This window comes from Lathyrus oleraceus, chromosome 1, assembly GCF_024323335.1.
Source record: "Lathyrus oleraceus cultivar Zhongwan6 chromosome 1, CAAS_Psat_ZW6_1.0, whole genome shotgun sequence".
NCBI classification, from domain to species: domain Eukaryota; kingdom Viridiplantae; phylum Streptophyta; class Magnoliopsida; order Fabales; family Fabaceae; genus Lathyrus; species Lathyrus oleraceus.
This window is the reverse complement of record NC_066579.1, coordinates 459,560,927-459,633,015: the sequence shown is the minus strand read 5'-3', so window position 1 is coordinate 459,633,015 and position 72,089 is coordinate 459,560,927. Positions and strand designations below refer to the sequence as shown.

Sequence of the window (72,089 nt, the reverse complement as noted above, 5' to 3'; positions counted from 1 at the left end):
TCCCATTAGCTAAGTTGTGGCTGTCAAGCTTGATAGAATTCTCCTTTGACAACATCTATCACAAAATATTTGGTTGAGTTCTCGGTGTTAAGGAATCATGACCTGTATAAAAAGCCTTTACAAACTCCCAGTCCACTCAAGTGTCAGCATTTTCATACCATGATCATTCAGATATCATGCATAAAAATAAATTCAAATCACGCATAACCGAAATGTACTTCACGCTCATTTTGCATTGACCCAAGTCTTGTTGTTGATCCTATATCCTTTGACCTCTAATTCCAGTTTGTCTTTGGTGCCCTTACACCATCATCCGGTTTTCGCAGTCATTTTCAAGTCCAACTCAGTTGGCAATTTTGTCCATGAGGTTCATTTCCTTTTTGGATTATCCGATGAATTTCCAGATTACTCCTTTGTTTATTGATGTATTTCCATAACTTGTCTGATGTATTTCCAGATGTTTCCCCGCCTATCTGATGTATTCTTGAATATGTCTGTTTTGTATTCTGATGTATTTTTAGAATTTCCTCGATGTATTACCGGATGTGTCTGTATTCTATTGTATCTCCAGAATATCACTTGTAATTCTGATGCATTTCCAGAATTCGTTTCTTTTTCTCCCTAATGAATTCCCGGACATTTCATTTTTGCTCTGATGCACTTCCAGAACCCATTTGTCATTCCGTAGCATTATATCTAGGCTCATTGGTGTCTCATAGAATTCGATTGTCGTCGGCATTATTCCAAGCTCAGTGGTCACTAGAACTCATTTTAAACCCAATTTTCGTTGGCATCACTGTCACTCCATTTGTAAATACAATCGTAATTGGTATCTGAAGTTTGGTTGACACCAACGTCATTTCAAAGTCCAGTTGTTGTTGGAAAACTCTGTTATAGTCGATATTTGTTTTACTAATGCCTTCGAACAAGTCCAATTGTTGTTGGCAAAATCCGTTAAAAGATGGTTGTAATTCATTGCTTATGATCAAAGTCCAATTGTTGTTGGCAAAACCCGTTAAAAGCTGGTTGTAATCCATTGCTTACGGTCAAGTCCAATTGTTGTTGGCTCCTATTCGTTAAAAGTTGGTTGTAATCCATTGCTTACGGTCAAAGCCCAATTGTTGTTGGCACCTATCCGTTAAAAGTTGGTTGTAATCCATTGCTTACAGTCAAAGTACAATTGTTGTTGGCACATACAGAGAGTTTGATTACCCTGTCTTTCCTGATGGTTCCGTGAAAGTCATGTATGACTCATCATCTTGAGGAATTCCCAGAAGCTTGGAGGTTTTCGTGTTAGAAAACCCCAATGATGTCGGTTTTGTTTGATTTCTTTGTAAAGAATCATCATAGCCTTTTGCATGGATGATCTTCTAATGAGAAGACTCCAATTTATTCTTGTCTTGGATAATTTCCCTATTAGGAATCTACAAAATCTTTGATCATATGAATTTCTTGTGAGAAATCTCCAGAACTGTCAGATGTAAATTGTTAGGTCATGTATGAACCTGTTGATGAAACTTGCATTGTATATTTTCCAATATTGGCAGGTCATGTACAAACCTGTTGTTGAAGTTTTCTTTGGGTTTTCTAGTGTTTTCAAGTCACCTATGAACCTGTTGTTAGAATCTCTGTAAAACCTACAGAATTGTCAGGTCATGCATGAACCTATGGATATACTTTCTTTGAATTTTCCAGTGTCGTCAGGTCATGCATGAACCTGTTGATAAAACTCCCTTTGATTTTTCCAAGTATTGTCAGGTCATGTATGAACTTATGGGTGAAACTTTCTTTGAATATCCAAATGTTGAGGTCACATATGAACCTATTGATTAAAACTTCCTTGGTTTTCTGATATTCTCAGGTCATGTCTGAACCTATTGTTGAAACGCTTTGAATTTTCCAATGCTGTTAGGTTATGTATGAGCCTGTTGATGGAACTTTCTTTGTATGTTTTCCAGTATTGTCAGGTCATGTTTGAACCTGTTTATGGAACCTTTTGATATCCCCCAACATTGTCAAGTCATGTTTGAACCTGTTAATTAAACACTCTTTGAATATTCAAGTGTTGTTAGATCACGTTTGAACCTGTTGTTGAAAATTCTTTGAATTTTCCGGTGTTATCAGGTTATGTACGAACCTGTTGTTAAAATCTCTTTGCATATTCCCCAATTGTCTTTCCTCCAGCAGGATTGTTATCCCCAACAAGTTTTCACCTTCACTTTTGTTTCCTGTAGGCCACCATTACAACATGTCTTTGTCATTCCCCACATATCTTTGTTTCATTCTGTATCCATCATAAAACATCATGTTAGGGTTTATCTTATGTCTGATTATATCCCTAAAAAATCAAATAAAAAAGAGACATTCATTCATGCATTCATATCATCTCATATCATATCATTTGCATTTCAGGATCAAAATTCGGGTCTTCTTAGTATTTAATTATCTCCCACTATGATCATATGAAGAGTGTCCTGCTTCATATCTCTAGTTGGAGATACTTAAATAGGGGCAACTGTCACACCCCGATTTTGACCCTAAATCCCGATTCAATATATTCATCATAGTTGTTGCATCTCTATATAGCATACCATGCATTCCATACCGCATAGTGCCTAGAATATCAGTCAAAATAATTTTTTTGGATCTACAGACAAACCGGTTGAACTAATCGACGGATGTGCGTCAAATCAGTGGACGAATTTTTTTAAAATCAAGCTTCCAAACAACAGCTTTATTAATCTAAGTTTTACGCAATTTAATCTGGTATGCTCGATTTATTTTTCAGCTGATTTTTCGGCCACTTTTTGATCAGCTCAAGCCTGTTTAACCGGTCAAAATATATTTCAAAATTAAAAGAAACGCTGTATTTTTCCAATAAGTTTATTTCGCACTGATCATTTTGGTGCATTCAATTTAATTTTCTGAGCATTTTTGTGCCCAATTTTTATTCATTTTAAATCTTTTTATTTTTAAGATAAAATAATTCTTAGATTTAATTAGAAATTACTTTGTTTTTTTAAGGTGATTTTATATTGTGTTGTTTATTTTTAATTTAATTACCTAAAACTCTTCTCATAATTAAAAAAAACATAATTATAAGAAATGAAAAAAATTAAAACAAAGGAAACCATGCATTGGATCCTTTTTACATTTTCCATTGACAGCTCATCCCTCACTGTTTTCTCAAACTCACGTGACAATCCCTCCGATCAGAGTAACTTTCGCCATTCACTTTCACCAATGTGTGGATAGGCCAAATTGAAAAGAATGAAAGGGGAAAGAAAATACTAGTGGCAGTAAAAAATAAATACCAACGCATGACCAACGGGAATGAGGAGATTGGTTGTTATTTGAATTTCAAAAAAAAAAAGAATCTTCTTCATAATTTCCCGGGGACCACTTCTTTTCCTCTACATCACTCATCAACTTTTTTCAACCCCGGAGGATTTAAAAAAAAAACAAGCCACAGGCGACGCTAATTTCTCAGGGGTCTCACTCCCATTCCACAAAATTGAAAGAAGAAGAAAAAACTTGAGAAAATGAATGGAAGAGAGACATGAGAGCTGAACGTTTCCCCATGTTAAGAGTGTCAATATCATCACCTTTTCATTCTCATTGTTAAAGGGGGTACTCCATGCTCATGCATACAACCAAAACTTCATACTAAATAAACTCCATCTTCTCAAGCTTCCATGCTGAACCATTCATGAAGGACACCACAAAAAATTATTGCACTATTGTGACCGTGCGTTTCACGCCTTGTTACACGCAGCAACAAACTCAACACCAACACCTTCTTCAAACAGAACACCCTCCATGAAAACTCCACCGTGTGAAACTATTTCTCTGCCACATGAACTAAACCTAAGTCTCTCATCTTCTCCCTCTTGTTAAGCCACACACCAACACTTTCTGATATCTGAATCGCGCTTCTCGTCATCGTTTACACACACTCACCCCACATCAAAACATAACTAACCGACATCAAGCTCACTTGCCTTCTCCATGAGTCTATCGTTGCATCGCCTTTCATCCACGGTTGTCTATATCGCTGCCATTTCCGTTCGTTTCTTTGCATCAAACAATCAATACAGTGTGGCTGTAAGTCACTGAGTTTGCTTTCTTTCTTTTCTTATTTAGTGAATTGTTTGTTCTACTGATGTCTGATTCAGAGTTTTTATTGTGATTTTTTTTTAAGTTTGAGTTGGTGGTTGTGATTCTTGATCGAGAGAGGGTAATCGATGGAAAAAAAGTCATTTTGAGTGTGAATTTTTATTAGCATTAAGAGAAAATGTTTTGTTTTCATAAATAAGTTGTTGTTGCTTGTTATGGGAAAGGGTGAGAGGTAGTCAAGAGGGAAGCTTTAGTTTGCTACTGCATGTGTGATAGAAATGGAAAGAGTTAAAACTTGCAATCTCTTTTTTCCATTTTCTATAACTACACGAGAGTGAAAGAGAATAAATGGTTAGATTTTATTTTACTTTAACTCGTTGCCACGTGTTAAAATCCTATTAGAGGCTTTTGAATTTGAAAAAATAATGAATCCCTCTCTTTAAAGAGGTAGCACCAGACCCCATTACATTTTATTACTTCTTTCTAATTTTTATTTATTGTGTATTATTTTTGTTAAGGTTTGTAATAGGCTTATGCCCATTTTTATTTATGCATTATCATACCCCTACCCAATCTTATGCACCCCTCTCTTCGATTTTACTATTTTATTTTATTTTTCTTATTCTTTTTATCTTTTGTTGATTAATTTAAATTAGTAATTAATTATTTGTTTTTTGTTTAACTGGTTAATTGAATATAATTTAATTAACTATTTGTGATTTGATAAGTGGATGTATTTGATTAATTTTCTAACAGGCTTTAATGAGTTTAGTCGATTGATTAGATAGTCCATGTTCATACTATGTAAATAATCTCATTCAAATTCACTAATTTTCCGATTCAAATTTCACTAACTTTCCATAGTTTCGACATTCAATTTCATTTTTTTAATCAACTTCAAATACAATTTCAAACCCTTTTCCATTTATCAAATTCAATCTCTTCAAAGCATTTTCTTAAATAAAATTTGAAGAAAAAGATTACCTGGGTGAAAGGTCCAGTTGTAATCCCGAATGCTAGGCTCAAGTGGTAAGAGCTTGTAAGCCATGAGTGTTCGTCTTCCCTCCAAAACATTTGTAAATATTCAAACGTCTTTTCTCAATAAAATTGAAAGAAAAAGATTACCTGGGTGAAAGGGTCAGACGTAGTCCCGAGTATTAGACACAAGTTGTAAGAGCTTGCAAGTCATAAATACTCGTCTTTCAAGCCCAACAATACATCCAACCAATCAAACTCTTTTCTTCGCCGCCGTGCGATTGATCAGAAAAACCCTTTTCATAAACGAAAGACATCTTGTCTTGAGATGATGCAAAGCAATACTTCGGCCATAATTGTTGAGTTGAGATAAGTGACGTTTTTCCGAATGTTGATTTGTAAATCCATTTGATGTGTGGTATACGTCCGCTCCTCATCTGTTTTGGGTAAAACAATGTTTTCGTCGATTAATACAATATAGCTTTCGCTAAAATCGACCAACAAACAAACATTTTCTACCCAGAACTACGTAAGCCTTGAGTTCTCTATTGAGATACGTAGGAGCGGGATTGCAAAATCTTGTCAGGCCCACTAATAAAAAACTTAGGTTTAGTCCTTCGTCAAAAATCCAAAAACATTCTTCTCTCTTCTATTCTTTATTTCCCACCTAATAACTCGAGAAGCCCAACATTTCAAGCTAATACTAACGCGCACAATTAACCTAATGGTTCCCGTTGAGTACAACGTACGTGAGGGGTGCTAATACCTTCCCCTTGCGTAATCGACTCCCGAACCCTGATATTGGTTGCGACGACCATAATCATTGTAGTTATTTCCTGGGTTTTATCGATATTTCCCCTTTCCTTTTTAGGAATAAATAAAGTTCGGTGGCGACTCTGTTCAGTCCATCATGCGAGTGTGCGATTGCGCTTCGCTAAGTCGTGTTCTCATTTTTTGAGGTGCGACATCTTTCTTTTGGGAGTGTGGATAACGGTGTGGCCTTACATTGACTAGGTCAGATCCCGTTGTAAGAGGAATGTGATGATCCACGTGACCTGGTGGAGGAAGTGCCTTAGGAACCAAAGAAGAATAACTGGTGGTGGTTGTGGGGATATGATAGTGGGTCAGGTAAAGCTAAATGAAAAATTGTTCTAGTCTTCAATGGACGGAGAGAACTCATGTTCAACGTTAAGGAGATGAAACAAGCACTTACAACGGTAACCGGTTTGGTAACGTTCGTCGCAATTGTAGCAAAGGCCTTTAACGCATCATGCTTGGAGTTCAGCCAAAGACAAGCGCTAGATGGTGGGTTGTGGTTTTGGTGGTGATGTGGTGAGGTCTGGTTTGAAGGATGAGGATGCATGTGGGTTTAGGGATGGCAATGGGCAGGGTACTATAATACCCATCTCCATACCCACAATTTGAAAAAATCCCCGTGCCCGAGCTCATACCCGCTTGGGTGCCAAAGTTAGCACCCGTACCCGTGCCCTATGGGTATGTAAGTACCCATACCCGTACCCGCGACCCGCATTCCTATTAAAAATAAATAGATCAGTTATAAAATATCATATAATTTTAAGTTTTTAAAAACATTAAAAAAATTTCAAACAATTTATTGTTGAAATAAAAAAACACTTATATTAAATATGTAATGGCTTAACATTGATATAGGTTTTATAATTGATAGACATACATTTTTATATAATAATATAAACTAAAATAAATAAATAAAAATAAAATTACATATAATATATAGTGTGCGAGTATGGGGCGGGCTGGGTACCAAGGTGTCCATACCCGCACTCATACCCCCTTTTTTTATGGGTAATTACCCAAGCCCATACCCGTACCCGTTTTTGTGGGTTTTTACCCTACCCGTTGTGGGTAAATTTGCGGGTGCCCATTGGGGATGGGTCAAATTGCCATCCCTATGTGGGTTGGAATGAAAATTGGGTTTAAGAATTTATCGGTAAGGTTTACGGCGGCCAAAGAGCTTGTCCTCCTGCAATTTAGCAAGGCTAATTGCTTTAGTGAGGGTAAGAGTGGTTGTAGGGCTTGAACTTCCCAACCAATATCCAGTTTCAGACCCGAAATAAAGAAACTCTAGTAGAAAGGTGGTGGTAACCCAAAAATTTGATTGTCAATGGACTCAAACTGGGTTTGGTATTCCTTGAAGTGAGGGTTTGACAAAGCTTAAACAACGCACCTTTTGGGTCTTCATACATGGATGAAGTAAAATGAGACTCAAGAGCATGTAAAAAATCGGGCCATAAAACAGTTTGACTCTTGGAAAACATCAATTGAAATCAGGTCATAGCTTCTCCCTTCATATAAAAAGCGGTGATACCTAAACGTTGATGTGAATTCTCTCTATCTGTGATTGACAGTAATTTTGGTAAAATTAACTTAGCAGTAACATGTTGAACAAGATGTCCTAACATGTGGATCCGACATCTTATCTGTTATAGGTTTGCTCTTGGTAACAGTTTGATTAACAAATTACTGAATATTCTGGGAATATTATGTAATCCTATATGGCGATCAAGATTGAGGAATCGGAGATTCTATTTGAATTTAAAGTTATTTTGTTTTTCTAAATGTTGAGACATTTTAGAAAACTCTTATTGAAGACCTAATTTTATGCAGAATATTCTGCAGACTTTTAGCAGCTGCCTTGCTGCGTTTTTGAAGCCCAAATCTAGTCCACACTATGGTTATAAATAGAATGCCACAAACCTAATTGGAGGACGAACCAAATATTGTTTTTACTGAGTTATTAGGGTTTGTGTGTTTGTGTTAATTATGAGTCTCTCTAATATCATCTTGATATAAGTGTAGGATTATCTCTATTGAGTTATAAGTTCTGTCAATCACTCTTAAGCTTTTAAGCATTGAGTGATTGTGTGTCTTTTAAGTGTAACTTCTGAAACTTTCAAAATTGTATTGTTTCATCACTGTTGTGATTGAAAGGGAAGTGATAGGGGTCTCATACCTAGGTGAGTCTTAGGTAGAAGTTAAGCACATGTAGTGATTAGGGAGTAGATTGTAAACTTGAGATAGTTTGCTGAAGGTCTACAAACTGATACTATTTAGTGAATTTCCTCCCCGACTTGGTAGCCCCCAGATGTAGGTGTTGTTGTACACCAAAATGGGTTAACAACTCTATGTGTTATGTTACTTTCAGTACTCTTAACTGTATGTTATATTGTCATTGTGTTTTGATCAGATATCAGTGTCTTGACATCTCTTAGAACATATGATATCCGCATACCAAAATTTCAATTGGTATCAGAGTAGACATCCTACTCTATGTCTGGGTGAGATTCAGGGAAGATATTTTCTGGTACAATGGACAAGGAGTGAGGATTTTTGAACATACCACCCATTCTTGATGGAACCAATTATGACTATTGGAAAGCTCGTATGATGGCCTATATTAAATCCATGGATAGCCAGGCTTGGAAATATGTGGTCAAGGGATAGGATCCACCAATGGCTAAAGATAAAGATGGTAAGATTACTGATGTGCTGAAGGCTGAGGAAGACTGGGATGATAAAGATGATAAATTAGCTTAGGGAAACTCCAAAGCATTGAATGCCCTGTTCAATGGAGTGGACAAGAACATCTTCAGACTGATAAATAATTGTATTGTTGCTAAAGATGCTTGGGAGATCTTGAAGACTGATCATGAAGGAACCTCTAAGGTGAAGATGTCAAGACTTCAACTTCTTACCACCAAGTTTGAGAACTTAAGAATGAAGGAGGATGAGAGCATTCATGACTTTCACATGAATATTATTGAGATAGCCAATGCCTCAAGTGCCCTAGGGGAGAAGATGTCAGAAGCTAAGTTGGTCAGAAAAATTCTCAGATCTCTTCCAAAGAGATTTTACATGAAGGTAACTGCCATTGAAGAAGCCCAAGATATAAACAACATGAAAGTTGATGAACTTATGGGATCTCTTCAGACCTTTGAATTAGGGATCAGTGAAAAATCTGAAAAGAAGAAAAACATTGCTTTTGTTTCTCATGTTGAAGACTTAGAAGATGAATGTGACCTGGATACAGATGAAGGGATATATAATGCTATTGTGTTACTTGGAAGACAATTTAACAAAGTGATGAAGAAGATGGACTATAAGACAAGATCAAATGTCAATATTAAGTCATTCGACATCAACAAAAATCAGGATTTTGTGAGAAGGCCCAAAACTGGAGAAAAGACTAACCAAGGAAAAGGAATCCAATGTCATAGATGTGAAGGGTTTGGACACATAAGAGCTGAGTGTCCTACTTATCAAAAGAAGCAGAAGAAGGGTATGTTTGTGTCATGGTCAGAAGATGATTTTGAAAGTGATCCTGAAGTGGAATCTGCCTAATAGGTTATTGCCTTGACTGGAATTTGTGATTCTGATGAAGAATCAGATTGTGAATAACTCACTTTTGAGGAACTTGCTGAGTCATACAAGGAGTTGTGCCTCAGAAGTGAAGAAGTGTGTCAAGTGGGAGAAGATTAAAAGAAATTCATTGCCTAACTACAGTCTGAAAAAGTGGAGCATATGTATATCATATCTGATATGAAGGATGAAGTTATATTGCTCAATTCAAAACTTGACAATATGACTAAGTCAGTAAGAATGCTTAACAGTAGTTCTGATATGCTGGATGAGATTCTTCAAACTGGTAAGAATGTTAGAAATGTTAAAGGTCTTGGTTATGATAATTAAGTTGTGATGAACAAAGGAAAATGGTCTACAATGAATTTTGTTCATCCTAAAAGAAAACAGAAATAAACAATGCCAAATTAAAATATGCCAACATCAGCAAAGACATCAGGATGATTACTCAGGAAGAAAGACCCAACGATGGAGATGTCATCATTGTGGAAGGTTTGGTCACATGAAACCCTATTGTTACGAACTATATGGCTATCCCAAACTTGTTTCATAACCCAGAAAAAAACAGACTATTGTTAAAGCAAAGAAAAAGTGAATTCTTAGAAATGGCACTTCTGGACTCATAGCTCACACCTCCCTCAGAGTCTCTGCTAGAGAGGATTGGTATTTTGATGGTGGTTGTTCTAGACACATGAATGGTGTCAAGAAATTCTTGGTGGATATTAAATCATATTCCACTAGCTATGACACTTTTAGAGATGGATCAAAAGGTGAAATAAAGGGTGTTAGAAAGCTGGATTATCCTAGACTGCCTAGTCTTGATGACGTACTGTTTGTTAAAGGGATGCCTGCTAATTTGATAAGTATTAGTCAACTATGTGATCAAGTCTCAAAGTTAACTTTACTAAATCTGAATGCTTGGTAACAAATGAGAAGAATGAAGTTATCATGAAGGGAGCCAGATCAAAAGATAATTGTTATTTGTGGACTCCTCAAGAAACAAATTGTTTCTCCACATGCTTGATGTCAAAAGAAGATGAAGCTAAGTTATGGCCTCAAAAGCTTGGTCACTTACATTTGAAAGGTATGAAGAAAGTTTTGTCAAAGGAAGTGGTCTGAGGTATTCCTAAGCTGAAAATTGATGAAGGAAGAATTTGTGGTGAATGTCAAATTGGGAAGCCAACAAAGATGTCACATAAGAAGCTCCAACATCTGACCACTTCAAAAGTTCTGGAGCTACTTCATATGGACTTGATGGGACCTATGAAGGTTGAAAGTCTTAGAGGAAATAGGTATGCCTATGTTGTTGTTGATGACTTATCAAGGTTCACCTGAAAAGTGTTTGAAGTATTTAAAGAACTCTGTCAAAAGATTTAAAGAGAGAAGGATTATGGTATTATCAGAATTAGAAGTGACCAAGGGAAACAATTTTAAAATATCAAGTTTGATGAATTCTTCACTTCTAAAGGGATTAGTCATGAGTTCTCTTCACCTATCACCCCTTAACATAATGGTGTGGTTGAGCGCAAGAATAGGACTATTCAAGAATGTGCTAGGGTCATGCTAAGAAACTACCATATCATTTTTTGAAAGAAGCCATGAACATTGTCTGATATATCCTTAATAGAGTGACTATTAGATCTCGTACATCTTCTAAGCTTTATGAATTGTGGAAAGGAAGAAAGCCAAATGTGAAGTATTTCCATGTATTTGGAAGTAAATGTTATATTTTGGCAGATCGTGAGCAGAGGAGAAAAATGGATCCTAAAAGTGATGAGGGAATTTTTCTAGGATACACTACAAAGAGTAGAGTATATAAAGTATTTAACTCCATAACTAAGGTGATGATGGAATCCATAAATATTGTTGTTGATGACTTAACTAAAGAAGCTGATGTCACATATGATATGGAAACATCTATGAATATTGTTCCTAAAGATGTTGTAGACACAGGTGCTAATACCGAACCTGCAAAGGCTGAGTCAAATGACAAAGGACCTTCCATCAGAATTCGGAAAGATCATCCTAAGGAGCTTATAATAGGAAATCTAAATGAAGGAATAATTACCAGATCAAGGGAAGTTGTGTCAAATGCTTGTTTTGTTTCTAAATTTGAACCCAAGAATATCAAGGAGGCCTTGACTAATGAGTTATGGATTAATGTTATGCAAGATAAACTTGGCCAATTCAAAAGAAATGAGGTTTGGGATTTGGTACCAAGACCTGAAGGGACAAATGTTATTGGTACTAAATGGTTGTATAAGAACAACTCAGATGATTAAAGTGTTGTTACCAGAAACAAAGCCAGACTTATTGCTCTAGGATACACCTAAATGGAAGGAGTGGACTTTGATGAAACATTTGCTCATGTGGCTCGCTTAGAATCCATCAGATTGTTACTTGAAATGGCATGTCTCTTAAAGTTCAAGTTGTTCCAAATGGATTTTAAAAGTGACTTTTTAAATGGCTACTTAAATGAAGAAGTGTATGTTGAACATCCAAAAGGATTTGTTGATCCTACTTTCCCAAATCATGTGTTCAAACTAAAGAAGGCATTATATGGTTTAAAACAAGCTCCAAAAGCTTGGTATGAAAGGTTGACTGAGTTTCTCGTCAACCATGGATATAAAAAGGGTGGAATTGATAAGACTCTCTTTGTCAAAGAGAATGATGGAAAACTTATAATAGCTTAGATCTATGTGGATGATATTGTATTTAGAGGGATTTCAGAGGAGATGGTCCAACATTTTGTTAAGCAGATGCAATCTGAGCTTGAAATGAGTTTGGTAGGTGAATTAACTTACTTTCGTGGACTTCAAGTCAAACAGATGGAAGACTCCATATTTCTTTGTCAAAGCAAATATGTAAAGAATATTGTGAAGAAATTTGGATTGGAGAATACTAGTCACAAAAGAACTACTACTCCTACACACTTGAAGTTATCTAAAGATGAAAAGGACATTAGTGTTGATCAAAGTTTATATAGAAGCATGATTGGTAGTCTTCTATATCTTACAACAAGCAGACCAGATATAACTTTTGCTATTGGAGTTTGTGTTAGATATCAACCAGAACTCAAAGTGAGTCACATCAATCAAGTAAAAAGGATTCTGAAGTATGTGAATGGTACGTGTGATTGTGGAATGTTGTATTCTCATTATTCAAATTCCATGTTATTGGGATATTGCGATGCTGATTAGGCTGGTAGTGTTGATGACAGGAAGAGTACTTGTGGAGGATGTTTCTTTTTGGGAAACAATTTGGTTTCATGGTTCAACAAGAAACAGAATTGTGTATCCCTATCTACTGCTGAAGCTGAGTACATAGCAGCAGGTAGTAGTTGCTCTCAACTAATATGGATGAAACAAATGTTGACTGAATATAATGTCACACAAGATGTCATGACATTATTCTATGACAACTTGAGTGCTATTAATATCTCCAAAAATCCTATTCAGCACAGTAGGACTAAACACATTGACACCATGCATCATTTTATTAGAGAACTTGTTGAAGACTAAGTCATAACACTTGAGCATGTTAACACTGAAAATCAACTTGCTGACATTTTTACCAAAGCCTTGGATGCAGTTCAGTTTGAAAAATTAAGAGGAAAACTTGGTATTTGTGTTTATGAGCATTTATAGCAATTATAGCTATTTATGTGTGTCATACAAGTTTTTAACACCCATCATTACACACGACACGCTTGTCTAAACACTTTACTCTACTATGTATCTTTTTGGACGAAAATACGCTCCCCATTTCATTCAAACGCTTTGTTCCTCTCCAGAAATCTATGCTCACCTTCTCTCACGTGTCTTTCCTCATTCCCTCTGTGTCCAGTGTTACCAAAGATGTTGAAACAATCTTCACCCAAGCACATGCATGTCTCAACTGAAAACATTGAGTCATCTTCTCCAACTGCTAGGGCAGATGAACCATTCTAAATGATCAATATGTTTGATCTTATCTTGGATGTTGCTCCCTTATCCATGATTCATCCACTCACTCAAAAGAAAGCAATGCCATATGTTTCAAAGAATGTCAAGACTTCTGGGAAGTCTTCTGTTTCTGAGCCTACAATCCCTAGTGAAGATAAGATTATTGTTGAAGAGGGTTCTAGGTCTAAAGGTTATGATATGAAAAGCCCTACTAGGCGTACTGGTTTCATTGAGAATAAAACAAAAGCGGAAAGGATTGCAATTGATAAGGAACTTCGGAAGTTTGTTACCTCTATGTTGAAGGAAGTGGATTCAGATGTTTTGCCAGATCTTCAAACATCTTTGGCAATAGAAACTATCCCTGATGGTGATTCTAGTGAAAAGGTTGATGAATGTGTTCCTGAGCAAGTTGCGCATGAAAGAAGGAGTAATAAGAAGGCTGATGAATGTGTCCCTGAGCAAGCTGCTCATGAAAGAAGGAGTAAGAAGAAGGCTGATTATATTGTCAATGTTGATGACCTAACAATTGATGAGGAACCTCTTACCAACATATTGGCTCATGGAATAGCCAAGAGACTTCAGAGAAGAAAAGGAAAGGTTGTGATGTTTGAAGATTCTCCTTCTAAGGAGATAAAAAGAAAATCAGGTGGTATGAAAAGCACTCCCTCTAGAAGTTCCAAAGGAAAATATCTTGTTGGTCCTACTAGCTCATGGAGTAAAGTCGTTACTCCTACGAGGAAGAGAAAAGTTGTTTCTTCAAGTGGTTCAGAGCTTGAGGTCGAAGAGGATGTCTAGAACATCACTCATGTGAGAAGATCTGCTCAAAGAAGCCTTATGTTGTTGTGCCCGATGCTCCACTGGACAATGAGTCTTAACATTATGTGAAGAATGTCGAAAGATGGAAGTATGTTATTCAAAGGAGGATAGCCTTGGGGAGGGAATTGGGTAAGGGTGACCAAAAATGTAAGGAGGTTATGAAGCTTATAGAGGTTGCTGGTTTGATGAAGACTGTCACAAAATTTGGTCCTCGCTATGAAAGTCTAGTCAAGGAGTTTGTGGCCACCATTCCTGATGGGTGTGATGATGTGAAGAGTGAAGACTATATGAAGGTGTATGTTAAAGGAAATTTCATGACATTTTCATCTTCTATGATCAACAAGTTTCTGGGAAGGATTGAAGAACCTCAGGCTGAGCAAGAGGTTATAGATGACCAAGTGTGCAAGGAGATAACTGCCAAGCAGGTGAAACACTGGCCATACAGAGGAAAGTTGTCAGCTGGGAAGCTGAGTGTCAAGTATGCAATCCTTCATAGGAGTGGGACTGTCAACTGGGTGCCTACAAATCACACTTCAACCATCTCTAATGTACTTGGGAAGTTCTGGAACAAGAAGAGCTTTTGATTTTGGGAAGTACATTTTTGAACAAGTTTTGAAGCAGGCCTTCTCAATTGCTCTGAAGATGCCTATCTGCTTTCCCTCACTCATCTGTGGGATAATCCTGAACCAACATCCTGGAATCTTATTGCCTATTGATAGTGTGAAGAAAAGGGAATCTCCTTTCTCCCTCCATTAAATATTATTTCTGGAACACATGTTCCGGATATTGTCATGACATCTTCTCAGGTACCTGACCCAGCCACTTCTAAGAATAGCGTTATTGCATAACTGAAGGGGACATGTAAAGAATTGGATGATTCCATCCGATCTAGTACTGATACAAAGATAAAGCTTGAAAAACTGATCAGGCTTTGATGGATTAATAGGAAAATGAAGTTGAACATTATGGTGATGACAATGTTGGAGCTGATGTAGAGGACTATGCTGGTGGCAATGATGCTGAGAATGATGAAGTTAAAGAAGTTGAAGGAGAGGAGTATGCTACTACAGACTCAGATATCAGGAAGATATCTGATTGTAGTGTTGTTTTTGTTTGTTTTGTTTTGTGGTCTCTGACCAAGATTTCAAGCACCCTTTTGTCACTTTTGTTTGTGTTACTTAACTTTATGTGCTACTGTGGTTTCTTTGTTTTGGTTAGCTGCTTACCTTTTTCATATTATGGCTAAAAAAAGGGAGTAATGTTTATGTGCTCTAACCACAAACCACTAACCACTAACTGATGGCTTCTTTTGAGGGGGAGTTCCTGTTTTGAAACTTTTGGACTGATGTGAAGAGATGTCAGACATGATGTCCTGACATCAATTTTTCTAAGGATTTATTTATTTGTGAGGCTTATTTTTTTCTTTTTTTCTACTGCATATGTCTCTGATGTTTGAACTTGGACAGGTCATTTTGTTTTGGATGTTCCCTTGAGGGAGTGTTTTGATTATGTGTGACAGGGGGAGTACAAAACTTGTCTGCTATGTAACTGCATGATTGCTTTTGATATGTGTGCGTTTGATTTTTTTTCAAATCTATGTAGTTCTGTTGTAACTTGGATTGTGGTGTTTGTGTGCAAGGGTGATTTTGTTGTTTTAGCCAAAATTTACCAAATGAGGGGATTGTTAATTCTTTGTATTTGTGATTGGCAGTAATTTTGATAAAACTAACTTAGCAGTAACATGTTGAACAAGATGTCCTAACATGTGGATCCGACATCTTGTTTGTTACATGTTTACTCTTGGTAACAATTTGATTAACAAATTACTGAATATTCTGGGAATATTAAGTAATCCTATGTGGCATCCAAGATTGAGGAATCAGATATTCTATTTGAATTTAAAGTTATTTTGTTTTTTTAAATGTTAAGACATTTTAGGAAACTCTTGATTGAAGACCTAATTTTATGTAGAATAATCTGCAGACTTTTAGCAGCTGCCTTGCTGCATTTTTGAAGTCCAAATCCAGTTCATACTATGGTTATAAATAGAATACCACAAACCTAATTGGAGGACGGATTAAATATTGTTTTTACTGAGTTATTAGGGTTTGTGTGTTTATGTTAATTGTGAGCCTCTCTAATATCATCTTGATATAATAATAGGACTGTCTCTATTGAGTTGTAAGTTCTGTCAATCACCCTTAAGCTTTTAAGCATTGAGTAATTGTATGTCTTTGAAGTGTAACTTCTGAAACTTTCAAAATTGTATTGTTTTATCACTGTTGTGATTGAAAGGGAAGTGATAGGGGTCTTATACCTAGGCGAGTCTTAGGTAGAAGTTAAGTACGGGTAGTGATTAGGGAGTAGATTGTAAACTAGAGATAGTTTGTTGAAGGTCTATAAACTGATACTATTTAGTGAATTTCCTCCATGACTTGGTAGCCCCAAATGTAGGTGTTATTGTACATCAAACTGGGTTAACAATTTTGTGTGTTTTGTTACTTTCAGTACTCTTAACTGTATGTTATATTATCATTGTGTTTTAATCATTATCGCACCTCGAAAAATGTGATTCCTCGCGATGGACGCGGAAAAATTATCGTTCGAACAGAGTCGCCACCGAACTTTATTCATTCCAATGAAGGAATAGGAAAATATCGATAAAATGTTTAGGAAATTGAATAATGGTCGTCGCAACCATATTCGGGTTCCGGAGTTGATTACGCAAGGGGAAGGTATTAGCACCCCTCACGTCCGTTGTACTCAACGGGAACCTCTTAGTTCAATTTTGTGATTGGAGTGTTAACTTATGTTGTTTGTCTTCTTCGGGTTAAAAATATATTGAAAATGGAAATGGATGGAAACCTCAGAAGGGGGAAAATGGAGGTTTTTTATTAGTATGCTCGCCAAGATCTCGCAATCTCGTGCCTACGTATCCTTATGGTGCAATAAGGAAATCAGAGCATTCGTAGTTCGGGGAACAACGATTAATTGGTGTGTTTTGTTTTATGAACGACTGTGTAGGTCGGCGTTCTAAAGGCTAAACTTGGCTTGTCTACTCTCGGCGGAGGCTCTAGCACTAGTTTGTTGTGCATATTAGAAAGGATTAATAGTGTTCTTTTTGAAAGAAGGGTTTTGGTCACACGGGGGGTGACAAGTCGAGTTAATATGTTGGATGTTTTGTTTGATTGGTTTTGATCGCACAGGGCGAGAAAAGGATAGGTTTGATATGTTAAGATATTTGGTCGGATGACGATTACTCAAACAGTCGAGTAAGACAACTCGTATCCTAATAGTCGAGGAGAGGAATCGAAGGCTCTAGACCATATCCATTTTCATCTTTACTTATAAAAGAAGTTTGATAATAGTTAAGGTATTTTAAATGGATGACGATTACTCGGATAGTCGAGTAAGACAACTCGTATCCCAATAATCGGGAAAGGGAATAGAAGACTCTAGACTGCTTTCTGTTTCATCTGAGTAATTATGAAAATAAGGTTGTGTATGGTTAATGTATTTTAGAATAGACGACAAATACTTGAATGACTGAGTAAGACAACTCATATCCAAGCATTTGAGAAGAGGAAGTGAAGACTCAAGACCATCTCCCTTTTCGTATAGTCTTGATTGATTTATTAATTTGTGGAAAAATGACAATTGTTCGACTGATCGAGTAAGAGAACTCGTATTCAAACAATTGAGGAGAAAAGTTGAAAACTCAAAATCATCTCCCTTTTCATTTCTTATTACAAAAATGATTTGATTTGATTGTGCTTAGGTGGATAGAGATGACGATTATTTGACTAATCGAGTAAGAGAACTCGTATTCAAATAATCGAGGAGAGGAGTTGAAAACTCAAGACCATCCCCCTTTTCATTTCCAAATGAAATGCTATTTGATTGTGATTGGGTATTTTAATTTGATTTGAATAAAAATACTCGACATTGGATCGAGGTTTTAAATTTGTGTTTTGTGAATGAATTGTATTATTTTGGTGTATCAATCATCTAATCGATTAATTAATAACCGAATAGGTCTCATTGTAAGAAAGCCCAAGAGTAAGCTATGTGAGGTTGATGGCGATGCTAAGAGCAATCGACTTACAAGAATATGGAAATGTGGGATTAATATTGAATCTAGAATTGTTTGGTTTTGTTTTGAAATTGGTTTGAATTGATGATGAAATTGAGGTGATTTTGTGGTTTAAAGTGATCTTGGATTGATGATGAAACGATTGTGAAAGAAGTCGATCATTATTTAATTATCGAAATTAATTACAATGCGGTTAGATCGGTTGATTAAGATTAATTATCGCTTAATTAATAAAATTAACTAATCAAACAAAACTTAATTAAATAATTTAATTCGAATGAAAATGGAATAAGTAACAATGTTGATTTACAAAACTATGTGCTCAAGAACCGGTTTGTACGAAATGACAACATGGTTAATGTCATTCGTGAAATCATAACACGGTGAAATGTTCTATTAATTTATTACGACTTTGGGGCATAACGACATAAGATTGTCGAATCCATGGATAAAAATCAGATTAAAAAAATAAATGACATTATTTATTATAGCAACAAAACAATCTATGATACTTTATACATTATTCATAATAATAATAATAAAATTAGCGGAAGAATTGAATTAAGATTATTTACAAATGTAATACAAACATAGGAATAATCAATGAGGTGTAATTTTTATATTAATCTTTCCTCAACAAAATATCAAAACCAAAAATGATACACCATCATTCTAAGCATAGAACAGTAAACAAATATTTTCTGCCTTTTTGAAATCTACCAATTCTCTATGAAACAAATGACCTATGGATATTTAGGGAGAATGATAAGAAACTATAAGAGCAGTAATGCCAAAACGTTACATAATATAACCGAAGCCTTATATCAAATTTTGGCAGCAAGCATGTTAACATAATAATGTGCCGAAATAAGGACCACTTAAGATTATTTAAAAAATTGCTGCAATGTCGACATCAGTCACTTATTCCTACATTCTGTCATGAAACATATGGAATCGGAACCAATTTATGCAGGAAATCCAATGCATAATGCAATCATATACCAAAACAAAAAAATTTAGTTGTACGCATGATTCGATAACCAAAAGAGCATTAGAATATGAACCAATTGTAATCAGTGTTTTCGGTTCAAAAGATTACCGAATATGGAACCGTAAGCGCTATTTGGCGTGTTGTTTTCCCAGACAGTGGAAATAGGGCGCCAATGTCTCAAAGTGCTTGCTGAACTCGAAACTCCATAGTTGGTGAAGTGAATCCGGTATTTTTTAGCCTTTCATTCCAAACCATTACCTGCATAAACAAAAGAATCAAAACCAAACAGTCGTCCAATCTAAAACGCCTTGCCAACTCGAAGCCATCCGAAATAGAGTTGGAATAAGAGGCTGAGTTGTTGTTCGATGTTGGTTCCGTGTGGACGGACAGTGTAAGGTGCGAATGAGTTTGGTTGATGGCGGCGATGCCGGAACGACGGTGGCGGTAGACGGAAGTGAGTTGTTGAAGATGAGCGGTGGATGCGTCGTCGTCGGAGGCGCGACGGTTCGTTTTGGGGAAGACCGACAATGGAAGTGGCGGTCGACGTTGTGATGGAGGACGCGTGGAGGTGAATCTGCAAACGAGGGAGTTTTTTTTCGGTTGGATGGAGGTGGATCGCGGCGACGAGTAGAGGTCGGGTGTGGTTTGAAGGAGGACGACGGTTGTACGTTGGCGTGGAGGTGAGACTGGATTCAGAAGTAGAGCAGTCGGCGGCGGTTGTGAGGATTTTACGGCATGTGGTGCGGTGGTTGCATTTTTGGAAAGAAGATCATGGTGGGTGGGCGTTGTGAGAGGGTTACGTGTGGTTGTTGACATACGGAATACGGAGGCGTAACGGTTTCCGGCGAAGGGGTTGTTAGAGAGTGGAGGGTTTTGTTCGTTTGAAGTGGAGAGTATAGGGACTTTTTTCCCTAACTTCCCCAATGTTGAAAATAATCTCCCATTATACCCCACTTTGAAAAAAATTCCCAATTTGCCCCCTTTTTCTTATTGGACTCGTCCATTCATTGGGCGAGTGTGTGAAGCCCATAACGCGTTGTGTAGGCTCGACCATTCATTGGCCGAGCTAGTGAAGGAAGTATTTTTTTTTTTAAACTTTATTAAATAGTTTTCTAATTATTATTAAATAGTTTTTTAATTAATTCTATATTTAATTAATATAATTGATTTTTTTTAAAATAATAATAATATTTTTATAAAAATATTTAAAATAAAATGTTAATAATAATAGTTTTTATAATAATAATAGTTTTCTAATATTGTTTTTTTTAAAATATTAATAATAAAAATGATTATTTTTTATAATATTAATAATAGAAATAATTTATTTTTTTAAGAATTACAATGGAAGAAATACATTTTATTGATATAATGGAAGGAATACATTTTATTTATAGTGACCGCCTGTTCCACATCTTGTGCCAACTTTTTTGCGTTTTCCCTTGCCCAAATCTTCTTGTCTTTGTCTTGCGGGAGACGGAGATGAGTCGGAAGACAATTCATCATGGGCGTCTTGTTGTTGATGTTGTTGTTGACTTTGATGTTGTTGTGATGTGTTTGGAGGCATATCCATACCGTCGAGTTCTTGAATGCGAAAAGAAGGCATATTCATTAGATGGTCATCGGTGAGGTCAAAGTTGGGTAGTGAATGTGTGGCTTGTGTGTAGGTGTCGGGTTGGGTGTGTTGGATAGGAGGATAATATACATCATCGGGGTTGTATGTGGGAGTGGGATGTGCGAATATGGTGTTAGAAGGTCGGGGTTGAGAATGAGGGTTTGAGTATTCAAAGTTGGATTGAGGAATTGGAGTGTATTGTATTGGTAGGCGTAGGTTGGTTTGTTGTTGATATTGTTGGTTGTAATAGTAGTTTGTTTGAGGGAATGGAGTGTGGGGATTATGGTGTTGGGTTGAGGTGGAATAAATTGTGTGTTGTTGTGTGGTCTGGGTGTGTTGGTAAGTTTGTTGAGCTGAGGATGATGGTTGGTTATGTCGTTGTGGGGGTGATGTTGTTTGTTGGGTTGAAGAAGCTACACGTTGACGGGGATCATTCAAAAACTGTGTCGGAGCAACGTGCATAAAAGGAATTGATAAAAACCAATTCATGTATTCTCTACCCGACTTAGACTCACCAATTACCGAGTTTCCTTGTAACACCAAATGCCTTCTTCTTTTCCATTCTTTCAACTCTTTATTTAAATCTTACCAATGTGTGTCCCAAGCTTGGACCATAGTCATGTTATGGTGTTCACTTAGACATCTTGGCTGAGACAGTATTTGTTGTTCAAATCCAAATTGGAGTTTGATTCGATCTGTCTGATGCATCTCAACGGTAAAGAAACATATCATATATGTTGTTGCACTCCAAACTCGGTTGTCATTATAATCAGGCACTGGATATTGTATGTACGGCCTCCAAATAAACTGTTAAAAGAAATATAACTATTAGAATGTATAAAATAAATTTAAATAAGTTGAATATTATAATTAATCATTCTTACATTGTTTTTTTCCATGTGTTCTATTGCAACACGGTACCCTCATAGATGATGACGAGGATTATTTCCATAATTCATACCTCGTTTGCACCATCTTGCATATTAAAAGAAAATACCTTAAAGCGACGTATAAATAATTTTGAGAAATATAAATTGCATTTAAATGAAAATCGTTACCTTAATGCATAAGGATGTGATGGAACCTCGTTACTAACCGGGGCTAACAATGGTATGCTTGTGAATACCCATACAGTTAGTAATACAACACATCCTCCTATGCTCTTGACTCCTTTATGGGCTGCCTTGCACATATGTCTATATAGTGTCGCCAGACAAGCAGAACCCCAACTGTATGTATTACATTTTTCAAGGTCTCTTACTAAAGGTAACCAAGAAGAATGCAACAAATTGTGACTCTTATCTGGCATTAAAAAAGTAGCAATTAAAAGTAAAATATAAATTTTTGCATGAAGAATATTTTCTGCCTCGGTCGGGTTAGGGTTATTTTTGAGTTGTGTTAATACTGCTTCTAACCAAACTATTTTGACAGAAGCCCCATTTTTATCCGAAGCTGTTGGTTCGATGCCCAAATTCTCCATGTAAACATCATTGGTTACGTTTGTTGGGCCATTAACAGCTTTACCATGGATTCGGAGACCAAGTAACATACTCACATCCTCTAGTGTGATAGTACATTCACTTGTTGGTAAATGAAAGGTATGTGTCTCCGGTCTCCATCTCTCTAACAATGCAACAATTAGTTTAGAGTCTACTTTTAGACTTGCAATCTTGGCCACATTTGCAAAACCGGCTAGTTCCAAATACGGTATTATAACCGCACTTGGTTGAATGTATGTATGCGAATGGACCCGAAACCTACCGTCTTGCTGAAATTAAAATAAAAAATGGTAATGAATATTTGATGTGAAATTTACATATTGAATTTGTGAAATAGATTTGAAAGAGACTTACGTATTCGGCAATGTTTGTCGTCGTCCCACGGTGTGATTCGCCCATCCATAACAAAGACATTTTGGATTTGAAGATAGTGAATATTTATAGAGAGTAAATATTTGAAGAGAGTAAGTATTTGTGAAATAGAAATTGTAGGTAGATGATGAAAAGGAATGGTAGAGGTAAGGATTATTTATAGTAGTAAAATATGATAAATATATTGGTTTTAATTTTAATGGGTGATTGGACATTGCATGGAATGCATGCAAAAAAATTTGGTAAGGAATCCTGCAAGAAGAGATTCCCACGTTGATGAGAAGTTTCACTGCCCAAAAGCCTGCTTTCAGGCTCGTCACTTTGATGGACGAGTTAAGCTTTGGTATGTATGAGCTCGTCCAATGGAATGACGAGGTGATTTGTTTGTCGTATGGGCTCGTCCAATGGAATGACGAGTTTAGTCTTTTAGGGTTTTGGCTCGCCCAATGAATGGACGAGCTAGTACAGCCTAGGGATCACGCTTTCTCTCTCTTCTTATTAAATGAATATCTGCATGTGATTTGTATAGGATTTGGTTTACTATAAATACCACTAACATCTTCATTCATTCTCACCAAACCAAGTCTACATTTATATCTCCTAAATCAAACCAAATATTCCACATTCATGGCTCAAAGAAATTTAATTGTGTCTATCCATTCCGAAGGGTCCCTTTTCACAGATCCAAGTGAGGGATTCTCATTTTACAATACGAATTTGCATATGTTCAAAATCCACATCAACTCCGACTTCCATCATTTAAAAGACCGTATTGAAAAAAAGTTGCAACGTTATGTTGAAGACATCATTTATCGTCATCCATTATTTAATGGAGATGATAATACCGTCTTTTACATAATGACACCCATTGAGACCGACGAAGATGTCAAGTCGATGTTTCAATGTCATGTAACATTATCTCAATTACCCACCATTGAGATATATGTTCGTCTAGTCGAAAATGTTGAAGAACAACCGAGTCACAATGAAGATGTTGAAGAACAACCGACTCACAACGAAAATCTCGGTTATCCAACGCAATCTGTACAGTCACACGACTATGGAATGATTCAAGCCATTGACAAAGAGCCGACTCAAAATAATGAACCTTTCATACCAAATGAAGAGGTAGGCGAGAATAGTGAGGATGATCTTGAGGAGGTTCGATTTGAAGATCTATTTGGTGTTAGCGATGACGATGGCAATGAGGACATATTCGACACACCGACCATTGCACTAAGAGCGCAACCAATTAGTTTGTACAACCCACCTGCGCACATGCAAAATATAAGTTTGGATGATGCTGAACCAATCTCCGTTTTCGGAAGTTTCATACCAACTCACAATTCTGAAGAAATAGAGGAGGGCATCGAGTATGAAAATAAGGAAGGGTGTGTTCTGGCGTTGCAACAATGGCATATAAAACGTAGTCTAGATTTTTCTGTGGTTAAATCTGACAATGTACGTTTTGTCATCATATGTAGAAATTCAACATGCAATTTCAAATGCAGGGTCTCTTTGCGTAAGGGCAACTCAAGGTGGAGAGTTGGTAAGTCTGGTGGGCCTCATACGTGCACAAACACTTCCATGTCACAAGACCATACAAAACTCAGTTCAGAAATGATTAGTAAGAGCATAATGGAGCTTGTAAATCGGGACGCTTCTCTTAAGGTGAAGGTTATCATCGCTCATGTTGCTGAGAAATATAGGTATATCATATCCTACAAAAAGGCATGGATTGCAAAGTGTAAGGCAATTGAGTCGTTGTATGGAAATTGGGAGACATCTTACAACGATCTGCCGCAGTGGATACTGGTAATGAAAACATATCTACCAGGTACCATTATAGAATTACAATCCTTACCTGTGATTTCAAATGATGGTTCATACTTGGGTGACCAAAGGATATTTCATCGTCTATTTTGGGCGTTTAGACCATGTATACGTGGTTTTGCATATTGTAAACCAATTGTGCAGGTTGATGGAACATGGTTGTATGGCAAGTACAGAGGGACTCTGTTGATGGCTGTGGCACAGGATGAGAACGGGAACATATTTCCGATAGCATTCGAATTGGTTGAAAGTGAGACAAAGGAAGCTTGGAGTTTCTTTCTTAAGAATTTAAGAATACACGTTACCCCCCAAGCAAATCTATGCCTAATATCAGACAGGCATGAACCGATAAAGAGTGCATACAACAATCCGGAAAATGGATGGCAGTATCCTCCATCATCACACGTCTATTGCATTAGACACATCGCACAAAACTTCATGCGCGATATTAAAGACAAGGATCTGCGCAAAATAGTTGTTAACATGGGTTATGCGTTAACAGAGGCAAAATTTAACTACTATCGGGGGGAAATCCGAAGAACAAAGAACGACGCTTTATCATGGATAGACAACATCCCTCGGGAGAAACGGGCAAGGGAATTTGACGGAGGGCAACACTGGGGTCACATGACAACTAACCTAGTAGAAGCAATGAACTCGGTGCTAAAAGAAACTCGAAACCTTCCAATCATTGCGTTGGTCAAATCTACGTACTATCGTTTAGGATCACTATTTGGTAGAAGAGGCCATCAATGGACAAAAATGTTAGCCTCTGGGCAGGTTTTCACTGATAACTGCAACAAGGGGATGGCTGAGTGTAACACCTCAAAATTTGCCCTCCTCTCTTGGGACTAGCTTAGCATATTGCATTTCATTATGTAGGACATTAGGCATTACATCTTTGCATGTCATGTGAAATAAGCAAGTCATCCTCCTAGGTCTTTCTCAGAAGATAGAGAGGTTAAAAGATTCAAGCTTGAGGGTCTCATGAATTGATCACTAATCATCTGAGGTTTGTGCTTCAATTAGGGTTTCTTGGTTCCTCAAGGAGGTTGAGTATTATCTTGGTTGAAATGGTACACCATCATCATCATGGTTCATTATTCCTGATCAGATTCCTTGGGATTAGGGTTTTGACCTCTGGTCAACCCTAATCAGTTGAGTTATACCAGTCAGGGATTTTCAAGGAGATGAGGTCTTTATTGAGATGGAGGTCCTCATATGATTTTATTGAGCTTGTATAAGCTAGGGTTTCATTTTGGTGCCATGTCATCAAGTGGTTGAGGCTCAGAATCATCAGTGTATGTTCAAGTCATTTGTCAACCACAAAAGTCAACTGTCAGGTCAACTGTTGGATTTGGAGGTGGGAAGTGATTAGAAATACTTCATTCATGTTCAAACAAGTCTCATTTGACATTTAAAACACTCACATTGGAGAATTTGAGGTCCAGTCAAAACTTTCCAAAAATAGAAAGTGACCTGTAATTTGAACTTGCCAAAAATGGAAAGGTTTTCAACTCAAGATTATATCATCAAGAAAGCTTCAAATGAAATTTTGTTGAACATGAAAGTTGTAGATCTTTCTCTCCCATTTCCAAAAAGTCCAAGATCATCAATTTCTCATGTGTGGTTAAGGAGATATGATCAAAACATGGCCAAGTGTACTTGAAGATTCAAATGGGCATAACTTCTCAACCAAAACTCCAAATTGAATGGCTCTTTTTTGTACATTCTTATTTTGACCTATAGTTTCCAAATCTTGCATTACATGACATGAATTATCATCATATGAGCATTTGCCATTTCACTTGTTTTTTGGAGGGAAATTTTAAAGTTTAAAATTGGTGCATTATTTGAACATTCTATCATTGCCAATAGCTCCAAAATGTTTTTTTGAGTGAAAATGAACACAAACCCGTGCACTGTTCACCATGCACACCATGCATAGAGGTGAAATACCAAATTTGCATATACACCACATTCTTGCTAATTCACTTAACATTTGGCTAAACTTGATTAGAAGCATGATTAGTAGGAGGTATATAACAGAAACCCTAACTGTTTTTCACTAACAACAATCACAAATTCAGATCTAGATCAAAATCACAAAAAAATTCTCTCAAAATTTTCTTCCAATTTCTTCACATTCAATCCATTTTCTTGCTTAATTCTTGTTGTTGAGTTGTTCTTGAGCAGGATCATACGTGGAATCGAAGCCAACAGTGCAGGAGTGAAGCATTCATCAAGCTTGAAGCAACAATGGTGATTCCAAGTTTTGATGAAATCGTGCACAATTGAGCTGAGTTTTCTTCTTCAAACACTCATACAAGCATCATAGAAGAGATTGGAGGCATCACAAGGCTTGTAGCTCAAAGAATTCCAGATTTGCACTTCAAGAGGTCATGGCTCGATCTCTTCATTTCTCAAAATTATTGCCATGTTAATATAGATCTCTTTATGCTGATTAATTTGAGCTTTGAACCATTGAATTCCATGCATTATTGGCTGAGAAATGTTGATTTTAAGTTTCATGTGCAAATGTTAATTGCTTCGATTCTCCTTGTGTATGTTGAATTAGCCTTAGCCATGCATATATTCGTGCTCTATGTTGAAAGATCTACCTGTTGATGTATGCCTTTCTGAATTCTGGGAAAAATGTTCTCGGTGTTCTTGATGATCTGGTACTGTTCATACTGCGCGCGATGAAGAAGATGAGCTTCACTCTTTGGCCAAGGTTTTAATCTTTCAGAAACACTTTCTGCATGTTGCATGTGTTAGGCTTAGGGTTTAAGTGTGATTGATACACGTACGCGCATGCATGGCAAAATGATTGGCTCAGGAGTGATTGACCGCGCGTTGACTGCCAAATAGGATTAATGAAACGCAGAGTTTCAATCCTTGGCGCCAGTCACATTCAAATTGTGACACAGTTCGATTCCTGGCTTCAACTTTTTTTTCAAATGCCATGCCTATTATTTCTTTTCCCTCCTATTTTCATACATGCTTCACATTACATTTTTTTATTTTTTCTCCATCTTTCAAAAATCATATTAAATTGAAAATTCATCCAAAAAATATGTGGTTTTTTGCATTGTGTTGCATTTTCTGTCTATTATTTTTTGATCATTTTTCCATAAATTGTGCCTGGCTGGATTTTATTTTGTGCTAGGGTATGTGGACATGTATGCATTTTGTACCTTGCCTTGCTATATCATTTGTGAAATGCTGGTTTTTAATCCAATGGATCTGAAAATTTGCATGATGAAACTAGACACTTTGCTTGAAATTATGGTGTTGATTTGGTATTTTTATCATGTGTCATTTCTGTTTTATGATCATGTTAAGGTAGGTGTGACAATTTGTGTCACACCTTTGCTTGTTCATCTTATGTGATGTGTTTACCATGCCTAATGATCTCCAGTTGTCCTGATTTTTTGTGTGATGCATATTATGGATGTTGTGAATGAGCATGAACTTTCTTGGAATTATTTGAATCATTTCTGATTTAATTGAGATTTTTCATTCTGGTTGGTCATATTTGAGTTTTAAAATTGCCTTGAACTTCAATTGATCATGAAATGTTTTTGGTATATGATATTGATGTGAGACCTTTTGGATTGTTTTAAGATGTGTTTGAAGTTGATTCATGTTAACTTTCAGCTTCTGTTTTGAATTTTTTCTCCATCTTTGACCCTAGGCTTTGACCTAGTGGTTTGACTCTCACATTTGAGCTTTGATTTCAGGTTGAACATCCAAGTCCCATAGTTGTTGATGCTCCATCACTTGAGCATTGATGTTTGCCTTTGATTACTAATCTTTGTGTGTTTTGTAGGTTGATGTTGACTCATTTGAGTTTGACTTTGGCTTATGCCTTGTGTACATTGGGATTGTTTGATGCTTATTGACTGTTGTTTGATTGTCTGAGTTGTGTACTGATTTGTTTGATGTTTCCACAGGTACATTAGTTGCTTTAAGTTCACTTTGAACTTGATTTTGCTTGGTTGCTTAACCACTTAGGTATAACCTCTCTTTTTCATGTAGTCTGGAAGACCTGTCCTGTTATGTGGGCAGACACCTGTCTGAAGTCCTCCTTAAGAGGCAATGCTTGTGATTGTTTATTTTTGTGCCAAGCAGGAAAAGTCCTCTTATGAGGCAATTGGCAGATAAAAGAGATGTGTAATCCATCTCCTGCTATTCAGTGTGTCATCCCTTTGCTCACATAACATGTTGATGCATTGTGGATATTAACCCAAGATCTTATCGTGTCAGTCACTTGTGGAGAAGAGTTCCTACATTCTGAACTCCCGCATTTTCTATTCTGAGTTAAGCTCTCCCAGGCCAGGGATAAAAGCTGTAAGGTCTTACCCTCACTTCCCATTTCATCTGCTTCACCCTAACTCTCAATGTTAGGGTTAAGAGCTAACTACACCCGATTCCAGTTGGCTTGTGTTTCACAGCCTAACCTTGTATGAGCCCACTTGTTTGCATATAGTGTGTGTGCTTGCTTTATTGTGCTTGTATATATTTGCCTGTGCTGTTTAGGATAGCTTGCTCCCTGTGCAAGTTAGATAGAAACCTCAACCTAGGACCATGGTGAATTTACATGATAACTATTAGGCTCGAGTCAGTCTCCCTTCTAGTTTGTCATTTCCCAGTCTCTGGTTAGGTTAGAAGTTCTTTCCCTGTTAAGGGGAACTACGTCGCCCTGATCCTCATACCAGATGAGGTACGTAGGCAGGAGATCGTGCGAGATCTCTCCGGGCACCCTTTTTCTTCTTTGTGTGTGTTTGCTTGACAGTTATTAGGCTCGAGTGCCAGACTCCCTATTAACTTGTTTGTTTGTTAACCTTCTTGTGTGTGTTAGGAGATGGATGTAAGACCAGCGATTGGCATTCCGTATCCTATTGGTGTTTGTTTGTGTGGAGTCTGACGTAAGTCCAGTGATCAGTGCATTTTGATGCACGTTCTTTCATGTTTGTACTTAAGCATTTCTTCGGTTTGCTTTGATTATTTTTATGTTTTAATGTGTTTTCATAATTTATGTTATTTTTGCACTTATTTAATTTTCGTATTTAATTTTCAGCATTAGCAGCTTTCGTGAGAAAAATCATATCTTGAGCTAGGAGTATCGGATTGAGACGTGCTACCAGTCGATGGAAAACTAAGAAAAAGATCTACAACTTTTGTTCAGAAGTCGAGAGCTGAATCGGACTGTAGCAGGGCCAGAAAGTCTGTTGAAGTTGCAGAATTTTATTTGTATTTTTGTTGGGTCATTTGTAGTGGGCTGGGTCGACCCAGTTGAGTTGTAAAACGGGTCTTTGTTTTCCCCTAGGTCTAGCAGCCGTACACCATTGGGAATGGATGGGGAAAATCACTATTCACGAAAGACTTAAAAGCTTTGGCAAGAATTCTCATGAAGAACTAATCGATCCAAACAATTTGCTGTATTCGGGTTCCGATACCTTGAGATTTTAGTAATTCTTATTCAGGTTTTTTATTCCTTTCAATATTAATATATGTATTTTGTTTGCTTAATCCGATTTACATATGCTATATTGATTTAATCCGATTGATTGTGTGATCCTAACTATAGTCACGATTTCGTTTGCTTAATTCGTTATCGAGTCCGTTTAATTCATGTTTGCTTAATTCATGAAACTTAATCCCGTTTGCTTAATTCGGATAATAGGAACATACAACTTATACTATCAATTGCGCTTGTCAGTTGATATTATAATCGAATAGGAATAGTTAATCTGCGGTTGGAATTACGATAGTCGATGATAGGCAAAGACCGAATCAGTAAATTGTTGCTACAACTTATTTCAATAATCACTTATTTTAATCTATTTTTTTTAATTGAATCCTAAACCAACCAAAACCCCATTAATCGTTACTATCATTGGTTAATTCATTCAAGAATCCTTGTGAGAACGATAATCCGAGTCAATTTGTCGCTAACTACGTTTTTTGAAAAACTACTCGTTTTTGATCCGCGTGCGACAGCGGATCATCCAGCGATTGGCAGTTGGTTTCCAGTGTGTGTTTGTTGGTTCGGAGTCTGATGTAAGTCCAGTGATTGGCATTCGGTTTCCATGTTTGCCTGTTTGTGTGGAGTCTGACGTAAGCCCAACGATTGGCAGTCGGTTTCTTGTGTGTGTGTTTTGTTTTGGCGTGCGTGAGCCGAACTACGGTAGCTCTGATTCTCATTCCAGATGAGATACGTAGGCATAGGATGCGATATCCTAGCGAGCCCGTTCCCCTCTTATTCCATCAGTGTCTTATTCCAGTGTGTGTGTGCATTCTTTCGAGCAGTGTTTAGCAACCTTTCTTCTATCCTTTTGAGCGTGGATCCCGTCGAGTACGACAGATGCGTAGGGGTGCTAATACCTTCCCTTCGCATAACCGACTCCCGATCCCATCTCTCTTTGGTCGCGAGACCATGTCTTTTCCAGGTTTACTTCGAGCGTTTCCTTTCCCTCTTCGGGATAAATAACGCACGGTGGCGGCTCTGTTTGTTTTGCTTTTTCTCGCCGGTTGATTTTCACGGATGCGACAGCTGGCGACTCTGCTGGGGACCTGAGAAGTTGACCTCTTGCTGGTCCTTCTTCCCTAGGCGAGTCTCTCCTAGCGTTCTCTAGGATAGTTTAGGTTGCTTTTGCTGTTATATTTATTGCATTTATGATTATTATATTGTGTATACATTTGCATAAATGTTTGCATGCATCATACTATCATTGTGCTGACTTTGTACAGGTTGGTTCCTCTGATTTGGGGTGGGTGTTCTGAGTGGGGCTAAAACCCAGGCCCGAGTATACACCTAGGATTAGTGTGGTTTCATGTTGCTCTCATGTTAGGTCAACATGTTTTTGGCGACGTGACATACCACAAGCCGGACGAGGTTCATTTGAGGGAGCTCTTCCTTTGTGGAGTATCCACTTTGGTTGAGTTACTTCATCTGAGCTGGTGACTTCGGTGACCGTTCTTTCCCGGATCTTTGGTTTAGATGATCTTAAGAGATCTGCAACGGCACACCCGAAAGGGCAAACCCGTTGAGTATCTTTGCCCGATTGTCGAGACCATTATCCGCCTTAGGATGACCTGATTAGAATTCACCTGTGAGGGGAGGGTTGATTCTTACAGATGCGTGTTCTGATGGTGACTAATGTTTCAGTTGTTGATTAGAGTCCTAATTATAAGTCGGATTTATGGATTTATTTCTGAGACGCCGGAGTTCTGTCCGTGGTATTTATCAGTGGGGATCCGTTTATTTCAGGATTCCCTAGGCTGGTTCAGAGGGCCTTGTGGTTATTTGTTCAGAGGACTTTCTGATGATGATGGTGATGTATCCTCCGTTCCGTTTATTTCGGAACCCTGAGTTGGATTTGTGGTTACTAAGTACCTCAGATGGTTGTGATCAGTTCAGAGGCCGTAACTCAGTGCAGTGGATGTTCAGAGGACTTGGAGGATGGCACAGTGCATTGCATTCATACATCAGCATCATTCACATTTTGCATTTATCTGCATCTAACACATGTTTATCCATATGCAGGGGACATTCTTGATTGAGATCCTGGTTGAGAGACTTCTTTGTTCCAGACATGAGGACCGACTTGAAAGATGACGTCGTCTACCGTTTCTTTGACCCAGAGATTGGTGTGCTGAGAGATATGATAGCATTGATTACACCTGATCATGTGGGGTTGTTCCGTGAGGCACACTGTGGTATTTTGAAGTTGGTTTTCAGGCTCACAGACAGTGATAGGAGCGCCATTCATACTCTTCTCCAGTTCTATGACCCGGGCTTGAGATGCTTCGTGTTCCCGGACTACTTATTGGGACCCTTGATGGAGGACTATGCTAGCATCCTGGGTATTCAGATCAGAGATCAGATTCCATTCTATGTCACTAAGGAGGAACCTGATGTTGCCGAGATTTCTCGTGCTCTTTATTTGAGCCCAGAGGTGACCAAAGGGGGTTTGAAGGAGAAGAGGAAGTTGCCCGGTTTTCATCTGAGTTTCTTAGAGACTAACGCCAAGGATCATGCGGTTGTGGGTAATTGGAGGGCCGTTTGTGCTTTGATCGCTGTGAGCATCTATGGGATCATCCTGTTTCCTAATCAGAAGAACTTTGTGGACATTAATGCCATTCGGGTGTTTATGCAGAGGAATCCCATTCCTACCCTGGTTGGAGATGTCTATTACTCGGTCCATAATCGGAACGAGAAGCGGCGCGGGGGGTTGATTAGATGTTGTGCTCAGTTGTTATACAAGTGGTTCATGGGGTATTTGCCTTCCAGAGGTGCCTTTGCTTTTGTTCTTCATGACCATGCGGTTAATTGGGCGACCAGGCTGATGGGTTTGCGAGCCAAGGACATAGCTTGGACTCATAATGGTATGGCCGGACGAGATTTCATCTACAGTTGTGGGAGTTTTCCCAATGTGCCTCTCATAGGAGTTCAGGGTTGCATTAATCACAACCCGGCGCTTCTTAGGAGACAGATGGGGTTTGCTATGGAGGTACCTCCTCTCGAGCGCGAGATTCAGGAGTCTTTCTATTTCCCGGCTGAGGGTAATCTGCCACGGTTGAGGCAAGTGTCTGGGGCATGGCGAAATATTCGGAGGAAGGGCAAGGTTCCTTTTGGCAAGGTTAACAGCAGGTATTTTCCTCCATTTGATGATTGGCTTAGGAAGAGGATTGAGCTCACACATCTACCATTTCCTGGAGGTGATCCTTGGTGTCCTACGATCGAGGGGCCACGTTCTTCTGTCAGCATGGAAGAGTTCCTTGAGATGAAGAAAGCCAGAGATCAGCTGCAAGCAGAGAAGACTGAGTTGGAGATGAGTGTTGCTAGAATTCAGATGGCTAATCAGGAAATCAAAGGGAGAATAGTAGACCAGGATAGAAGACATGCCATGGAAGTGAAGCGCTTCGAGATAGACATTGCCTATTACCGCAAGATCAGCCAAGCATTGGAGTCGTCTACAAGGGAGCATGACATCACCAAGGAGAGGTTGGCTAGAGCTTCGAAGGTCATCGACGATGAGAAGAGGAGACAAATCCTTGTGAGGGATCAGAGAGATGCCAGAGCCAAAATCATTGCTACAGAATGGGAAGCTGAGAAAGCGAAGATTATTGCTGAGAGAGATCACTATCTTGTTGAGAGAGATCATTACTTCAGACAGATGAAGATTCACCAGAAGGAGATAGGGAGATTGCAGCAGGAGAACACTGAGCTTAGGTTCGCAGTGAAGTTTACCAAGATGGTTGATGGTGTAGAGCCGTCTGTGGGACCTTCATCAGTGTAGACCTTTCTCATTTGTGTGGATTACCGTCAGGCCTGTTGACGGAATTCACTTGCTTGTATTTTCTTTCTGATTCTGGAGAATTGTATTTGACTTGTATCAGCCTGATGTCTGACTTTCGCTCTTATTGTGCACTTTTGGTATACAATGGTTATTTTCATTCAGTGATCGATCTTCAAGCTTTATTTGCTTTGCTTCACTCACACAGCACACACATGGTCGGGTGATATCTTTGCTAAATCATATATCTCTGATCTGTATGATGAAATCAGACGATTGATGTCAGAATGTTGATGCCGAATTATTATTATCTGTCTCGATGAAATCAAGATCGAAAGACAGAGTGTTCCTCATATGGATAGACATTGGATTCATGCATAATCATAATAACTTATCTTCTGTTTTGCAGGTGTCAGTTTCTAACATGTTTGATTGACACAGGAATGATGAATCCACCCAACGCCGACATTCTCGAATTGAAAGAGATAATGAGGGAGTTGTTCAATGTTGTGCGAGGGCTCGCTTTGGGGCAGAAAGCAATCGCCGAGAAGGTGGAGAGGATTGAAAACTGGCTGAGAATGGGGGAAATCCAGGGAGATGCTCTGTCATCTGGAGTAAAGAAGCCCTCCGGCAATAGTCAGCACAAGAAGGAGGTTGAATCTAGTGATGTGCAGGCCAAAAGGGGTAAGGATCGTTACCACCCGTATGTTGCTACAGTAACGATCCCTACGAGTAATCAATCTGTACTACAACAACGGCAGTCACCTCAACAGAGAACACAGAAAGCTGGGTGCCAAGTGAGAAGAAGGACGACAGATCGTCATTTTAATAAGCCGCCCGTGACTTATGCCTCTCTGTTTAAAAGGTTGAAGGATCTTGGGTTGGTGCAGCCAAGGACATTGGTTCCAGTGAGACCGGATCAGAGGCTTGCAAGTTACGATGAGAATGTCAGGTGAGAGTTTCATGCTAGTGCACCCGGACATCACATTGAGGGGTGTAAAGCTTTTAAGCATGTCGTTCAAGATTTGGTGGATTCTAAAGCCATCAATTTTGCACCGATGCCGGATGTTAATGCTAACCCCATGCCGATGCATGGCCCTCTAGGGGTGAATGTGATGTCAGAGGATAAGAGAAAAATAGAGGTGACGGATGTGAACCAGTTGAGGACTCCAATGTCTGTGGTCAAGAGACATCTGATGAAGAGTGGAGTTTTCCCTGGTTGTGATAATCGTTGTGCTGCCTGCACCGTCACTACAAATGGGTGTGTAATGCTGAGGGAGACGGTTCAGAGAATGATGGATGACGGACGTCTCCGATTTGAGAAAGTTGATTGGGGGAAAATGGACATCTTTGTCGGCCACTTGTCATCGTTCAAGCAGGTAGAAATGGACAGTGAAATATTTGAAACACCATGTCAGGCAGTTGAGACCGTCAAGGTAGAAAATGCCATTTGTGATGAGAAAGAGAAAAAGCTGTCCATTTCTTCTTACAAGCAGGCCATGGAAGTGGTGAAGAACGGAGAAGCCCTAGGCTGGGGAAAGATCATAGACATTGTGGTGAAGGCGGATATGTTCGGGGTTGGCTATCAGCCAGATCAAGAGTCGTCTAGACATAACAAAGGACGTCGTCCACCGTTCACATTCATCAGTGCTGGAATGTTGAATCCAGGTCACGCCTGTACAGTAGGTGAAGATATCGACAGTGACTGCGAGCTCGATAGTTGGATAAAATCGTGCATACCAGGAAACTGAAGAGCCTCAAAGATCATCACTATCACTCTACTTGAAGAGTAACATTTCTTGTTTTTCAATTCTGTTTGCATGAAAGCCATACGTTTTTCCCGAAACGTAATGGTTCATTGTAAGGGCCATCTCATGTGTTTCATTGTGCAATATTTTGCATCATTAATAAATGGATGTTTTTCACATTAAAAGCGGTGTTCCCTGTTTTTCATTTATTTTTGCAGTTTTAAAATAAATAATGGCAATGTTTGTTTTCATTCTTCCCCTTTTTGATTTGTCTCGTTCCGACTTCAAAAAATAATCCTCCGGATCTCATTGATAACAATTCGGTTACACCTTTGAATGACTTCGACAATCCGATCTATCATGCCGAAGAAGAAGGCGAAGAAGATTGCGATCTGCTGGAAATTAACCAGGTTGTCAAAATAAGAGGAGAAGGTGATTTAACCGCACGAGGAGCGATTCAAGATTCTTATTCCAGGCACCGCCGAGGTCAGAAAGGAAGTGAAAGTCGGGGCCGCTTCATAGGCGAGTCGAGAGCAGAATGGTAGCCCTGTTGAAAGGGTGTATTGATGTTTTCGCCTGGTTGTACCAGGATATGCCAGGGTTGGATACTGACATCGCGGTGCACAAGCTACCAGTGAGAGAAGACTGTCCTTTAGTGAAGCAGAACGCCGGTGCCACGTATCAGAGTGACTTTGTTTCATGATATGATTCATCGTGGAATCAAATGCTATGTTGATGACATGATCGCAAAGTCCCAAACAGGAGAAGGGCATCCGGTAGACCGGGTCAAGTTGGTCGATCGGTTGAGACAATTCAGACTGAGGTGGAATCCGAATAAGTGCACTATCAGAGTGCGGTCCGGTAAGTGGCTGGGGCTTATTGTGAGCGAAAGAGGAATCGAGGTCGATCCTGCTAAAAAAAAAGGAAAAAGCAATGCAAGAAATGCCTGAATCGAAAACAAAAAGAGATCAAACAGTCAGGTGGATAATGATTGCCAAGGGGCATTGAAGGATAAAAGAATAAGTTGCAGGAACCTCTAATTCTGGTGCCTCCTGTGGAGGGAGACCGTTAATTTTGTACTTGACAGGCCTCGAGGGGTCTATGAGGTGTGTATTGGATCAGCATGACGAGTCTGGTCGAAAAGAGCATGCAATTTACCTTAGCAAAAAGTTTACCGACTGTGAAACAATACATTCACTGCTCGAGAAAACTTGATGTACTTTGGCATAGGCTGCTCGCCGACTGAGACAGTATATGCTGGTTCATACCACTTTGTGGATTTCCAAGACGGATCTGATCAAGTACATGTTTGAACAGCCAGCATTGACCGGACGGGTTGCGAGATGATGAATGATTCTGACCGAATATGATATTCAGTATACCTCTCAGAAAGCGATCAAGGGGAGTGTATTGTCTGATTATCTCGCCCAACAACCCATTGAGGATTATCAACCAATGAAGTTTGAGTTCCCTGATGAGGACATCATGTTTCTCAGATCGAAAGATTGTGAGGAACCAATCCCGGAGGAGGGGCCTGACCCTGAATCCGAAGGGATTCTGATGTTTGATGGGGCTGTTAACGTGAATGGTAGCGGTGTTGGTGTTGTTTTGGTTACGCCGAAAGGGTCCCACATTCCTTTTGCTGCCCGACTAACGTTTGAGTGCACCAACAATGTGGCTAAGTACGAAGCTGGTATCTTGGGTATTGAACCTCGGTGCGTGCGTCTACTGGGGCAAAGCCTTTCCCACTCGTATGGAATGGAAGTCGTGTTACCGGTTGAGGTCCAGATTCCTTCATTGGGAGTCCTGATGGACGTGAAATTGCAAGAGGTAAGGATTCGATACGAAGTGTTGAGCCTGATTGAGGAAAAGAGGCTGGCAGCCATCTGTCACGGGCAGTTATACCAGCAGCGGATGAAGCGTGCTTTTGACCGAAAGGTGCGACCTCGTGTGTATCACGTAGGCGATCTGGTGCTGAAAAGGATCCTTCCTCCTCAAAACGACCGTAGGGGCAAGTGGACACCCAATTATGAAGGTCCATTCGTGGTCAATAAGGTTTTCTCTGGCGGAGCCTTGTTGTTAACGACCATGGATGGCGAAGATTTTCCATCCCCTGTGAATGCGGACGCAGTTAAAAAATACTTCGTATAAGAGACCCGCTGGACAAAAAGAATAAAATAGTCCAGGAAAAAATGGGCATCCCGGCGAACAAAAAAAAATGATGAAAAGGTTCGGGCAAAAATTAGGGAAAAAGGGAAAAAACTGTACCCCCGGCAAGTCGAAAACCTAAAAAGGCGGCTTGGGCAAAAAAGGGTATCCCGGTGGATTGAAAACCCGAAAGGGAGGTCCAGGCAAAAGAGGGATTGAAACGAACAACTGCGTCTAGCATGATCGTTTGCGCTTTGGTTAAGACACCAGGATAATCCCTGGCAGGGATCAGTCGGAAGCGTCATGTTCAGTAGGCAGAAGGTATGGAGAGTCTGAGGACATATGGGGTGTAACCGAGTTGGAACTCGATGAGATCGCGGTTTCACATTGCCATTAGGATAGATTTTCCTTTTGTGCGCAATTACCTCTTTTTAGGAATTGCTTCCTTTGTATTGTTAAGTTTGAGCCACACCTTTTCAATCAATAAATGCATATTCAGTCAAATAATTTTGTTTTTGTTTTCATTACCGCTTTGATTGCAAAAACATCCGTTTATTTTGATAAAGAATCTTTGTATTTCGAAACATGGAGATCCCTTCCAATGCATGTTTATAAGATTGAAAGCTTGAAATCTTATTCGGAAGGTTGAGTGACCCAAGTGTTGAAATTTTGGCACGCATGGGGCACGTTTTTATCTAACGATCTTTTGCAGGTGCTGTTAGATATTTTCACTCACTTGCAGGTTGTGATGTGAAGCCTTTTGACAAAGGATCCCCGTGTAGTCCAATCAGGGACGAATGAATGGAGGAATGGTGAAAAGACGGCGAGGGATGACGACGATCCTGAATATTAATCAAGAAGACTCTTCAAAGTCTGAGGACTGGAAAGTTTGTATAAATCCAAGGAGTTCGATCGCCGTCGAGTACGGAGGAGTCGGGAATACAAGGTGATGAATCAGAAAAGTCCAAACGAGTTTGGGAGTTCTCAAAAGTGGAAAGCTGACACTAGAGTTGGATGGTGAATACCAGGGATCGACGAGTCGACGGGTGTTCTGTGCCAGACTTTCTTTGTTTCCCCAAGCAGAGTTGGGATTGTTACCTCCCCAACAGATTCAAGGTCCGAGTCTTCCCTAGCAGGGTCGGGATGGTTATCTCCCGAGCAGGTTTGAGATCGATGTTCCTCAGCAGCCAGGCCTGAAGGTTGCTATTTCCCAGCGGAGGTGTCTGTGGGTAGTGGTTTCCCCTAGCATGGCGGAGCTTGTTAATTCCCCAGCAAGTCGAGGATTGTTGTTTTCCCCGCAGAATGCGTTGGTGGTTTCTTCCCCGGCGAAGTCCCCAAGTGGATCGGGTTCAGTGGAGGTCATCCCCGATGAGGGTGGTCCTTTTCCCAGCAGCAGTGCTATTCCCCAGCGGGGTGGAGATTGGAGTGTTGTCGAGTTCCTCAGCAGAGTGCCTCGAGCTCCCCAGAAGAGTCCCTTGAGGGGGATACCTTTTATGCATTCATCATTTAGGAGATCATAGCATATTGCATAATGAATTGCGTAGCATTTCCATGATTATGGAGCATTGCGCTAAAAAATCATCATGCATCATCATTGCAAGCATAAGCTAGTCTCAAGCCGTGGTTACTGTTTGAGATTTGGTTTCGCCAGTGGGTGAAGATGCTACTCAAGTCGTGGTTACCGTTTGAGAAGTGGTTTCGCTAGTTGGAAGATCAGCATCAACATTGCAAGCATCAGTTACTCGAGCCGTGGTTACCGCTTGGGAGTTGGTTTCGCCGGATGGTGAAGATGTTACTCTGAGGAGTTTAGCATCGTGACGTTGGGTCAACGGTATTCCCCAGTAGTGCGATACTGGCGGAGATTTCTGTCGTGTGAGATAGAAATTTGAAGGTGTTACTCTGAGGAGTTTAGCATCGTGACGTTGGGAGCAACAATGTTCCCCAGTAGTGCGATATTGGTGGAAACTTTTCCGTCGGGCGGAGATGGAAATAAAATCAAAGAACGTTACGCGATCAGCGCGAAAATCGAAGAATGGAGAAAAGGAAGTGTTGTGGCATTTTCTAGATAACGGGGTTCAAATGGAGATTGGAGTTGAAGATTATATCCGGGATGAGGTCCTCAGGATTATCTTCTGATCATGTGTCACTTTGGACTTTGGCTGAGGCCAACAGAGGTCGTTATGGGTGTCTTCTGAGGAAGAAATGCACATGTTATCTTCCTTTCGTGAAGGTGTACCCTCTGATATGTCGCCATCAGAGTGGTGTTTTGGTTTTATTTCCGATGTTGCCAGCGGAATTATCACAAGAAAAGGGAGAACGGGGTTCAAATGGAGAAAGGGAAGTGTTGCGGCATTTTCTGGAGAACGGGGTTCAAATGGAGAAAGGGAGACACGGGGTGTTTTCTGGAGAACGGGGTTCACAATGACGATCGCGAGTTATCGTCAGGCGACTGGGGTTCGACTGGAGAGCGGGGTTCATTGTTTGGCAAACAAGACTACTATGAAGATGTCGGGGTTCAACTGCAGTGATCCGGGATCATTCGCACGAAAGAAAAATATTTGTTCGGGGTTCAAAAAAATGAAAAAAAGAGGAAATAAATCAGAAAGTTCTAGGGTTCAAGAAAAAGTAAAAGAAAGGATAATATAATCCCCAGCGGATGCGGTGTTCAGGCCATGGTTATTCCTGTGTTACCATTTATTTTGGTATCCAGGTCAACATTCTGTTTCGGTATTCAGGCCGACTTTCTCCGTACCAGACGGATTCTTCTTTTGAGATTACTTCTTCACCGATTCTGACAGGCATTGTTAATTATTTTCCCATCAGAGTGCAAATTGTTCGTCTGTTCTTGGTATTCAATCACTCTTCACCCTGATCATCTGAAAGCCGAGGCTGTTCATATCGACAGGTTCACAATGGATTGAATAGGGGCAGCTGTAACACCTCAAAATTTGCCCTCCTCTCTTGGGACTAGCTTAGCATATTGCATTTCATTATGTAGGACATTAGGCATTACATCTTTGCATGTCATGTGAAATAAGCAAGTCATCCTCCTAGGTCTTTCTCAGAAGATAGAGAGGTTAAAAGATTCAAGCTTGAGGGTCTCATGAATTGATCACTAATCATCTGAGGTTTGTGCTTCAATTAGGGTTTCTTGGTTCCTCAAGGAGGTTGAATATTATCTTGGTTGAAATGGTACACCATCATCATCATGGTTCATTATTCCTGATCAGATTCCTTGGGATTAGGGTTTTGACCTCTGGTCAACCCTAATCAGTTGAATTATACCAGTCAGGGATTTTCAAGGAGATGAGGTCTTTATTGAGATGGAGGTCCTCATATGATTTTATTGAGCTTGTATAAGCTAGGGTTTCATTTTGGTGCCATGTCATCAAGTGGTTGAGGCTCAGAATCATCAGTGTATGTTCAAGTCATTTGTCAACCACAAAAGTCAACTGTCATGTCAACTGTTGGATTTGGAGGTGGGAAGTGATTAGAAATACTTCATTCATGTTCAAACAAGTCTCATTTGACATTTCAAACACTCACATTGGAGAATTTGAGGTCCAGTCAAAACTTTCCAAAAATAGAAAGTGACCTGTAATTTGAACTTGCCAAAAATGGAAAGGTTTTCAACTCAAGATTACATCATCAAGAAAGCTTCAAATGAAATTTTGTTGAACATGAAAGTTGTAGATCTTTCTCTCCCATTTCCAAAAAGTCCAAGATCATCAATTTCTCATGTGTGGTTAAGGAGATATGATCAAAACATGGCCAAGTGTACTTGAAGATTCAAATGGGCATAACTTCTCAACCAAAACTCCAAATTGAATGGCTCTTTTTTGTACATTCTTATTTTGACCTATAGTTTCCAAATCTTGCATTACATGACATGAATTATCATCATATGAGCATTTGCCATTTCACTTGTTTTTTGGAGGGAAATTTTAAAGTTTAAAATTGGTGCATTATTTGAACATTATATCATTGCCAATAGCTCCAAAATGTTTTTTTGAGTGAAAATGAACACAAACCCGTGCACTGTTCACCATGCACACCATGCATAGAGGTGAAATACCAAATTTGCATATACACCACATTCTTGCTAATTCACTTAACATTTGGCTAAACTTGATTAGAAGCATGATTAGTAGGAGGTATATAACAGAAACCCTAACTGTTTTTCACTAACAACAATCACAAATTCAGATCTAGATCAAAATCACAAAAAATTTCTCTCAAAATTTTCTTCCAATTTCTTCACATTCAATCCATTTTCTTGCTTAATTCTTGTTGTTGAGTTGTTCTTGAGCAGGATCATACGTGGAATCGAAGCCAACAGTGCAGGAGTGAAGCATTCATCAAGCTTGAAGCAACAATGGTGATTCCAAGTTTTGATGAAATCGTGCACAATTGAGCTGAGTTTTCTTCTTCAAACACTCATACAAGCATCATAGAAGAGATTGGAGGCATCACAAGGCTTGTAGCTCAAAGAATTCCAGATCTGCACTTCAAGAGGTCATGGCTCGATCTCTTCATTTCTCAAAATTATTGCCATGTTAATATAGATCTCTTTATGCTGATTAATTTGAGCTTTGAACCATTGAATTCCATGCATTATTGGCTGAGAAATGTTGATTTTAAGTTTCATGTGCAAATGTTAATTGCTTCGATTCTCCTTGTGTATGTTGAATTAGCCTTAGCCATGCATACATTCGTGCTCTATGTTGAAAGATCTACCTGTTGATGTATGCCTTTCTGAATTCTGGGAAAAATGTTCTCGGTGTTCTTGATGATCTGGTACTGTTCATACTGCGCACAATGAAGAAGATGAGCTTCACTCTTTGGCCACGGTTTTAATCTTTCAGAAACACTTTATGCATGTTGCATGTGTTAGGCTTAGGGTTTAAGTGTGATTGGTACACGTACGCGCATGCATGGCAAAATGATTGGCTCAGGAGTGATTGACCGCGCGTTGACTGCCAAATAGGATTAATGAAACGCAGAGTTTCAATCCTTGGCGCCAGTCACATTCAAATTGTGACACAGTTCGATTCCTGGCTTCAACTTTTTTTTCAAATGCCATGACTATTATTTCTTTTCCCTCCTATTTTCATACATGCTTCACATTACATTTTTTTATTTTTTCTCCATCTTTCAAAAATCATATTAAATTGAAAATTCATCCAAAAAATATGTGGTTTTTTGCATTGTGTTGCATTTTCTGTCTATTATTTTTTGATCATTTTTCCATAAATTGTGCCTGGCTGGATTTTATTTTGTGCTAGGGTATGTGGACATGTATGCGTTTTGTACCTTGCCTTGCTATATCATTTGTGAAATGCTGGTTTTTAATCCAATGGATCTGAAAGTTTGCATGATGAAACTAGACACTTTGCTTGAAATTATGGTGTTGATTTGGTATTTTAATCATGTGTCATTTCTGTTTTATGATCATGTTAAGGTAGGTGTGACAATTTGTGTCACACCTTTGCTTGTTCATCTTATGTGATGTGTTTACCATGCCTAATGATCTCCAGTTGTCCTGATTTTTTGTGTGATGCATATTATGGATGTTGTGAATGAGCATGAATTTTCTTGGAATTATTTGAATCATTTCCGATTTAATTGAGATTTTTCATTCTGGTTGGTCACATTTGAGTTTTAAAATTGCCTTGAACTTCAATTGATCATGAAATGTTTTTGGTATATGATATTGATGTGAGACCTTTTGGATTGTTTTAAGATGTGTTTGAAGTTGATTCATGTTAACTTTCAGCTTCTGTTTTGAATTTTTTCTCCATCTTTCACCCTAGGCTTTGACCTAGTGGTTTGACTCTCACATTTGAGCTTTGATTTCAGGTTGAACATCCAAGTCCCATAGTTGTTGATGCTCCATCACTTGAGCATTGATGTTTGCCTTTGATTACTAATCTTTGTGTGTTTTGTAGGTTGATGTTGACTCATTTGAGTTTGACTTTGGATTATGCCTTGTGTACATTGGGATTGTTTGATGCTTATTGACTGTTGTTTGATTATCTAAGTTGTGTACTGATTTGTTTGATGTTTCCACAGGTACATTAGTTGCTTTAAGTTCACTTTGAACTTGCTTTTGCTTGGTTGCTTAACCACTTAGGTATAACCTCTCTTTTTCATGTAGTCTGGAAGACCTGTCCTGTTATGTGGGCAGGCGCCTGTCTGAAGTCCTCCTTAAGAGGCAATGCTTGTGATTGTTTATTTTTGTGCCAAGCAGGAAAAGTCCTCTTATGAGGCAATTGGCAGATAAAAGAGATGTGTAATCCATCTTCTGCTATTCAGTGTGTCATCCCTTTGCTCACATAACATGTTGATGCATTGTGGATATTAACCCAAGATCTTATAGTGTCAGTCACTTGTGGAGAAGAGTTCCTACATTCTGAACTCCTACATTTTCTATTCTGAGTTAAGCTCTCCCAGGCCAGGGATAAGAGCTGTAAGGTCTTACCCTCACTTCCCATTTCATATGCTTCACCCTAACTCTCAATGTTAGGGTTAAGAGCTAACTACACCCGATTCCAGTTGGCTTGTGTTTCACAGCCTAACCTTGTATGAGCCCACTTGTTTGCATATAGTGTGTGTGCTTGCTTTATTGTGCTTGTATATATTTGCCTGTGCTGTTTAGGATAGCTTGCTCCCTGTGCAAGTTAGATAGAAACCTCAACCTAGGACCATGGTGAATTTACATGATAACTGTCATACCCCAAAATTTGCCCGTTAATCTTTCAACACATTTTTCGAGACATTGATCTTAAAGGAACAAAGGCCCAGCACACAGGTGGCCCAATCCAGAAAAGGACTTAAACTGGCATGCTCGCTAGGCGAGCAAATCCTTCGCCTAGCGAACCCTTCGCTACGCCACTCGCCTAGCGAAGCTTGCGAATACCAGAAATTTTGGGCTTCATTCTGAGCCCATTAGGTCACAAAAAATCATTATAAATACCACAACTTCAGTCAGAAGAGAAGGGGGGAGACGGACGGACGGAGACAGAAAGAAGGAACAACAAACCCTGGAGGCTAACCCAGAGAATTCAGAGCAACCCTAAAGGAAACCCTGAAGGAAACTCATCTGCACAAAGGTTACCTCCGCCCAACTCAACCCGGCACCAACCCTAAGAGTGATCTGCCAATTCAACGTTGCAATTCAATTGCCAACAGGTTTGCACTATCACTACCGCTTTACGCTTCCAATTTATATGTGGTATTATGATTGAATTTATAAATATATCTTAGGTTTTGTATGTGGATTTAAATATGTATGGATATCTTGAATGCTTAACCATCAAATTTCTGTAATGGATGCCATGGGGTGTGGAGCTTGCTGAAATCGTACTGTTCTTAAATTTAAAACCCGCAGCCGTTCGCTAGCACATCGCTAAGCGAACATGTAGCGAGGGCTCGCCAGGCCCTCGCTAGGCGAGGCAGCAGCGAACATGACAGTCGCTGATTTTTCTGTTCTGATTTTTGCTAATCTGACATGTTTTATTATAACCATGCATGGTTTACCTGACATTATTACTGTTGTGATTCCTTTTGGTTTGGTGCAACTCTCGATTGCACCCTGATTTTCCTGGAAAAGGTAGCTTGCTAGGTATTCCACTTTATTTGTGGGATACCCCTGTGGAGATTCATCCTAATTACCTAATTGATTATAATGTGGAGATTCATCCTAATTACCTAATTGATTGTAATCTGGAGATTCATCCTAATTACCTAATTGATTATAAAATATTGCCTTTGAATATGTGATCTGGGACCTCTCTTTGTTGCCTTACGGTATTATGGTATTACGGTATTACGGTCATGTCCCGCGAATGTGGGGATGCACTTAGCAAAGACCCTTCGGTTAAATCATCATGTCCCTATAAGATAAATCATAGTCCCTCGGATGTTGCCTGCGAATATATGATTTTTGTCCCTCGATGACCCGTCGTCGTAGCCTACGGTTAAATGATGATCGTCCCTTCGAATGCTAAGGTATCCTTACAAATGTTGCCTTCAATGACCAATCGATGACCCTACGATGTCCCTTTTACATCCAAAGGATAAAACTACTTACTTCTCAATAGTAAGAACAGTTTTACCCTCATAAGGATAGGAAATTCCCATAAAGACCTTGGGTAGGTATAACTCTTAAATGCTGACTCACACATTTTTCATACATCACCCTTTGCAAAACATCTACTAGAAAATCACCACTTGGTATACATTCATACTAGAATCATTGCCAAGTTATATTTTTCTAAACAGCTTTCAAAATTAAACGAGATAAATACTTTGTATACATTCATACAAGAATCATTACAAAGCTAAACTCTCTTTTCAAAATATTTTCTAAACAGTTCTCAAACACTTTTTCAGACAAGAAAAACATAAGTGATTAAGCAATTAAGAGCCCATGGATAACCATGGATACAAAGGGTGCTAACACCTTCCCTTTGTATAATGTACCTCCCGACCCAAAATCTAATCAAGGTCTTTCCTGTTCTTTTCCGCCTTTCCTTATTGGATAAAAGAAAAGTCGGTGGCGACTCTTGCTATCCGCGACATTTGCTTTCCAAAGCAAAAACACAAAAGTCAGTTCACCGTATGACAGAACTGGCGACTCTGCTGGGGACACCACAAAGAGAGGTTACCTTAAAAAAAAAAAGATCACTTATTTGAATTGTCTGATTTACTTTTAAGGGATTGCTTGGGTATTATATGCTTGAGTGAAAGATCCTACACCCGGATCTAGTGTACCTTAGGTAAGTAGCAATAGATCATCGCGACTATCCGGCGTATACTGGAATGGTTAAAATGATGGCTACGGTTAATGTGACACTTTGGATGTCCTGATGTTCCTCATGTTTACTTGAGGAGAAATTTGGCGTCCGCGTGGTGTCACCAAAGCATTAACCAGACCTTTAGAACCCTAATTGACTCATCTTGGCCATTAGAAAGTAGTGAGATAACTGACTTCGGTTCCGACTGGGGTTGGTTGAGACTCGATACTACACTCTTTGAGATTGGACTTTAGGGAAGCTTTGGTCAACCACTTGGTGTTGCACTGAAGTGGACTTAAAGGAAGGTCAATGATTGGAGATCCTTTTAGAACCCGGTTACTACTCTAGGACAGGTTGAACCAACCAAACTTCAGTGGGAAGGGTACTTACCTATGGAACTCATGCAAGCCTTAAAACTTAGGAATGATTGCGGTGTGACTTGTTTGTCCTTGTTATTTACATAACATCATAACATCATAACATCATGACATTGTACTAACCATTTCAAGGACTTAGGGATTTAACTTTGCTCTGTAACAGGGCTATGGCTTCCAGGAAAACTATCCGGATCAATCTTGTAGCGATTTCTCCTCAACTCAAGAATTTAGTGTCAGAGCTTCCCGATCATGCTCAATTCATCAAGAAACATGGTTCTCTCCTCAATTTAGTTACCACCGGTTTCAAAGAAGATATGATGAGAGTTCTATTCCAGTTCTTCGATCCTAAACATCATTGTTTCACCTTCCCAGATTATCAGTTGGTACCCACATTAGAAGAATTTTCCAGGTTGCTTGGGATACCTATCCTTGATCAAACACCTTTCAGTGGTTTAGAAAAGATTCCGAAGTCTGAAGAAGTTGCCGCAGCTTTACACATGACAAAGTCCGACATTGAAACCAATTGGGTAACAAGAAGTGGAGTTAAGGGTTTACTTGCCAAATTTCTGATAAATAAGGCCCGAGAATTCCTAAAAGTTATGAATGTCCATGCTTTCGAAGATGTTCTGGCACTACTAATCTATGGTTTGGTGTTATTTCCTAATCCAGACCAATTCATAGACGTGAATGCTATTAAGGTATTTCTCACTCATAACCCTGTGCCTACCTTGCTTGGAGACATTTTGCATTCCCTTCACACTCGTACTATGAAAAGGCAAGGGACTCTCATGTGCTGTGTACCTTTATTATCTAGGTGGTTTATTTCGCACCTTCCTCGATCAGTCTTGAAGAATGAGCAAAATTTGAAATGGTCTCAAAGGATAATGTCGCTCTCCCATTCAGACATCCGTTGGTGTCCCCAACCCAAAGAAAATGTTGTCATCATTGACCGTTGTGGAGAATTCTCTAACGTACCCCTCCTGGGGATAAGAGGAGGTATTACTTATAACCCAGCTTTAGCCCTACGTCAGTTCGGTTATGCTCGAAGAGATGGTCCACATGAAATAATTATTCAAGGCACTGTGTTTGACTATGACAATGATTCCCAAGGTCTCCGTCAAAGATTTGTACGAGCCTGGGGCATGGTGAAAAGAAGCACTTTAGGAAAGAAAAACTCTATTCCTATGGAACCTTATCTCAGATGGGTACGCGCAAGAGCTCGTGAACTTGTCATGCCATATCTCGCAGTTGGACCGTTGATTGTTGAACCAGGAGTTGAAGGATGTACTCCTCAGATCATTCCTTATCCCGATATGCCTACCAATGTTGAAGAATTGAAGAAATCCTGGATCCAGTTGAGAGAGGAAAGGGATGCTTTTGAAACTCAGTTCTGTGCTGAAAGGAAGAAAGTGTTAGAGCTCACCAGCCAGCTTAATGAGGAACGAAGACTCAATGCATATCTTCGCCCAAAAAGAAGTCGTCCCTGGGAGACTTGAGCTTTCATTGTTTTTTTATTATTTCCTTTTTGTAATGAACGTTGATTAAAGAAATTATTAATGAACGTTTCCCTCTTTTGGTGGTTTACGCGAAGTTAAATTCCAAAAGTCCTTGAAAACATTTCATACATTGCATAGCATAACATTGCATAACAGGTATTCTAAGAGATCAATGTTCTCACGGTCTTCCTTCTAAACATAAAGATGGCTCTCGAACAAACTGTCAAAGATCTCCAGGCTCAGAATGTTCAATTCCAGGAGATGATCTTGAACTTATCCAAGGGGCAGGAGGAGCTGAAGGCTCTCTTGCTCGAGAAGAAGAAAGACAAGAAAGTTGTGAGTTACATCAACCCGGGAAGAAGGCTTAAAGGACAGGCCGCAGGAGCCAAGATTAGAATTCCGAAGGATCAAGAAGAGGAGACAGAGAATGATTCGGAAGATGAAAATGTCGATCTCTTCAACCCTGAGGATGACGATGAAGATTATGAGAATGAACAATACTCTCCAAAAGATGATAAGTATAAGTTGCTGGAAGAACGCATGCTAGCTATGGAGGGTCAGAAGGCGCCCGGTCTGGACTTTGAAGGCTTAGGTGTGGTCTCTGATGTGGTCACTCCCCGCAAATTCAAAGTCCCCGCTTTCACTAAGTATGATGGTGCGTCTTGTCCTCAGATGCATCTGAGGGCTTATGTGAGAAAGATTCAGCCGTATACCACTGATAGGAAACTATGGATCCATTTCTTCCAAGAGAGTCTGTCTGGCACACAGTTAGAGTGGTATTATCAGCTTGAGAGCTCTAACATCCGCACCTGGACTGATTTAGCGACAACTTTCTACAAGCACTACCAGTATAATTCTGAATTGGCGCCTACTCGGCTACTGATAACATGAAATAGTATCACATTCTAGGACTCAATTTAATTAAATTATATTATTATTTACTTCAATTTATTTCATTTTATTAGATATTACGCGGTATTTTCTTTCTATTTATCTCAGGTGGTTTATTTGAAGCACAAGTAAAAAAGGAAGAAAAGGGGGTGCAAAAAGGAATGAAAAGAAGCAAATATCAAAAGCCAAAGCCCAGCCCAAAAAGCACAGGCGATGTGCCTGTGACGAGCGTCACAAAGGCTGTGACGAGCGTCACGCTTTGCACACTCCTGTGACGAGCGTCACACATGGTGTGACGGACGTCACACCATTCCCCTATATTTTTGGCACCAGGAACGCAACAGACCACGTTGAAACAGACCACGTTGAAGCTACTTCCACGTTTGACCCTTGGAACGAAAAGACCGTGTACACGGAAAACCCTTGGAAGCAGTTACACAAGTAGCAGTATAAATAGTAGCTTTTTGGAAAGCTCTCGGTTCCACGCTTTTTCCAGATTTCTTTGCCGTTTTTGCTTTTTCGCATTTTTTCTTTTCCAGCAGTACGAGCACATTTTTTACAGCATAGCTTTTACGATTTTTATATTGTTTCCCTTGCAATTTCTATTTTCCTTTTTAGCATTTAATTAATTCTTTTTCGCACAATAGTTTCTACACCGGAAACTATTGTGTACCTTTTACCGGATCTAACCTTACGTTAGAATCTAGTTTTTTATTCCTTCGCTTTTATTTTTCTGCCTGATTGAAGAATTCAAGAACAAATCCAACCGGCCTGTGGTGGAGTGTTCAAGACTGCTATTTAATTTCTCAGGTTCTTTATTTATTGTTTGAATTTATATATGCCTTGCTTTACTGTTTATTTATATTATTTTCCTGAGATGAATCTGTTTATGCATGATATTTATTTAAGTCTGTTTAGCATGTCTGGCTGATTTACTTAGGTATCGGTATGTAAAGTAAGCGGAATGAAGGAATCAAAACCAAATTGGTTTAATTAAGTTTAAAATTAAAGTCACTCTTTTTACGGTCTCAATTTACAGGTTTAATAACAAGGTTTTTGTACGAAAGTAAAAGACATAAAGAAGTTAAAAGCAATAGAGCGAGAGTTTGAGTTTTTGACTGGACAGTGTAAATTGGACATTAATTCTATATCAGGGCGAGAGCGAAATTTTTAGAGTTAATTAAATTCTAATCTTTTTCAAAAAGTATTTTTAAAGATTGAATGTGAGGACGAGAGTTAAGCATTTGAATTTAATTATATAACCTAAGTCAACAGAGCGAGAGTTTGAGATAAGGGTGTTTAAACGATTAGTGTTTTCTTAAAGAGAGTTTCTACGGATCCTATTGTTTTCAAAAAGTGGTTTTTGACTTAACTATAAGTGACAGCTACGTTAATATAAAATCATAGTTTATTCAACAGAGCGAGAGTTTGAGATAAAACTTTTAATCAATAGTGTCAACTGAAAGGATTTATTTTAAAACCAAGAAACCAACAAAGAATTGATTCCCTAATTACGACGAACTACATACCGATATCCGCTTATTAGATATTTATTTTAGATCTTATTTTAGTTTTAGCTTTTCCCCCAAACATTCAAAGTATTACCTGCCTTAGCTTTACGAAGTAACCTTAGATAACGGTATATCGATTCATAAACCCCTGTGGGATCGATATCTTTTAAAACTACGCGATAGAACTGTGCACTTGCAGTTTGTACCCCAAATTCGACTCATAAAGTCGCGATCAGCTACAATTGCAGAGTATGACTATGGGATCTAAAGAAAGCTTCAAAGAATATGCTCAAAAATGGAGAGATTTGGCTGGCAGAGTCAAACCCCCTATGACTGATCGAGAATTAGTGGACATGTTCATGGGTACACTGACTGACCCATTCTACAACCATCTATTGGGAAGTTCCTCATCGGGTTTCACTGAACTTATACTAACAGGCGAACGTGTTGAAAGCGGTATTCGAAGTGGAAAGATACAGGTGGCTACCTCTGCAAGCACCAAAAAGTCCTACCAGGGGAGGAACGAGTCAAATGCTGTGTACGGTCAAAGGGGTCATAACAAGAAAAATCGTGACCATGCTGTTGGAGCAGTGACGATTGCAGCACCGCCATCTCAAAACTTCCAACACAAACAAGACAGGCCAAGAAGACAGTTTACGAAGATCAATATGACTTTAGCACAAGCACTGCAGGGTATGCTAAAAGCGAATTTAATTACCCTCAGAGATCCTCCTGCAAATCCCAACACTACTTCTCCTCGTTATAATCCCAATGTCAAGTGTGCATATCACTCCGATAGTCCCGGGCATGATACAAACGATTGTTGGTTGTTGAAGAATAAGATTCAGGATATGATCGACGCTGGAGAAATTGAATTTGATCCTCCGGAGACTCCTAATGTCATCACTGCTCCTCTGCCTAATCATGACAAGACTGTTAATGTTGTGGATGACAATTCTCACATTACCAATGTAGCTGACTTAGCATCTCCTCTCCTAATCATCAGGGAGAATTTATTGCAAGCTGGTTTATTTCCAGGTTGTGCTGAAAGTTGTGATCTTTGTATACTCCGACCCAATGATTGCTTAAAGTTGAGGAATGGTATTCAACGGCTGATGGATGATCGTACAATTCTCTTTGAAAAGATTCCTAAGGTGGAAAACCCTATTGAAGAAATATCTGTGATTGTTAGGTCCAAAGTTCCGGTGAAGATTACCGCTACTAGAGTGCCTGTGAAGATTACCGCTGAGCCCAAGGTAGCTCCCCTAATTATTACTGCACCTGGCCCAATACCGTATTCCTCAAGCAAAGCCATTCCGTGGAATTATGGAGGTGATGTTTACATCCATGGTGTGAAGCAAGATGATAATTCTACTAATCCTAATGACGTTGACATTGTTGGGACTAGTAAAATTACTCGAAGCGGAAGGATCTTTTCTCCAGAAATCTCTCCTCCCATCCCTGAAACTCGAGGAAAGGAACCAGTAATCAATCCTTCTCAGTCAAGGACACCAGTCGAAGTTACTACCGAAGATGTTCCCAAGCAGGAAATGGAAGAAATGCTGAAAATCATCCGCAAGAGTGATTTTGATGTGGTAGAACAGCTGGGGCATACTCCGTCTAAAATTTCAATGTTATCCTTGTTGTTATCTTCTGAGTCTCATGCCAATGCACTGATAAAATTCTTGAAGACCGCTCATGTACCTCAGGAGACATCTGTCGATCAGTTCGAAAATTATGTTGCTCACTTGGCTGTTGACAATGGCCTAGGCTTTTCCGATGCTGACCTGACACCAGCAGGAAAGAATCACAATAAAGCTCTGCATATCTCCATTGAGTGTAAGGGGATCACCTTGGCTCACGTGTTGATCGATAATGGCTCTTCTTTGAATGTGCTAGCGAAAGCTGTACTCGGTAAGCTTGACTGTAAAAGCATTGAACTGAAGCCTAGTGACGTTGTAGTGCGTGCTTACGATGGTGCGAAGAGTGTTGTCCATGGTGAAGTGGTTCTCCCTATCAAGATAGGACCTCAAGTCTTCAACACTACCTTTCACGTAATGAACATTCATCCTGCCTATTCCTGCTTGCTGGGACGCCCTTGGATTCATGGGGCAAGTGCTGTAGCTTCGTCTCTCCATCAAAAGCCGAGGTATCCAATAGAGGGTAAGATTGTCACTGTGTGTGGAGAAGAAGAGTATATGATCAGTAGTGTGCATACCTTCAGATACGTCGAGATGGATGGTGAATTTGTTGAGACTCCTTCTCAGTCATTTGAAGTGGTTCCTCCGACTAGTCCTGTCCTTAAGCCAACTTCCCGTGTGCCCAAGGTTATTCGTGCTCCTCCTGCTATGATTTCTATGAAAGATGCTCAAGCCGTGGTTGAAGATGGTGGTCGTACTGGCTGGGGTCAACTGATCGATGTACCGTACAAGTCTGATAAGTCTGGTCTGGGGTTTAACTCTGAAAAGATAGTCAAAGATCAGATTAATGCTGTAGAAGATGCTGATAGCGATTGCAACCTGGATAGCTGGATTTTCCCAACAATCTGTGACGGACTCAATAATTGGAAGGCTGAAGACACTATCCCGATTTCCTTTAGTCAGGAGTAATTGTTATTGTCTATTTTAGTGTTGCAAACTTTTTAGTTTTTACAATTGAACTTCTTAAAGCATTGTGCCTATACCCGGGGCACAAATAGCTAATTTGTTAAGGGTTTTGTCATTTTCATAAGCATATCCACATTCAATAAATCAATGGACTTTTTGCATTCAAATATTGCGCTCTTTATCTTTCCTGTCATCTTTTAAACAAGCTATGCTTTCTTACACACACTCACGTAACAAATTGCAGATCCATATTCACTCTGGATCCTGTTGATAATAATTCTGCTACTGTTCATTATGACTTTGAAAATCCGATCTACCAAGCCGAGGATGGAAGTGAGGAAGATTGTGAAGTACCTGGAGAGCTTGCCAGATTGTTACGGCAAGAAGAAAAGACTATACAGCCGCATGAAGAATCAATCGAAATTGTAAATCTGGGTACTGAAGTAGACAAGAAAGAAGTCAAAATAGGAGCCGGCTTGGAAAACAGTGTCAAAGAAAGGTTGATTCAGATGTTACATGACTATATAGAGATTTTTGCTTGGTCTTATAAAGACATGCCAGGACTGGATACTGATATAGTAGTGCATCGTTTGCCGATGAAGGAAGATTGTCGTCCTGTTAAGCAAAAGGTTCGTCGCATGCGTCCTGAAATGTCTGAGAAAATCAAAGCCGAGGTTATGAAACAATTCGATGCAGGTTTTCTGGCTGTTACTTCTTATCCTCAATGGGTTGCTAATGTGGTACCAGTGCCAAAGAAGGATGGTAAGGTGCGAATGTGTGTAGATTACAGAGACTTGAATAAAGCGAGTCCCAAAGATGACTTCCCACTTCCACACATTGATGTTCTGGTGGATAACACCGCTCAACACAAGGTATTCTCATTCATGGATGGATTCTCGGGTTATAACCAGATTAAGATGGCACCTGAGGACATGGAGAAAACTACGTTTGTGACGCAATAGGGCACTTTCTGTTATAAAGTAATGCCATTCGGTTTAAAGAATGCAGGGGCAACGTACCAGCGCGCTATGGTGGTTTTGTTCCATGATATGATCCATCATGAAATAGAGGTATATGTGGATGACATGATAGCCAGATCTCATACTGAAGAAGAACATCTCGATCATTTATACAAATTGTTTGAGAGGTTGAAGAAATACAAGTTGAGATTGAACCCGAACAAATGCACCTTTGGAGTAAGATCCGGTAAACTCTTGGGCTTTGTTGTCAGTAGTAAAGGAATCGAGGTTGACCCGGCTAAGGTGAGAGCTATTCAAGAAATGCCAGTTCCTCGTACAGATAAAGAAGTCAGAGGTTTCTTGGGACGTTTGAATTACATTGCCCGATTTATCTCCCATTTGACTGCTACCTGCAAACCCATCTTCAAATTACTGAGAAAGAATCAAGAGATGATATGGAATGATGAATGTCAAGAAGCTTTTGACAAAATCAAGAAGTATCTCCAAGAACCTCCGATTTTGATGCCCCCAGTTGAAGGAAGACCTCTAATCATGTATTTGACCGTGTTAGAAAGTTCAATGGGGTGTGTGTTGGGGCAACATGACGAGTCTGGTCGAAAAGAGCACGCCATATACTACCTTAGCAAAAAGTTTACCGACTGTGAAACAAGATACTCACTGCTTGAGAAAACTTGCTGTGCTTTGGCTTGGGCTGCTCGCCGACTAAGACAGTATATGTTGAATCATACCACTTTATTGATTTCTAAGATGGATCCTATCAAATATATATTTGAGAAACCTGCCCTCTCCGGAAGAATAGCAAGATGGCAGATGATTTTAACAGAGTATGATATCCAATATACTACTCAGAAAGCAATCAAAGGAAGCGTGTTAGCTGATCATTTGGCTCATCAAGCAGTTGATGATTACCAATCTATGAATTTTGAGTTCCCAGATGAGGATGTCATGCTTGTTGCTGATTATGAAGAACCTGGACCGGATGAAGGACCCGAACCGGGATCCCGATGGACTATGGTTTTTGACGGATCTTCTAATGCGTTGGGCAACGGTGTTGGTGTTGTAATCATCTCTCCCAAGGGTTGCCATACGCCTTTCACTGCTAGACTATGTTTTGATTTTACCAATAATATGGCTGAGTATGAAGCATGTATTTTGGGACTCAGAGCTGCTATAGACCTGAGAATCAAGTTTTTGAGTGTGTACGGGGACTCAGCCTTAGTAATCAGTCAGATCAAAGGAGAATGGGACACTAAACATCCGAATCTCATCCCTTATCGAGAGCGGGTGATGACATTAATCCCATTCGAACATATTCCACGAGAAGAGAATCAGTTGGCAGACGCATTGGCCACCATGTCATCTATGTTCGGAGTCAGATGGGATGATGAAGCTCCCATGATCACCATTGAACGATTAGATGAACCAGCATATTGTTATGAACTGAATACTGATGAAGTAGAAGAGAAACCTTGGTTCCACGAAGTAAAAAGATATCTAGAAACTCAAGAATACCCTGAAGGGGCATCCATCAACGACAGAAAGTTTCTGAGGAAGTTCTCCGCTAAATTCTTTTTTAGTAATGGAGTATTATACAAACGTAATCATGATTCGACTTTGCTTCGCTGTGTGGATAAGAGGGAAGCAAAAAAGATTATGGAAGACATACACGACGGTATTTTTGGGACTCATTCTAGTGGACATATGATGGCCAAGAAGATTCTGAGATCAGAGTATTATTGGTCTACCATGGAAGCTGATTGCCACCATCACTCCAGAACTTGTCACAAGTGCCAGATCTATGCGGACAAAGTACGTGTGCCTCCTGCTCCATTGAATGTATTGACAGCACCTTGGCCCTTTGCAATGTGGGGCATTGATATGATTGGAGAGATTAAACCTACTGCTTCTAATGGACATCGTTTCATTCTTGTTGCTATTGATTACTTTACAAAGTGGGTAGAGGCAGCCTCATTTGCTTCTGTCACCAAGAATGTGGTGGCACGGTTCATCAAGAATAGTCTCATTTGTCGGTATGGCATCCCTGAAAGAGTTATCACGGACAATGGCACCAATTTGAACAACAAGATGATTACTGAACTCTGCACGCAGTTCAAAATAAAACACCATAACTCTTCTCCGTACCGGCCAAAGATGAACGGCGCCGTAGAGGCTGCTAATAAGAATATTAACAAGATTATACAAAAGATGACAGTAACATACAAAGATTGGCATGAGATGTTACCCTTTGCTCTTCATGGTTATCGCACTTCAGTACGAACTTCGACAGGGGCAACTCCTTTCTCTTTAGTCTACGGAATGGAAGCTGTTTTACCAGTGGAAGTTCAGATTCCCTCTCTAAGAATTATGAAAGAGGCAGGTTTAGACGAGGATGAATGGGTTCAGACTCGACTCGATCAGATAAATTTGATTGATGAAAAGAGGCTTGCGGCTGTTTGTCACGGGCAGATATATCAGAAGTGCATGACCCATGCATTTAACAAAAAGGTCAAGAGACAGGTGTATCAAATTGGCGACTTGGTGATCAAGCGTATCATTCTACCACAAGGTGACTCTAGAGGCAAATGGACCCCCACATACGAAGGGCCATTTGTAGTTAAGAAGGTGTTCTCTGGAGGAGCCATGATACTTGCTACAATGGATGGCGAAGATTTCCCGCATCCTGTGAACGCGGACATAGTTAAAAAATACTACGCGTAAAAGAGACCCGCTAGGTCGACGTATCTAGGCAAAAGTAAGGGCATCCCGGCGAACCAAAAGGGTTCGGGCAAAAATTAGGGATTAACATATAAAAATGTACACCCGGCAAGTCGAAAACCTGAAAAGGCGGTTTGGGCAAAAAAGGGTATCCTGGTGGACTGAAAACCTGAAAAGGCAGTCCAGGCAAAAATTAGGGATTAAAGCGTATGATTATGTCCCGTTCTCAGTCAGCTTCACCCAAGCCAAAGGGACTGAACAAGCCAATCACTTCTATCCGACAGTAGGAGATAAGATGCTTGAAGACATAATGACAGTAGCAGAATTAAAGTCAATAGGACTTTTCCTTCATAGCTTGTTCTTTGCTTTCTTGACAATTTCCTCTTACTAGGATTTCTGTCTCCTTGTATTCAAATTGCCTGTTTATAGGCCCTCTTTTAAAATCAATACAATTTTATTTCCAAAAAGATGCTTTTGTTTTACTTTCTCTGTTTTGTTTGCGTAAACGTCCATTGATTTAATTTGAATTAATATATGCATTTGAATATGATTGATGTTTACCAAAAATACATGCATAAAATAGCAATAGCAGTTACTAAAAGACTTCGGGATCGAGGATAAGGTCTAACCATGCTTTCCAATGAATCCGTTGCTAATTCTACCCCCCAGCAAAACCAGTTATTCCCCATAAGAAATTGGCATTACTAGACAACTGGTCATCTGTTTATCCCCAGCCAGGTCCGGTTGAATGTTTTTACCATCAGACAGAAATCAAATACCCCCCAGCTGAGAAAGAGTCATCAACACAAATGTCTCCAACCGGAATCTCGGGAGTTATTTTCCCCTGGCAGAACTTCCCAGACGCATAATTCATTCATTACATCATTTCACAACATATGCAGGCATATAATGTTCGCATTTATTTTCGAAAGCATAACACATCTCATGCATCATGACCTGGCATGAAGCTAACTTTACTTTTCAGGTTAATCATCCTCCTGGTACAGTCAAAATAAAGATCCATTCAGACGGATACTCTTATTGATTACATTCAAGGTTCAGATACATCTTTCAGATGTAATCCATATGAACATTCATTCTGACAAGCATTCTGATATCCTCCTAGTGATGGCATCTTTAAGCCCATCCCAGACATTTATTGCAAATACAACATATACAAATATTGTCAGATATAGCCTAACGTACGGTTCATTCTGATTCTGCCTAACGTATGGTTCCTCCAACTGTTCCAATACGGTCTAGCGTACGACCCATTTGGATGTTCATCCCCTCAGATACGATCTAGCGTACGATCCATTCTGATCTTTATTCCTCAGATACTACCTAGCGCACGGTACATTCTGAAATGTAGTCTAGCGTACGACTACCCTTTCATCCTCAGATACAGCCTAATGGACGGCTCATTCTGCCACTCAGATACGATCTAGCGTACGATCCATTCTGATCTTTATTCCTCAGATACTACCTAGCGTACGGTACATTCTGAAACGTGGTCTAGCATACGACTACCCTTTCATCCTCAGATACAGCCTAATGGACGGCTCATTCTGCCACTCAGATACGATCTAGCGTACGATCCATTCTGATCTTTATTCCTCAGATACTACCTAGCATACGGTACATTCTGAAACGTGGTCTAGCATACGACTACCCTTTCATCCTCAGATACAGCCTAAAGGACGGCTCATTCTGCAACTCAGATACGATCTAGCGTACGATCCATTCTGATCTTTCATCCCAAGTGAAGTTAACCGCCTAATGGACAACTCATTCTGCTATTCAGATACGATCTAGCGTATGATCCATTCTGATCCTTTATCCCCAACAGTGTATGACTCATTCGGATCCTTATCTCATCAGGTTCAGCTCACTCTAATATCGCCTAACGAATGACTCACTATACGGTCTAGCGTACGACCCGGTGTGGCACCCATGTCTTCAAATGTGGTCTGATGTACGACGCACTCTGAAGCTCTCATCATCAAACTTCCTGGATGGCATCGTTAAGCCCATCTCCATTAAGACTAATTAACAAGTGCAAAATTTTGGGGCATTCTAGTGTTCAATAATCTTCCACCTCCAGACCACGAATGGCGTACATACCATTCTAACTCTCTCGGTTTAAGAATATTGAACAGGGGCAGCTGTCATACCCCAAAATTTGCCCGTTAATCTTTCAACACATTTTTCGAGACATTGATCTTAAAGGAACAAAGGCCCAGCACACAGGTGGCCCAATCCAGAAAAGGACTTAAACTGGCATGCTCGCTAGGCGAGCAAATCCTTCGCCTAGCGAACCCTTCGCTACACCACTCGCCTAGCGAAGCTTGCGAATACCAGAAATTTTGGGCTTCATTCTGAGCCCATTAGGTCACAAAAAATCATTATAAATACCACAACTTCAATCAGAAGAGAAGGGGGGAGACGGACGGACGGAGACAGAAAGAAGGAACAACAAACCCTGGAGGCTAACCCAGAGAATTCAGAGCAACCCTAAAGGAAACCCTGAAGGAAACTCATCTGCACAAAGGTTACCTCCGCCCAACTCAACCCGGCACCAACCCTAAGAGTGATCTGCCAATTCAACGTTGCAATTCAATTGCCAACAGGTTTGCACTATCACTACCGCTTTACGCTTCCAATTTACATGTGGTATTATGATTGAATTTATAAATATATCTTAGGTTTTGTATGTGGATTTAAATATGTATGGATATCTTGAATGCTTAACCATCAAATTTCTGTAATGGATGCCATGGGGTGTGGAGCTTGCTGAAATCGTACTGTTCTTAAATTTAAAACCCGCAGCCGTTCGCTAGCACATCGCTAAGCGAACATGTAGCGAGGGCTCGCCAGGCCCTCGCTAGGCGAGGCAGCAGCGAACATGACAGTCGCTGATTTTTCTGTTCTGATTTTTGCTAATCTGACATGTTTTATTATAACCATGCATGGTTTACCTGACATTATTACTGTTGTGATTCCTTTTGGTTTGGTGCAACTCTCGATTGCACCCTGATTAGGTATTCTGACCTGTTTGCTGAATATTGTAAGGGCTCACATACTCCTGGAAAAGGTAGCTTGCTAGGTATTCCACTTTATTTGTGGGATACCCCTGTGGAGATTCATCCTAATTACCTAATTGATTATAATGTGGAGATTCATCCTAATTACCTAATTGATTATAATCTGGAGATTCATCCTAATTACCTAATTGATTATAAAATATTGCCTTTGAATATGTGATCTGGGACCTCTCTTTGTTGCCTTACGGTATTATGGTATTACGGTATTACGGTCATGTCCCGCGAATGTGGGGATGCACTTAGCAAAGACCCTTCGGTTAAATCATCATGTCCCTATAAGATAAATCATAGTCCCTCGGATGTTGCCTGCGAATATATGATTTTTGTCCCTCGATGACCCGTCGTCGTAGCCTACGGTTAAATGATGATCGTCCCTTCGAATGCTAAGGTATCCTTACAAATGTTGACTTCAATGACCAATCGATGACCCTACGATGTCCCTTTTACATCCAAAGGATAAAACTACTTACTTCTCAATAGTAAGGACAGTTTTACCCTCATAAGGATAGGAAATGCCCATAAAGACCTTGGGTAGGTATAACTCGTAAATGCTGACTCACACATTTTTCATACATCACCCTTTGCAAAACATCTACTAGAAAATCACCACTTGGTATACATTCATACTAGAATCATTGTCAAGTTATATTTTTCTAAACAGCTTTCAAAATTAAACGAGATAAATACTTTGTATACATTCATACAAGAATCATTACAAAGCTAAACTCTCTTTTCAAAATATTTTCTAAACAGTTCTCAAACACTTTTTCAGACAAGAAAAACATAAGTGATTAAGCAATTAAGAGCCCATGGATAACCATGGATACAAAGGGTGCTAACACCTTCCCTTTGTATAATGTACCTCCCGAACCCAAAATCTAATCAAGGTCTTTCCTGTTCTTTTTCGCCTTTCCTTATTGGATAAAAGAAAAGTCGGTGGCGACTCTTGCTATCCGCGACATTTGCTTTCCAAAGCAAAAACACAAAAGTCAGTTCACCGTATGACAATAACTATTAGGCTCGAGTCAGTCTCCCTTCTAGTTTGTCATTTCCCAGTCTCTGGTTAGGTTAGAAGTTCTTTCCCTGTTAAGGGGAACTACGTCTCCCTGATCCTCATACCAGATGAGGTACGTAGGCAGGAGATCGTGCGAGATCTCTCCGGGCACCCTTTTTCTTCTTTGTGTGTGTTTGCTTTACAGTTATTAGGCTCGAGTGCCAGACTACCTATTAACTTGTTTGTTTGTTAACCTTCTTGTGTGTGTTAGGAGATGGATGTAAGACCAGCGATTGGCATTCCGTATCCTATTGGTGTTTGTTTGTGTGGAGTCTGACGTAAGTCCAGCGATTGGCAGTTGGTTTCCAGTGTGTGTTTGTTGGTTCGGAGTCTGATGTAAGTCCAGTGATTGGCATTCGGTTTCCATGTTTGCCTGTTTGTGTGGAGTCTGACGTAAGCCCAACGATTGGCAGTCGGTTTCTTGTGTGTGTGTTTTGTTTTGGCGTGCGTGAGCCGAACTACGGTAGCTCTGATTCTCATTCCAGATGAGATACGTAGGCATAGGATGCGATATCCTAGCGAGCCCGTTCCCCTCTTATTCCATCTGTGTCTTATTCCAGTGTGTGTGTGCATTCTTTCGAGCAGTGTTTAGCAACCTTTCTTCTATCCTTTTGAGCGTGGATCCCGTCGAGTACGACGGATGCGTAGGGGTGCTAATACCTTCCCTTCGCATAACCAACTCCCGATCCCATCTCTCTTTGGTCGCGAGACCATGTCTTTTCCAGGTTTACTTCGAGCGTTTCCTTTCCCTCTTCGGGATAAATAACGCACGGTGGCGGCTCTGTTTGTTTTGCTTTTTCCCGCCGGTTGATTTTCGCGAATGCGACACTGAGGAAGTCATCAAAGCTAACTCGCACAATGTCATGCAGTTCGATCGAGAGAGATTTTATTTCATGGTCCAAGAGAAGATTAATCATAACGACGATCGACCAACCGGAACATTCAGCGTTGATCTGAGGAAACAACACTGTGACTGTGGGAAATTTCAGGCATTTCACTTACCTTGCTCCCATGTAACCGCAGCATGTTCAAGCATACGCCAGGACTACTCCATTCACATTCCAGACGTCTTCAAAATTCTTAACGTCTTCAAGGTCTATCAGGAGAGTTTCCTAGGACTTCCCCATGAGGAGAATTGGCCATAATATGAAGGATTTACTCTTTGCCACAACGACTCTATGAGAAGGAGGAAGAAAGGGCGCCCAAACAGCACCAGGATTAGAACCAAGATGGACGACGTTGAGAAGGAAAAGAGAAGGTGTGGAATTTGCCGTGAAATAGGACACATGCGTAGGAAATGTCCTAATGTTGCAGGACCGTCCCAGCGACCATCCAGATGATTATGTTGTTATTTTAAATATCCGTCCAGATGTTTATGTTTTTTTTAATTATTAACTACTATGCACGTAATATATATAAACCATTGTGTGTTTCTAATGTCTTTTGGGAACAAACAATTATGAAATACATTTGATAATCAAAGGCTTCTGGTTACAAAGTACGACCACATTAACTAAACAACAACAACAACCAACACAAGTGGTAATTAAAAAACTAATCAACAACAACAACCAACACAAGTGGACCTTCAACTCCTCTATTAACTTCACCACTATGTGCCGAAAACATACACTGAACATCTTCATCATTTTCTATACGATCCAGGTAATACATGTACGTACCATCGGGGCTTGCATCATTCAATGTTATGTATGGACAACGATACTCTACTTTCCTCACCTTCATACGACGCCCGCCCAACTGTCGAAAGCCAGTGTGGATGACTGAAATCAGTGTTCTGAAATTCCATTGCGGATCAAGGCAAACACTCATTTTTTCACCGTGTCCATAAAATACAAGACCCCAAACAGACATTCTGACTAAGAGAAAGGATTTTGTGATCTGAGTTACATTTCTACAAGTTCTGCTATTTATAGAAAATTAATACTTGAATACTCGGTCAATCATTGGCCGAGACAGTACAAACACAAAGCAATTGCTCGGTCATTGAAATTTTGGAGGGAAATATATCATTCCCAAAAAATTATTGAAATTTTGTAGGGAAACATATCATTTTTATTATTAATATATAAGAAAAAAATTATTTCTATTATTAATATTATAAAAAATAATCATTTTTATTATTAATATTTAAAAAAAACAATATTAGAAAACTATTATTATTATAAAAAACTATTATTATTAACATTTTATTTTAAATATTTTTATTAAAATATTATTATTATTTTTAAAAAAATCAATTATATTAATTAAATATAGAATTAATTAGAAAACTATTTAATAATAATTAGAAAACTATTTAATAAAGTTTTTAAAATAAAAAAAAAATAAAAAAAATTACTTCCTTCACTAGCTCGGATGGCCGAGCGAGCCTACCCAGCGAATATTGGGCTTCACACACTCGCCCAATGAATGGACGAGCCCAATAAGAAAAAGGGGGCAGATTGAGAAATTTTTTTCAAAGTGGGGTATGATGGGAGATTATTTTCAACATTGGGGCAATTAGGGAAAAAAGTCGAGCATTGGTGAGAGATTGTTGTATGGAGGCGCGGACGGCTTGAAGGAGAGTAAATGGAAGTGGTGATTATGGTGTGTGAGGGAGAAAAATATTGATGGTTGAAAGTGGTGAAGAGAAAGAGCTGGAAAAAAAGCTTTTTCTTCTGTTCTCTTTTCCTTTTTTGGTTTTCTTTTTTTTTTAGAGAAATGGAAAGGTAGAGAGTGAAGGACGTGAGCTTCAAGGTGAGAAGCCAAAAGGTCCTCTTTTTCTCTCTTTGTTTTTCGAGAAAAAGCGATGAAGTAGTGGGTAGGTAGTTATTGATGAGTGGGTTTGAGTGGTTTTTTATTTCTCCTCCTTTTCAGCTTTTCGTCCTCCTTTCTTTAACGTGAGAGAGGGAATATTATGAGTGGGGAGAGGAAAGTAGTGGGTTGTTATGAGTGGAGTCCGTGTGGCGTCTTTTTACTGGAGGTAGGAGATCTTTTTTGATATGCAATGTGAGCTGACGTGTGATCAGTTTCATTTTGGCAACGGGATCCAATGTTATCTCAACTAATATCATTTAATTATTAAAGAAAATAAGTATGTTAAAAAAAATCATGATCAAAGTTCAAACTAAATAAATAGAGACAATTCTGATTAATTTGGATATTTGGATAAAGAAAAATAAAACAAATAATGGGCCGATTAGGAATAAAAGCTGGGTGAAAAATTTGCCCAAAAATATAAATTGGACGCACTAAAATGATCAGGACGAAATATACTTATTGAAAAAATACAGCGTTTCTTTTAATTTTGAAATAAATTTTCACCGGTTAAAAGGCTCGGGCGGGTCAAAATGCAGCCGAAACAGCCGCTGAAAAATATAACGAGCATACCAGGTTAAACTACGTGAACCGTAGATTAATAATACTGGCGTCTGCAATTTTAATTTTGAAACTTTTTACCCGCTGATTTTGATATAAGAGAAACAAAAATACTGGATGATTTTATTCATAAGAATAGGTCCCTTTTGTAGGCATTACAAAGTGTAACCGCTGTTTCCAGTTTACCTAAAAACTAGCTATCCACTAACCAACTAACACACAATTCCTAAAGACCAGGTTTTAGCAACTGCCATTAGTTTTAAACAGAAACAATTCTAAAACAATTAAATAAATAAATAGACCTTAACTAAAACAAATAAATAAATAAATAAATCTTAACACCATCCCTTAAACTGATATCTGCAGATACTATCAGTTTAGAAACAAGCACAATGCAACAACTTCTTTCTTTATTTTGTCTCCATTACCGAACAAACTCCTAGCATACTTCGAAGCTTGAAAAATGCAGCAGGCTTTAGGGGCTTGGTCAAAATGTCTGCAACCTGATTTTCACTCTTACAATAAATCAATTTAATTGTTCCATCATTGCTAAGATCTCTTAGAAAATAATATTTCACATCAATGTGTTTACTTCTACCATGTAGTACAGGATTCTTGGAAAGTTTGATTCCTGAGTTGTTGTCACACAAAATTGTGGTAGCTTCAACTTGTTTTGACCGTAGCTCTTCAAGAATTCGTCTCAACCAAATAGCTTGACAAGCACAAGCTGTTGCAGCAATGAATTCAGCTTCTGTGGATGACAGAGTGACAATTTGTTGCTTCTTAGAAGACCATGAAACAGCCCCTGTCCCCAACAAGAAAGCATAACCAGATGTGCTTCTTCTATCATCTTGATCTCCTGCATAATCACTATCCGAAAACCCGAATAATTCCAACTTTTTTCCTTTCTTGTAGAACAGCCCAAAATCTTTAGTTCCTTGTAAATAACGAAGAATTCTCTTGGCAGCTAACAAATGCATTTCTGTTGGACTCTCCATATATCTGCTTATTAAGCTCACATAATACATTATGTCAGGCCTCGTTGCTGTTACGTACATTAAGCTGCCAACAATTTGCTTGTAAAGTGTGCTGTCCAGTTTCTTTCCATCATGATCTTTGTTTAGCTTCAAGCCAAACTCGGTTGGAGTGCTTACAGGATTACAGTCCTGCATTTTAAATTTGTCCAAAATATCTTGCACATACTTCCTTTGGGAAATAAAGATCCCATAAGTTGATTGCACTACTTCTTTGCCAAGGAAGTAATGCATCATACCAAGGTCAGACATTTCAAATTCACTCATCATAGATTTCTTGAATTCTTTCATCATGGCATCATCATTTCCAGTAAATATAAGATCATCAACATATAAACACACAATGAGCATTTTCTCGATATCTCCCCTTTTAACAAATAGTGTGTGCTCATATGGACATTTATGAAAACCCTTTTTCAGAAAATAAGCTTCAATGCGACTATACCAAGCTCGTGGAGCTTGTTTTAGTCCGTAGAGAGCTTTCTTCAATTTATAAACTTTATGTTCTAATCCAACCTTTACATAGCCAGGAGGTTGATCGACATATACCTGTTCTTCCAAGTATCCATGCAAGAATGCCGATTTGACATCAAGCTGGAAAATCTGCCAAGATTGTAGTGCCGCTAATGCAACCACTAATCTGATTGTGTCATGCCTTGCAACTGGAGAGAAAACTTTCGTGTAATCAATCCCATACCGTTGCTTGTATCCCTTGGCGACCAAACGAGCCTTATACTTGTCAACTTCGCCCTTCTCATTTAGCTTTGTTTTGAAAACCCATTTTACACCAATGGTTTCCTGTCCATTTGGTAGATCACATAGCTCCCAAGTATCATTTTTTTCTATTGATGCAATTTCTGCATCCATAGCCTTTTTCCGTTTTGATTCCTTGATAGCAACTTCAAAAGTAGTAGGATCACAATCTGAAAAGAGAGCAAAATGTGTAAGTACATCCTCACCTTGGTCAACTCCAGTAACCTCATAATCTTCCATCCATGCAGGTTTTCTTCTATGACGTTGAGGCCTTTGTGATTCCGCTACAAGTGGACTTCGATCGGCTATAGAAACATTCTGATTTCCTTCTCCTACTTGCACATTTTCCATAGGTTTCTCCCTTTCCTCATTATCATCGCAGGCTATTGGGATATATTGTTTAGCCTCATCTTCTTTCCATGACCAGGTTGCTTCTTCATCAAAGACTACATCGCGGCTAATGACAATTTTCTTGGTGCTTGGATTGTATAATTTGTAAGCTTTTGATGCATCGCTAACACCAAGAAATATACATTTTTCTCCCTTGCTGTCTAGCTTTTTTCTCTTATGATCTGCAATATGAGCATAAGCGATACACCCAAAAACTCAAAAATAGTGTACAACTGGTTTTCTTCCGCTCCATGCTTCTTCCGGTGTCATATTTTGAACAACAAGTGTGGGACTTCTGTTCAGTACATGTATGCTCCAGTTGACAGCTTCTGGCCAAAAACTTTTTGGAATACAACTCCTTGACAAAATGCTACGCACCATATTCATAATAGTGCGATTTTTCCTCTCACATACGCCATTTTGTTGGGGCGTATAAGCTGCTGTAAGCTGCCTTTTGATTCCATGAGTCTCACAAAAATTTGCAAATTCATGTGAACAATATTCTCCACCGCGATCTGTGCGCAGAACTTTGATTGGATTGCCTGCCTCTTTTTCAACCAATGCTTTATAGCTTTTAAATGCTAGAAATGCTTCAGATTTTTCTTGCAAGAAATAAACCCAGACTTTACGACTAAAATCATCAATGAAAGTAATTATATACCTCTTGCCTCCATTGGAACATGGAGTAATTGGTCCGCATATATCTGAATGAACAAGCTCTAGTGTAGCCTTTGCCCTCCATGATTTTCCTTGTGGGAATTGATTCCGGTGTTGTTTGCTAACGACACACTCTTCACAAACTTCAGAGGGGATTGTGATTTGAGGAAGACCTGTCACCATATTCTTTTGTTGTAAAGTCTTTAACCCATCAAAACTAAGATGCCCGTAGCGAAAGTGCCAAAGCCATTCCTTTTCTTTTAACCTTGCAGAAAGACATGATTGAGTATTGTCTTGTAGATACAATGGAAACATTCTATTAGCTGTCATGTTCACTTGAGCTATCAAACCCAATTTTTCATCTTCAATTCTGCAAACTCCATTTTTGACATAGATTCCATATCCCTTTTCTTGAAGCTGACCAACACTTAGTAAATTTGTTTTCAAATCTGGAACAAAAAGAACATTAGAAATAGTTTGAACATAATCTTTTTTGGTATGAATGCCAATTGTTCCTTTTCCCATGACAGACACAGTAGAGTTGTCACCAAATTTAACAGTGTTGCGAAATGATTCGTCTAAGTCAGAGAATGCCTTCTTATCGCCACACATATGATTGCTGCAGCCAGTATCCAAATACCACAAGTTTGGTTGAATTTCTTCCTTCACGTGACACACCATTAGAAGAGACACCTCTTCCTCTCTTTCTGTAAAGTTGGATTTTTCTCCTCTTTGATATCTCAAATTTGTTCTGCATTCTGACTTGTAATGGCCATACTTATGGCATTTGTAGCATTCAATATTGGACTTGTTTAATGACTTTGTTAATTGATGGCCTCCACGTCCTCTTCCTCTTCCTTGAAAATAACTTTCTTGATGCTGATAATTTTGTTGGTTCACCCGATCATAGTTATTTTTGCCTCCTCTGCCTCGATGTCTTCCTCTATCTCGTCCTTTATCACCTCCACTAGATATGGTGTGATTTTCGGATACGGCCTTCAATGCTTGTTCTTCTTTCTCCTGCTGGTTAATTTTTTTCTCATGAACCAACAAGGAACTTTGAAATTCATCAATTGAAAGTTCATCCACATCATTTGCTTCTTCTATCGAACAGACAACAAAATTAAATTTTGGTGTCAAGGATCGAAGAATCTTCTCAACAACGGTGACATCTGTTGTCTTGTCTCCATGAATCCGCATCTTATTAACGATAGCCATCATTCTTGAAAAGTAGTCTGTAACTGACTCTCCTGATTTCATTCGAAGTAATTCAAACTCCGAACGAAGTGATTGAAGCTGCTGCCTCTTTGTTCTTGTTGTACCTTGGTATTTCTTCTTCATGGAATCCCAAATATGCTTTTCAGTGTCCTTGCAAAGAATGGTTTCCAAAATTGATCGGTCAATTGCTTGGAAAAGATAATTCTTTGCTTTGAGATCCTTCAGCTTTAGTCCTTCCTGCTCCGTCTTTTGCCCGTCTGACAACGCAGCATCTGCTGCAGGTTCTGCTACGCCAGAAACAACAACCGTCCAGTATTCTTTGGATCTCAAGAAGTTCTCCATGAGCATGCTCCAATGGTCATAGTGACCATCAAAGTGTGGAATAACTGCTTGCACAAAGCCATTTTCTGAAGTCATTTGTGAGAAAAAAATTACAGCTTTTCCTGGTTCTCTCCCTTGCAGTATTTTTTTTTCTCACTGCAATCCCTCTCACGTAACGAGGCTCTGGATACCACTGATATAAGAGAAACAAAAATACTGGATGATTTTATTCATAAGAATAGGTCCCTTTTGTAGGCATTACAAAGTGTAACCGCTGTTTCCAGATTTCCTAAAAACTAGCTATCCACTAACCAACTAACACACAATTCCTAAAGACCAGGTTTTAGCAACTGCCATTAGTTTTAAACAGAAACAATTCTAAAACAATTAAATAAATAAATAGACCTTAACTAAAACAAATAAATAAATAAATAAATCTTAACAGATTTTGCACGTTTTTTGAGAAATGATTTAACCAATTTGTCTGTATTTTCAATAATTTATTCTGACTAATATTTTAGGTATTATTTATGATGAAATGCATGACTTGTTATGCATATGATGCAAATTAAAAATGAAATCGGATTTATAAAAATTTAAAAATGTCCGAACAAAATTGGGGTATGACAATCATATATCAGTCTCTAGACATTTCTTAGGACATCTGATATCTGCATACCAGAATTTCAGTTGATCCTCTGGTGTAAGGTGAAAATCAAAGAACTAGGTGATCTTGAAGATCCAACCCATAGGGTCGGTACCCTCAAATATTGGTATGTCAAGCTTAATGGTGGTGGCATGAGCATGAAAATTTTCAGTATGTGGTGGTTGGAAGTCGGGAGGTCCCAAGAAATTCCGGAGCGGTTGAAGTTCAATGTTAACGGTTGAATGGTTGGTTTGAAAATTTTGCTGGTTTTGGATGAAGTGCATTTGGTTTTGGAGGATTTGGTAGAGGGTGGTGGCAAGGTTGTATGACAATTAGATCAGGGAGTAATGAAAGATAACAAAATTGTTTTCTACTTTCATTCAATCATCAGTCAAGTACATATATAACAAAAAAAATTGGTTACAATGTATCCACAATTATCACTATCTATTGTTAGCCATCTGGATTCTTACACTAATGACAAAATGACTTAACACCAGAAGATTCTCAAATATTCTAATCAGTTTGTAACATGATATTTAAGACGTTTGGACCTGGTAGTATTCCTTTTGGCTTTACTTTCTTATCACTCTTCAGTCTCTTTTCACCGCTCACGAATTCAGAAGAAGAAGAAAGAAGAAGAAGAAATTGTAGAAAGCACATAAAGAAAGTCACCTGTGAACGGCATCGACGACACCGGAACCTCCGCGTCGCTTCATTCTGGTAAGTTGCTTCAATTTATCGTAACTCATGGCGTCATGTTTTCATTCTGTTGTTTGTACGGATTACTAGCCTCGATTCCATGTTATTCTCGATATCGGTTGAAATTTTGGTCTAGAGTCCATTTTGCTTCAATTTAAGATAAAGTCGCTCCCCCGCTCCCTTCGTGTCAACAGAATGGACTCCATGCCAAAATTTCAACCGATATCGAGAATAACATGGAATCAAGGCTAGTAATCCGTACAAACAACAAAATGAAAACATGATGCCACGAGTTACGATAAATTGAAGCAACTTACCAAAATGAAGCGACGCGGAGGTTCCGGTGTCGTCGATGCCGTTCACAGGTGACTTTCTTTACGTGCTTTCTACAATTTCTTCTTCTTCTTTCTTCTTCTGAATTCGTGAGCGGTGAAAAGAGACTTCTTCTTTCTTCTTCTGAATTCGTGAGCGGTGAAAAGAGACTGAGCTGGTATCATTACAACTTCATTATACTACATCCAATTTTAACTAATTCAGATAATAGGATGTCACTTTATCCCATGTCATTCCATTCCCACCTCATTCTATCCATTCAAACTAATTCATAATATATGCATAAATCACTTATTTTTATAATAATGAAAACCTAGTAAGTGGATAATTTTAATTCTTTATTAATTTTATGAATGATGTTAAAATAAAGTTACAAATAATAAATGAAGCTTAGAATTCAAACATTTGATGAAAGAAATGTTATTTATCTTTTTAGGACTAAAACACTGGAATACTTAAATTAAGTAGTACCATGAAATCCAATACCATGGAATCCAATGAAGCCTATTTGTGGTGGTTGACAATAAGTGTTTTAAGTTAAAACATAATTTTTATTATCTCCCGATAAACTTGAAAAAATATTATCAACTAAAATGCTATGGAGTGGTATAGCATTGATACAATATTATATTGCTGAAATTTGATATTTTCTCTTTTATTTTATTTATAGTTAAAAAATATTGTTGTTTGAAAAATTATTTTTTTATACTACCAAATGTTAAGAAAATATGATTAAATATGCATGATCCTCATAAATATTTTAAATTTCGATTTTATTCTTTCAAATTATTATATTTTCTCCTAATATATTTTATTCACATTTTTGGACCTCTTGCAATTTAACTATTTTTTTTCAATTCAGTAATTAAATTAACGATAATTTATTACATAACAATTGAATTAATGATAATGACAATTTTAATATTAAGGATCAAAATGTAGATAAAAAAGTTTGGAAGAATAATTTAAAAAAAAATATATTTTAAGGGATTAAAACTATTATGTGAATGCGTAGAATTGCACACCTCGGTGCATGATATGAGTTGATATATGAATTGGATTGCATGTTGATGCTGTGATATGTGGATTAGATGCACACCTCATGCATGATATGAGTTGATATGTGAATTGGATTGCATGTTGACGCCGAACGAATTGACGAGTTGATACGAGGATAAGATTGCATGTTGATGCCTACCTAATGCATCTCGAGTTGATTTAACTTATCAAACATTTCAATGGTAGTTCTATAATTATATAAATTTTCAC

At 39.0% G+C, this 72,089-nt stretch overlaps 2 protein-coding genes across 2 annotated transcripts; both read left to right on the top strand.

The window, feature by feature from the left end:
- Nucleotides 1-12,224: 12,224 nt before the first annotated feature.
- Nucleotides 12,225-13,439, top strand: LOC127115315 (uncharacterized mitochondrial protein AtMg00810-like). Its single transcript, XM_051046894.1, has 3 exons — nt 12,225-12,569; nt 12,690-12,822; nt 13,336-13,439. Exons 1-3 carry the CDS (start codon nt 12,225-12,227, stop codon nt 13,437-13,439), a joined length of 582 nt encoding a protein of 193 aa, XP_050902851.1.
- Nucleotides 13,440-23,677: 10,238 nt separating this feature from the next.
- On the top strand, nt 23,678-64,201 carry LOC127115314 (uncharacterized). The gene is made up of 2 exons (XM_051046893.1): nt 23,678-25,432; nt 64,106-64,201. Exons 1-2 carry the CDS (start codon nt 23,678-23,680, stop codon nt 64,199-64,201), a joined length of 1,851 nt encoding a protein of 616 aa, XP_050902850.1.
- The last annotated feature ends 7,888 nt before the right edge of the window (nt 64,202-72,089 follow it).

What these genes read in the sequence shown, in the direction of transcription:
- LOC127115315 (XM_051046894.1), top strand. Translation starts at nt 12,225, where the DNA reads ATGGTCCAACATTTTGTTAAGCAGATGCAATCTGAGCTTGAAATGAGT. An exon ending in GATATCAACCAGAACTCAAA is followed by an intron (nt 12,570 to 12,689) that starts GTGAGTCACATC and finishes GATGCTGATTAG; the next exon opens with GCTGGTAGTGTTGATGACAG. An exon ending in AGCTGAGTACATAGCAGCAG is followed by an intron (nt 12,823 to 13,335) that starts GTAGTAGTTGCT and finishes CTCTGTGTCCAG; the next exon opens with TGTTACCAAAGATGTTGAAA.
- LOC127115314 (XM_051046893.1), top strand. Translation starts at nt 23,678, where the DNA reads ATGACACCCATTGAGACCGACGAAGATGTCAAGTCGATGTTTCAATGT. An exon ending in AAATGTTAGCCTCTGGGCAG is followed by an intron (nt 25,433 to 64,105) that starts GTTTTCACTGAT and finishes TTTTTTTTTTAG; the next exon opens with AGAAATGGAAAGGTAGAGAG.